This window comes from Anabrus simplex, chromosome 11, assembly GCF_040414725.1.
Source record: "Anabrus simplex isolate iqAnaSimp1 chromosome 11, ASM4041472v1, whole genome shotgun sequence".
NCBI classification, from domain to species: domain Eukaryota; kingdom Metazoa; phylum Arthropoda; class Insecta; order Orthoptera; family Tettigoniidae; genus Anabrus; species Anabrus simplex.
This window is the reverse complement of record NC_090275.1, coordinates 57,440,351-57,512,439: the sequence shown is the minus strand read 5'-3', so window position 1 is coordinate 57,512,439 and position 72,089 is coordinate 57,440,351. Positions and strand designations below refer to the sequence as shown.

The 72,089-nt window shown below is 40.5% G+C and overlaps 1 protein-coding gene across 1 annotated transcript; it reads left to right on the top strand.

Moving 5' to 3' along the window:
• The first annotated feature begins 30,912 nt into the window (after positions 1-30,912).
• LOC136883572 (cytochrome P450 4C1) lies at positions 30,913-55,532 on the top strand. The gene is made up of 2 exons (XM_067155964.2): positions 30,913-32,033; positions 54,105-55,532. The coding sequence occupies exons 1-2, from the start codon at positions 30,924-30,926 to the stop codon at positions 54,519-54,521; spliced, it is 1,527 nt and encodes a 508-aa protein (XP_067012065.2). The 5' UTR covers positions 30,913-30,923; the 3' UTR covers positions 54,522-55,532.
• The last annotated feature ends 16,557 nt before the right edge of the window (positions 55,533-72,089 follow it).

The window sequence follows — 72,089 nt, the reverse complement described above, 5'->3', positions numbered from 1 at the left end:
GTGCTCGATCTTCAGAGTAAGTCGTGCACATTCAAATTTGCGTCCAATTGTAAAATTCCCTTGTTAAAGTGTAATTCTGTATCATGTTCATCTATTTCGCCTACCCAGGATGAGATGTTGTTAGACCTTAGACATCTACCTGAGGAGCAGGCTGATAGTATTCGTAAATTATGTCAGTCATTTCCAGAGGTGTTCTCTGATACTCTCGGTGTTACTGACCTTACTGAATACAAAATTGAGGTCACGGATTCAATTCCTGTCCGTTTTCCACCTTACAGGCTATCTCCACCTAAAATGAAGGCTCTGAAAGAAATCATCGATCAGATGTTGAAGGATGGTATTATTAGGCCCTCTAAGTCGGCGTATTCGTCACCTATTTTTCTAGTCCCGAAACCCCAAGGGGGCTTCAGGCCTGTCATTGATTATAGGGCTCTCAATCGGAAGGTGGTGTTACAATCTGTGCCCCTTCCCGACCTTCATTCTTGTTTTTCATGGTTCCGTAAGGCCAAGTTCTTCACCATCTTGGATTTGAATCAAGCCTACAATCAAATTCCCCTTGCGGAAGAGTCTAAACATCTTACAGCGTTTGCCACGGACTGGAATTTATACGAATACAACCGCGTGCCTTTCGGGCTCCCCACGGGAGCAGCTGTACTCACTAGGCTGCTAGATAGGGTCTTCTCCGACATCAAATTTGAGTACTTGTATCACTACTTGGATGATGTCGTCGTATTTTCGGAGACCTTTGAAGAACATCTAGATCATCTGCGAGAAGTCCTCAATCGCCTTCGTAAGGCTGGGTTAACTGTCAAGTTGTCCAAGGTTGCCTTTGCTAAGCCCTCTATGTCATTCCTAGGGCATATTGTGTCACCTGATGGTGTTGCAGTCGATCATTCTAGAACACAGGCCATCCGTGATTTTAAACCTCCCAAGGACATCAAAGGTATCGCCAGGTTCATTGGTATGGTGAATTTCTTCAGGAAGTTCATTCCTAACTTCGCTAATAGAGCGGCGCCCTTAAACCTTCTTCGTAGGAAAGGCATCAAATTCGAGTGGGGACCTTCTCAACAAGCCGCTTTTGAAGATCTTAAATTAGCTCTCTGTAATGCCCCTGTACTTGCTATGCCTGATTTCTCGAAGAAATTCATCGTCCAAACCGACGCTTCGTCGTCAGCAGTAGCTGCAGTCCTTCTTCAAGAGACTGAACTAGGGAGGCGACCCATCGCCTATGCATCTAGGACTCTATCGGCTCAAGAAGCCAAGTATTCCATCTATGAGCTCGAAGGTTTGGCAGTCTTATTCGCCTTAGAAAAGTTCCGTCTCTATCTGGAACATGTCAAATTCAACCTGGAGACAGATAATCAAGCCTTAAGCTGGGTCTTAGGTAGGCCGCGTCGTACTGGTCGTATAGCCCGTTGGGCCATCCGAATTTCTGCCTTCCAATTCGATGTCAGGCACATTAGAGGTACCGAAAATGTTGTTGCTGATGGACTCAGCCGTATGTTTTCCAACGACGTCGAGACCCACGAACCGGTCGACAGTTCATCACCTCCCGAGTCCATACTATCTGGTGTTAATGCCATCTTAACAGATGCTCCCATGCTCTTTAGGGATATCGAGAAATACCAACGTGAAGATCCGACGCTGGCTCCGATAATGGAAACCCTTTCTTCTGGGGAACATGTTGTCCCTTATGTTCTGAGGAATGGTGTTCTATGTTGCCCTTCGAGGCATGATAAGATGATGAAGGTTGTCGTTCCAGCTGTTCTTGTGCCTATGATCTTCAAGTACTATCATGAGACCCCATTAGGGGGGCATCTTGGAATCTTTAAAACTCGTGAAAAGATTCGTGAAAGGTTCATCTGGAAGGGTATGGACGGTGAAATCCGTGAACTAGTAAAAGCTTGTAAATCTTGTTTGCTCAGTAAACCCACCATGTCCACCAAGGTAGGCCTTTTGTCTTCGCATCAAGCGTCGCGCCCCATGGAACGCCTGTATATTGATTATGTAGGACCCTTCCCCCAGTCAAAGGGAAATGCCAACAAGTTCATCTTTGTATGCGTAGATGGTTTTACAAGATTTTCCTTGTTATTTCCGACTAAGCTGGCTACCGCTCAGTCCACCATTACTTGCCTAAATTCTATTTTCGCTTCTTTTGGTCCGTGCCAATATATTGTGTCTGATAATGCTAAGGCGTTCACATCAAATCTTTTTCGTAAATTCTGTTTTGACTTGTCCATCTCTCATGTAACTACTTCTGCTTATTACCCTCAACCATCTCTGGCTGAACGGGTTAACCGTAATCTCAGGTCCGCGCTTATTGCCTATCATCATGAAGATCATTCCAGGTGGGACACGTCCCTGCATTGGTTAGCTTTTGCTTTGAATTCGGCGGTTCATGAATCACATAAATTTACTCCAGCCTCTTTGATGTTCAAGTTTGTTCCCAACACGCCGCTCTCTAACCTCTGGTCTCTGAGTGACATTCTACCTGAGACAATAGATCCGGACAACATTAAAGATCTTTGGAAGAAGGCTAAAGCCAATCTTAAAGTGTCTCATGAAAAGGTCAGGGAAAGGTATGATCGTGGACGGAGACCCACCCATTTGAAGGTAGGTGACCAGGTAATGGTCAATAATTTTGTTCCCGCGGGCAAGCTTGCCCCCATATTTCATGGGCCGTGTGTCATTCTCGATTTCCTTACGCCGGTTACATTGTTATTAAGCAATCCAGCCACCGAGAGGATATTTAGGGTTCACCTGTCGCAGGTGAAACCTGTATAATTTCTGTGCTAACTTGCCTCATATTATCTTGAAAGGAATATGAAGGTTATATTTTTTTTGAGTTTCACTTTTAAGGCTTTCTGCCCCTTCTATAATATTTTGTTTTATATGTGAGCATTTTTGTAAAACCTGCCCCGAACCGTTAAACTGCCATCCTGTCCTTCCCACGGCCATTACCACGCTCCCGTCTCCTGCTCCACTCTACACAGTGGCTTATTTAATGCCATGGATATCTGCACGCCGCTGGCCCCTCAACCTCTCCACAAGCCTGTTCCCTCAAAAAAAAAAGATGATGGTCCAACAAATTCTGCCGCCTAGCTTTAATGTTTCAGTGCCCCCGCCGCCGCGCGGCGCCGTGCAGCGACTGGGATAGAGGAAGGGCCCCCTCGACCCCAGCGAGGACGACATGTGCACGGCGAGCCGGAGCTCTCCTCCCGGCCAAGGCTGATGTGCGGCGCACGACCTGCTACTGGCCCGCAGCCTGTATATGTTCACCGCGGGCGCGGCGTGCTTCTACACCTCTGCTCCCCTCATAGTGCGGGCGAGCGGTATCTCAGGGTACTTGAGGGGCCCGGGCGGCCTCCTCTGAACGCAAGCAGTGGCGGCTGGTCTGGCCGTTAAAATCATCAACGTTTGAAGTACATATCCAGCTATATGGACATTCCAGTTCAACTTTACTACCTTTTCTTGGGTATTCTACTGCAATATTTGGTGGACTTAGAAAATTTTCCTCAACTTTAAAAACTAAAGTTTTCCTTCTGAATTCAACTTCTACAAACATAAAGACTTTACTTCACCAGTTACAACAAAAATTTTGAAACTGAATCAAACCAAATTAAGAAAATCTTATAAATACTTCTGCAATTAATCTCCATATCAACATCAAAACTTGGACCTTATTTTCAAATAAAAGTTTATGTCCTTCTGTGTTACCCCTTGGAGGAACTTTTGCGGGGGGGGGGGGAGGTCTGTACCGGGAGGTACACCTCCACGCCGCTAATTTAAAATGTGCGCCAGTTGAAACTCCTCTGCTGGAGGAAGTCTAAACTTTATCGACGGTAGTAATTTTCAAGTTTCGCAGAAGATGTCACTACTTGGAAAGTTTGGAGTTTTTGAACTGTGCCACTTTTGATGTATTTTTGTTTTACCGGTAGTAAGAAGTGTGAACTTTCTCTTCTAGAGGACACTACTGAAAAACTACAATGGTGCACCCTAGTGCGATGTGAAAGAACTGTTTTTTGGAGAAATTTTTATTTCAAAAGTTTGTTTCTTGTTAATTTTTTTTCTGTTATTGTTTAAGTTGGCTGTATACCCCTCTCTTTCCCCTTGTTTTGTATTTAGCCAATCCCGAATTTCTTTAATTAATTTCTGACCAATCTGATGTATCTTCCCCCAACTTGAATATGTTGCTGTTCCCTAGCCAATAAAGTGATTGTGGGCGGGTGTTCTCTTCCCTAAAACGCCTCTAACTTTCCGCGAGAGTATATAAACTGCTGATTTTTGGGTCTCTGGGCCACTTCTGTACCATCTTTCAGTGTGTAAAGTACATAGCAGGGGGCGGGAAGCGCCTCTTTCTTCGGCAGCGGTCAACAACAAGGTAATGGCCGATTAATAACTTCTTTCTTTGCTAGCTCAGCAGTTTAACTCTCGGGGCGGGTCCGAAGTTTTTCCATAATGTAACCTTCCTTAAAATGTAAAGACCCTTGGTACGGTATCTATTCTATCTTTAAACTGCATATCGGGATAGAGAGTGCTTAACCCTCTCGAGCTCCCACTCATATTGTTTTGAGGTGAAATTTTTTTTTCTCAACCTATTCTTCTTTAACGTAATGTAAATTGTTTCTTTCTTAAGTCACCTCTTTAGTATGGGATTAGCCCTTGTATTAACGGCCTAGTGCCATGTAGGTTTTAAACAAGCGTATTAGGAGCGCAAGTTCGCCTCCTCTCAAATTGTTATTTTAGAGGTCATGTAATTAGTCTTTTTCTCACTTAATAGACCTCAGTAGGTTGGGTATTTTACCCCTGTGTCTATGTCCTGAGAGGACAACTTGAAGGTGGAGTTTGGTGTGGCCTTTGAGAGGCTTAAAGTTTGAGAGCGAGTGGCTCTTTGAGTGTTGTATGCCTCGAGGAGGCTTTTCTGTGTAATTTGGAGCAAGTGCTCCTGAGCATGAATGGGGTTTTCTGCCCCTCTGTTAAAACTTATTTTGGAGTAAGGTTGGGCTGATTGCCCAAGAATTGTGAAGTCGGGGCGCGAAGCCCAAATCCGGTAAAATATTGTAACTACATTTTGTTGCCTTGCTACTCTGTACCTGCCATGCTTGTTATTTCTTTATTTTGAAAAGAAAATATAACCTCGTTAATTTTATATGAACTCTAATTTCGTAGCTTGAGACCCGTTCACACCCGCACCTTCTTTCACCTCTAACTACCGCAAAAACTCGGTAACAGTAATCATGGAACCTTAAATAACACAACACCTCCCTGCGCCCCTACTAGACATTCCACACCTACTAACAGTTCTCCTCTTACTCCTACTCCCTCCCCTCAACTCCTACCACCTCAATCATATAACACAAGGAGTAGGCGCGGAACAGCAAGCAGTCGTCGCACAACCTTAGTTAACACCAAACTGACAAACGGTGGTTGGAGGGGTCAGTAAAGTTCGTGAAGCAAGCAATTGAGTAGCAACACAACTTCTGATTACTTAAAAGATTCCTTTTCTTGTTACAGACAAACAACAAGATAAACTACGCAAGAACTTTTTTAACCACGATCGTCGATTTATGTCCCTTTCAATCATATATAATTAAATCTATTATTTCAACGTATGGTCACTGACTTCAACAAGAGCATATTTATTCAACAGCACTCGCCGAAACCAATATTATTATGTCACAAGTTCAATCATCAAATCAACGAGATTTTTGAATCTTTATAGACTCTTATCCTTAAGGGATATAACACATTTTTACCAGATCTACATTGCAAAGACATTTGCAAATTTAGTTCTTAAGATTGAATTTCACGTCTTTCTAAGATGTTAGACATGCACTCGCTTTAAGTATTTTAGAACAACTCATTCTACCACAATTTTAATGTATCTCTCCTACTAACCCCAAGTTATTAAGGCATGTCACCAATGATTCTGTATTTTATGATATTCTACTAGAGTAAGTTTGAGTTTGTGAAAAAAATGGTTTAATAGTTTTTTAGTCATTACTTACAAACCTAACCATTTTTCGAGATTCAGATTTGGCTTATGATGCTCTGTAAAGGAGTGAAACATATCCCACAAATAACTTTTTAATTAATGAGGATATTTTAAATGTGACAACGTTAGAATGTATTGAAGAGGTTGTGCCATTTCACTGTTCACAATAGGATCCAATCGGAACAAAAATGGAGTCTAAGTTATCAAAACGACGATATTAAAACGTCAGATACTACTACAAGCCGAGGTAGTAATGTTTTCGTCAAGCGCTAGGCGAAAGAAGAAACATAGAAGGGGGTGATAAAAGAATGATGTATGAAGATTGTTAAGAATTATTATAAGAAAATTTTAACATTCATTCAATCTGCTTATAAGAGGAACGTCACAGTCGGTCTGAAGAGAAGGGAAAATATCGTTGCACCGGAATTCTAATCCTAAGACAGAAAGAAGTCTTCGTTCACGGCTATTCTCTGCAATATTAGCGCTACAAATTATTTCGCTCCGCGAAAGTAAATCGCTTTTAAAATATAAAAAGATTCCACAGTGATACATCACGTCACAGACCTAAGACGACGTATTAGCCGATACCACCAATTCAGAGCGGCTAAAGAAGTGTAATATCGGCAAGAAGATAGAGAAAGAAATATATAAAGACGCAATCTTCACAATTTGATTAGAATACTCATTTCTACATATTTCAAACCGTTAAAATATTTCTGAGATCAACTCTTCCAAGAACAACATTTATTTATCACAGGCAGATAGTAGCAAAATATAGCCATAAGATGACGACATTGACTAAATTGATGTCTTATTCTGTTCCAATTGCTCAAGCTACTACCATGATGCACTAAGAAGATGAAGGCGAGACTGCCCAGATGAAAGCAGCACAGGATGACGTTGCCGGCCCGTGAAGACCAGTAACCAGATGAGACGGTCCCAAAAGTTCCCAAACACCTAACGGAAATGCAAGGAGCTATGCCCGCATGTCCAGCTACCCGGACATAAGACGACTACGGGAAATGCTGAGCAAAGAAAAGTGTCCTTTGAGTCAAATGTACAAGTAAGAATTTATTCATTCTTTTTATTAAAGTGCTATTCTAGTTAGTATCAGTGTGATAATGATATACGAGAAGATGGTTACCAAAGTTAGGTTAAAGGATGTTAGGTATTCATCAAACCTAAACGTCAAATCCATATGTAGGGTATAGTTAACCAGTGATAATAAAGCATCCGTTCGTAATGCTGTCAATATACAGTAATATGAGAGCAAGTTAATTTCTTTTAATCTATTGGTGAATTTCATACGACGTTGTGATAAAAGTTAGGCATATGTGAGAGCTTATGACACTGAATAATTATGGAAATGAGATCGTATGTAGGAAATACTTACTATATAGAAGGATATGGTAATATCTTTTGAAATTATGAAAGGATTAAAACTATGACAGAGTAGTTAAGTTCACGGTCCATGATGACAGTGAGAAATACGTCGAGTTGGAAAGATAATGCATATACTGTAAAGTGAAATGTGATATTTATATGAAATGTGAAATGATGGTTCTTTAATGTGAGTAATGATATGAGGTTATAATAATTAATGTTGGTGATAGTTATTATTCTTCGTGAATATGGTCATAGTTGTGTTGTTAAGGAAAATAATGTTCCAAATTACGTATTTTTGAGGTAGTTAATGAATATAATCTGTCTTCAGTCGACCATTTATCCATGAGTAAGCCAAGAGTAGAATAGGATACGATCTCGATGCCACCGTATTTTTATTAAAGATCACCAAATGATTCATAATGAGGAGGATGATATTAAACTAGCCTACATCCGTATATTTCTTCTAATTACAGGAATTTTCTCACATGTTAGGCAGACTTTAAAGTTGATTCCAATGCATTACCCGATGTCACTGGTAACTTCACTGCACAAATACGAGTTGTTTGTTGAAAGTGAAGTCTTCTTACAAGGTAGACCACCCAATTATCGTATATTTTGAAGGAACTATGGTTAGATACACTTAATAGCACAGTGTTAAGACATAGATATGCACTTGAATTAATTAATAATCTCGAAGTAAGAGAATAATTTGCATAATTTTCTAGATGTGATGTTTGATCATGATATTTTACGAGTATATTTTGACTTAAAGGGGAGTTGTCGATGCTTATGCATGAAGATGTGCCAAGAAACACGAAATTTTGAAAATACGATATCTGTCAAATGTTTTAAATATTCTGAAGATATTTTCCCAGGTTAATTTGATTGTGTATCTGGACACAAAGAGTTAGGATCAAGAAAAGTTAACGTATTTCCATGAATTAACGTAAATGAGACGAAAGAAAATAGAATATTTGGATTAAATTTTTCGAGAATTCATTTAGGGAAAGATGTGCTTCCAATTTTTAATTGATTTGTTGCCAAACATAAAACTGCGCCCTACATTTTCAAGAAAAACTTTCAATCCTCGATAGTGTAAATAGTATGTTACGATGTAATCTTTTTATTCATTTTTATTAGATGCATATATAATTTCCATTTATTTTGGAAAGACCTCCTGTATTTACAGGCTGCCGCTAAGAACAAGGTAAAACATATCAATTTTATGTACATATGTATTAATAAAAGAAAATTCAAAATTAGCTGTAGAGGTGGTGCCTCATGATCTTGATGGAGGCTCGGAGGACGAGGGTCGCGATTTCTGGGATCAGCTTCATTGGGAGTTGGAAGCGCTTCCATGTGGCAACGAAGTGACGAGGTATGGTACCGCGAGCTCCGACCATTATCCCTATTATTTCAATTTCCTGAAGGTGGTATTTAGATTTATAGTAAGGGATAGTGGGTTTGTATTTGTTAATCTTTTCTAGATTAACCTCCTCTGGCTGACCGCTATAGTGCTCGAACCTGACCGTCGGATCTAATATGAATCCTTGAGAGCTGTTGTCTTTAAAGGCTATGATGTCAATTCTTTGCGAACTACCATTTACGGCCAGTCAGAGTACCTCCTCATGTACACTGAATCCCTTCTTTCTCAGTTCTGCGGCAATGAAGGATCTGATCTGGTGGTACCGCGTGTTTCTAAGGAGCTCCCCGCGTGTGCAGAATCCCAGGACATGACCAAGAGTTTCTTTCTCTCCGTGGCAATGCCGACATAGGTTGTTGTCCAGGGATCTGCCTGGCACCGAGCGCACCGCAGAAACATTAGCAGTCATCTTTATAGCCTCTCTCCACTCATTACAAGACAGTCCGGTATGACCTCGCACCCAAGAGTTTGCTGGTGTATACTCTTTGTAAAGTTGTACTCCGAGTCCCTTTTGCGGTAATGAACACCAGGAGGTGAATTCACGTTCTCATAGCTCTTGACGGATCTTCTTAGTATCGTACAGGGCGTTCTTGGCGGTTATTTTCTGGGTATCAGCGTTTGTTAGTTTGTTATACATTTCCGACTCTCCGCGTGACAATCCCTAGAAGCGACACCAAGTGAATGTTTAGTCTTCAGCAATATATTGCAGGCATTATTGCATTGTAGGTAAACTTCCCACGAGGTTTTAAACAGAGCGAGTCCTTTTCGGTGTACATCATGCCATATGGGGTATCCGTCGGCAACTGCAATATCTCCTTTGTTGCACTTTTAATCATTTTATCGCTATCGGATAAAAATTTCTGTGCAATTTTCTTGAAACTGCATGTCAGGAAAGGGTATATCAGGGTGGGACAGATTGAGGAATTTAGTACTATGAGCTTTTGGTCTTCCTTATGCAGTGGCGACGATGTTAGAAGTTGGAGCTTATTGTGAAGGTCTTTCATTACAGCAGTCTCGTCGAACACTAGAGTATCCCTTTTATTATCTAATACTTTTATTATCTAGTACTTTTATTATCTAATACTTTTATTATCTCATACTTCTATTATCTAATACTTTATTGAACTTAGATTTTTTTAACTTTTCAATCACTTATTTCCAGATTAATATTTTTTTCAGTTATGATCTTTTAAGGTCATGATTATTTTATTTTCAAGCATACTCACTTGATACTTTATTTATACTCAAAGACTTTAACTTAATGTTCCCAAAAATGAACTTCAAGACATATGTATAGTTCAGTATTCATTACCTTTTATTTCAAAGAGAGAGTGTGATAATCTTTGACTACTGATTGGACTTAATTTATAATAAATCAAACATGAAAAGTCAATCTTTCTTTTAATGACTATAGAGTAGTTGCTTAGTTGTAAGTGACGATATCTTGGTAATTACATAAGCTATAGGGGGATACTAGCTAGGAATACGAGTAGGAGACGTCCTTCTGCGTAGGTTAGATATTTCCACGAGTATAGATCGGTGTTCATTTTCTCTCAGTTCGTAAACGACGAACAGTGACAATTATAATTATATGTGAGCTAGTCTGGATCTTGTGCGTCCTTACCTTGAGGCGGGAACGGCGCAAGGTGGATTATAATTAAACTATTCTATTGCAAATAACAGACTTCAATACGGATTAAAACATGTGATTAGTCACTTGCAAATATACACGTACCTATAAAATTACTGAATTCTATTCCTTTCTTTACAGTACTTTTACAGTTCAACACTAACATTATGATATCATCCCTACTTGACATCATGCTTTCCTTACTGTCATCACCGCTCCCTGGTCCACCCCGTTTCCCTGAATGTACTGTGCTTCCCTATAACTGTTCTTTTTATTCTTGTTCTTGTTCTTGTTCTTCCCCTCCTTCTACTTCTACTTCTAATAATAATAATAATAATAATAATAATAATAATTGTACCGGGCGGTACACCTCTACTCTGTTTATTTAAAAGTTGCGCCAGTTGAAACTCCTCTTCTGGAGGAAGGTTGAACTTTATCTATTCTATTAATTCTCTACTTTCTCAGAAGATGTCACCACGTGGAAAATTTTGAGTTTTTGAACTGTGTCACTTTTGATGTGTTTTTGTTTCGCTTGAAGTAAGAAGTGTGAACTTTCTCTTCTAGAGGACACTACTGAAGAATTACAATAGTGCAACCTAGTGCGAAATCAAAGAACTATTTTGTTGGAGAAATTTTTATTTCAAAAGTTTGTTTCTTGTTAAATTTCTTTCTGTTATTGTTTAAGTTGGCTGTATACCCCTCTTTTTCCCCTAGTTTGGATCTAGCCAATCCCGAGTTTCTTTAATTAATTTTCCACCAATAATGTGTTTCTTTTTCCTCTATGTAGGGGTTTATTTTCCCGAACCAATAAAGATTTTGTGGGAGGGTGTTTTATTTCCCCTAACGCCTAGAATCTTCCGCGAGGGGATATAAACTGCTGATTTTGGGGTCTCCGGGCCACTTCTGTTCCATCTTTCAGTGTATTAAGTACATAGCAGGAGGCGGGAAGCGCCTCTTTCTTCTTCAGCCGTTCAACACCAGGTAATGACCTATTAATAACTTCTTTTCTTGCTAGGTCGGCAGTTTAACTCTCGCGGCGGGTTCGAAGCGTTTTCCATCATGTAACCTTTTCCTAAAATGTAACTACTCTTTTCTTCTATTCTCTTGTAAAGCTATATTATGGGATAGAGAGTGCTAACCCTCTCGAGTTCCCACTTACATCGTCTTGAGGTGAACTTATTTTTCTCAACCAATTCTCCCGTAATGTAATGTAAATTGCCATTAAGTCACCTCTGTAGTATGGGATTAGCCCTTGTATTAACGGCCTAGTGCCAAGTAGGTCTTAAGCAAAGTGTATTAGGAGTGCAAGTTCGCCTCCTCTCAAGTTGTATTTTAGAGGTCATGTATTAATCTTTTCTCACCTAATAGACCTCAGTAGGTTGGGTATTTTACCCCTGTGTATATGTCCTTTGAGGACAACTTGAAAGTTGAGTTTGGTGTGGCCTGGAAGAGGCTTAACTTTAAGAGCGAGTGGCTCTTTTCTAAAACTGAGAGTTGTATGCCTCGAGGAGGCTTTGCTGTGTAATTTGGAGCAAGGGCTCCAGGGTTTGAGTGGGGTCTTCTGCCCCTTTTGTTGAAATTGGTATATCGTAAAGTTGAGCTAGTTGCTCAAGAATTGTGTTTTCAGGGCTCGAAGCCCAAATTCTTTAATCCCTGTAATTGTACATTTCAAATTGTATTTCGGCTACTAAGTACCTGTTCTATTTGTTGTTACCTAATTTTGAAAAGAAAATATAACCTTGTTAAATTTTAAAATTTAATTTCTCTTTAGTAGCTTGAGACCTATTCACCACCCAGCACCTTCTTTCATGCTTAACTACCGCTAAAACACGGTAACAAGTGGTAGCAGAGCGTGGTTGAATGGGTCTCAATTTAGCCCCTTTTGACGGCTAAACATTGCTTTGATTCGAACTCTAACAATTTTCTCAGTTGCTGGAATTTTTTGAGTTTTTCAAAATTGTTCTGTCATCATGCCCGGCCCTCGCGATGTTCTCCTCCTTAACTACTTGCGCAAAGAGGAGTTGATATATGAGTTAACTATCAGAAACGTTCAATCTGGAGGCACGGTTGCAATAGACACTAACAAGCTTAGAGAGTCCCTTGATTTGCCCATTTCCATCCCCAATTTGGGAGAGAAAGAAATTGACGACTCTCTTTCCACGATTGTCGAGAATATTACTGGGCTAGCATCGGTAGTCAGCTTTTTTGATGAAAACGATCCATCTCCTAATCAAATTAAGCGTGTGCAAGGCAGGCTGTATCACTTTGCAAATAGAGTTAATGATCTATTGTCTCTAAAGGTGAATGACGTTCAGAGGAAGCAAGCTAATACGCTCCTTGAAACTATTTCTGAATTGTCTAATAAGGTCACTCAATTGCTAACCGGCGAAGCTCCTCCCAAAACTGATCAACCCGCCACGGTGAATGTAGGTAACGAGGAAGAGCCTCCTCAGGGAGAAGTCAATAGGATAACCGTTGCTGCTCAAACTATCTCTGCCCCATCGAACAACGAATCTGAACGCCGTGCGTCATTGAGTAACATCCGCTCTGAATTAACTTCCTTGCCCTTGAAACCTTTAACGACTATGTCACCTGGGTTCAGCAGCTTGCCTCATCCATTGGCAATGTTGCTTAGAGGTATCTCTAAGTTTTCCGTCAACACCACCAGTGACGTAATTTCATTTTTAAGATTTCTAGTGGAATTTCAGGATCATGCCCTTGTGTTTTCTCTTTCCCCATGTCAAATTTTGCAAATTATCTATCCTTATGCTATTGGTGTTCTATCTGACAAAATAGTTAGAGCCATTGCCGAGCAATCTTCTATTGAGGATTTCCACGCCCATTTGCTAGCTAACTTCATCCCGGCTAGGGCCAGGTCCTCCCTTATTCAGAAATACTATTATCGGGTACAGCGCTTGGATGAAAACCTGGCAGACTTCATCCAAGATATTAAGTTTTATACTAGGGTGTTTGCTCTCCACTTCCCCGAGGATCAGATCGTGCAAGCTATTGTTGAAGGGATTTCACCACCCTACAGGTCATATTTGTGTTTCGCGGCGTGCCCGCAAACCTTCTCTGAACTGGAAGCATTAGCCGTCTCTGCGGAAGGAGTTAGGTATGCCGATTCCTTGCGTGTGGCGAAAGAACCCCCGCCTTCCTTTAGTAACACTCGGCCTCCACCTCGCCGACCAGTCAATCCCCGTAAATGTTATGCTTGTGGGTCGCCTGACCATCTGCGGAATAAGTGTCCTCTGATCAAGTCAAGTGGGACAAGGAATGGAGTAGGGTCATCACAAGGCTGTTTTAAGTGTGGGGCCTTCTCACATATCGCCAAGAATTGCCCAAACTCAAATAGCACCCCCTCCTGCTCAACTTCTGGTGCAAATTCCAGCTATTCCAATAATAAAAAGTGACTAGTGGCGTCGGCTGAGCCGACTAATCCATCTTCCCGAGACTTAGCCCCTAGTAAACAGGTTGTAAATGCAGAGAACGACCAGCCTTCAAATTCATCTTTTGAATGCCCTAAAGAGTGTCTTAGGATTGCGGCGGATACCCCCGCACCTGTTCCTTTTCTTAAGATTGAGTTAAATAACGAGCCTATAACAGCTCTCTTAGATTCAGGCAGTGTTTGTTCCATTATTTCGGCTGATTGGTATTCTAAATTGAAATCTGTTTGTAAACTCCCTGACTATGTCTCTTCTCCTGTTCAATATGTTTCGGCTAATTCATCTCCATTAGAAATTCTAGGTTCCATACATGTCAAAATTCGGGTTTTTAAATTTACATGGAAGATCAAATTGTTTGTGGCCAAGCGTTTGTCTTGCCCCATCATATTGGGAGCGGACTTCATTTCTCACACTGGTCTTGTGCTCGATCTCCAGGGTAGGTCGTGCATATTCAAATTTGCGTCCAATTGTAGAATTCCCTTGTTAAAGTGTAATTCTGTATCATGTTCATCTATTTCGCCTACCCAGGATGAGATGTTGTTAGACCTTAGACATCTACCTGAGGAGCAGGCTGATAGTATTCGGAAACTGTGTCAGTCGTTTCCCGAGGTGTTCTCTGATACTCTTGGTGTTACTGACCTTATTGAATACAAAATTGAGGTCACGGATTCAATTCCTGTCCGTTTTCCACCGTATAGGCTATCTCCACCTAAAATGAAGGCTCTGAAAGAAATCATCGATCAGATGTTGAAGGATGGTATTATTAGGCCCTCTAAGTCAGCGTATTCTTCGCCTATTTTTCTAGTCCCGAAACCCCAAGGAGGCTTCAGGCCTGTCATTGATTACAGGGCTCTCAATCGGAAGGTGGTGTTGCAATCTGTGCCCCTTCCCGACCTTCATTCTTGCTTTTCATGGTTTCGTAAGGCCAAGTTCTTCACCATCTTGGACTTGAATCAGGCCTATAATCAAATTCCCCTTGCCGAAGAGTCTAAACATCTTACAGCGTTTGCCACGGACTGGAATTTATATGAATACAACCGCGTGCCTTTCGGGCTCCCCACGGGGGCAGCTGTGCTCACTAGGCTACTAGATAGGGTCTTTTCCGACATCAAATTTGAGTACTTATATCACTACTTGGATGATGTCGTCGTATTTTCCGAAACCTTTGAAGAACATCTAGATCATTTGCGAGAAGTTCTCAATCGCCTTCGTAAGGCTGGGTTAACTGTTAAGTTGTCCAAGGTTGCCTTTGCTAAGCCCTCTATGTCATTCCTAGGGCATATTGTGTCACCTGATGGTGTAGCAGTCGATCATTCTAGAACACAGGCCATCCGTGATTTTAAACCTCCTAAGGACATCAAAGGTATCGCTAGATTCATTGGTATGGTGAATTTCTTCAGGAAGTTTATTCCTAACTTCGCTAATAGAGCGGCGCCCTTAAACCTTCTTCGTAGGAAAGGCATCAAATTCGAGTGGGGACCTTCTCAACAAGCCGCTTTCGAAGATCTTAAATTAGCTCTCTGTAATGCCCCTGTACTTGCTATGCCTGATTTCTCGAAGAAATTCATCGTCCAAACGGACGCGTCGTCGTCAGCTGTAGCTGCAGTCCTTCTTCAAGAGACTGAACTAGGGAGGCGTCCCATCGCCTATGCATCTAGGACTCTATCGGTACAAGAAGCCAAGTATTCCATCTATGAGCTCGAAGGGTTGGCAGTCTTATTCGCCTTAGAAAAGTTCCGTCTCTATCTGGAACATGTCAAATTCGACCTGGAGACAGATAATCAAGCCTTAAGCTGGGTCTTAGGTAGGCCGCGTCGTACTGGTCGTATAGCCCGTTGGGCCATCCGTATTTCTGCCTTCCAATTTGATGTACGACATATCAGAGGTACCGAAAATGTTGTTGCTGATGGACTCAGCCGTATGTTTCATAACGACGTCGAGACCCACGAACCGGTCGATAGTTCATCACCTTCCGAGTCCATACTATCTGGTGTTAATGCCATCTTAACAGGTGCTCCCATGCTTTTTAGGGATATTGAGAAATACCAACGTGAAGATCCGACGCTGGCTCCTATAATGGAAACCCTTTCTTCTGGGGAACATGTTGTCCCTTATGTTCTGAGGAATGGTGTTCTATGTTGCCCTTCGAGGCATGATAAGTTGATGAAAGTTGTTGTTCCAGCGGTTCTTGTACCTATGATCTTCAAATACTATCATGAGACCCCATTGGGGGGGCATCTTGGAATCTTTAAAACTCGTGAAAAGATTCGTGAAATGTTCATATGGAAAGGTATGGACGGTGAAATTCGAGAACTTGTAAAAGCTTGTAAATCTTGTTTGATCAGTAAACCCACCATGTCCACTAAAGTAGGCCTTTTGTCTTCTCATCAAGCGTCGCGCCCCATGGAACGCCTGTATATCGATTATGTGGGACCCTTCCCCCAGTCAAAGGGTAATGCCAACAAGTTCATCTTTGTGTGTGTAGATGGTTTTACAAGATTTTCCTGGTTATTTCCGACTAAGCTGGCTACCGCTCAGTCCACCATTACTTGCCTAAATTCTATTTTTGCTTCTTTTGGTCCGTGCCAATACATTGTATCTGATAATGCTAAAGCTTTTACATCAAATCTGTTTCGTAAATTCTGTTTTGACTTGTCCATCTCTCATGTAACTACATCTGCTTATTACCCTCAACCATCTCTGGCTGAACGGGTTAACCGCAATCTCAGGTCCGCACTTATTGCCTATCATCATGAAGATCATTCTAGGTGGGACACGTCCCTGCATTGGTTAGCTTTTGCTTTGAATTCGGCGGTTCATGAATCTCACAAATTTACTCCAGCTTCTTTGATGTTTAAGTTCGTTCCCAACACGCCGCTCTCTAACCTCTGGTCTCTGAATGACATTCTGCCCGAGACAATAGATCCGGACAACATTAAAGATCTTTGGAAGAAGGCTAAAGCTAATCTTAAAGTGTCTCATGAAAAGGTTAGGGAAAGGTATGATCGTGGACGGAGACCCACCACTTTGAAGGTAGGTGACCAGGTTATGGTCAAAAATTTTGTTCCCGCGGGCAAGCTTGCCCCCAGATTTCATGGGCCTTGTATCATTCTCGATTTTCTTACGCCGGTTATCTTATTGCTAAGTAATCCAGCCACCGAGAGGATATTTAGAGTTCACCTGTCCCAGGTGAAACCGGTGTAATTTCTGTGTTAACTTGCTCCATATTATTTTGAAAGGATATGAAGGTTATATTTTTTTTTGAGTTTCACTTTTAAGGCATTCTGCCCCTTCTGTAATATTTTGGTTTTAGATGTAAGCCTTATGTAAAACCTGCCCCGACCCGTTAAACTGCCATCCTGTTCTTGCCACGGCCATTACCACGCTCCCGTCTCCTGCTCCTCTCTACACAGTGGCTTAATGAATACCATGAATATCTGCACGCCGCTGGCCCCTCACTCTCTCTACAAGCCTGTACCCTCAAAGAAAATAATTGTCCAACACAATTCTGCCGCCTAGCTTTAATGTTTCAGCGCCCCCGCAGCCGCGCAGCGCCGTGCAGCGACTGGGGAGGGGGATGGGCCCCCTCCTCTCCAGCGAGGACGACATGTGCACGGCGAGCCGGAGCTCACCTCCCGGCCAAGGCTGATGTGCGGCGCACGACCTGCTACATGCCCGCAGCCTGTATCTGTTCACCGCGGGCGCGGCGTACTTCAACACCTCTGCTCCCCTCATAGTGCGGGCGAGCGGTATCTCAGGGTACTTGAGGGGTCCGAGCGGCCTCCGTTGGACGCAAGCTGCAACGGCCGGTCTGGCCATCCGACTCAATCTACATCAACTACATGGACAGTCACCATAAGCAATAATTACATTTGGGAATTTAACAACAATATTTGGCGGACATTGCAAAATTTTTCTTCACCTTTAAGTAGTAAAAGTTTATCTTCAGAAATACAAATTCTACAAACATAAAAACTTTACTGCACCGGCAACAACAAAATTTTGAAATTGCAACCAACCAAATTACTAAAATCTTATAAATGCTTCCGCAATTAATCTTAATATCAACATCAAAACTTGGACCTTATTTTGGAAACAAAGCTTATGTTCTTCTGTGTTACCCCTTGGAGGAACTTTTGGGGGGGGGAGGTCTGTACCGGGCGGTACACCTCTACTCTGTTTATTTAAAAGTTGCGCCAGTTGAAACTCCTCTTCTGGAGGAAGGTTGAACTTTATCTATTCTATTAATTCTCTACTTTCTCAGAAGATGTCACCACGTGGAAAATTTTGAGTTTTTGAACTGTGTCACTTTTGATGTGTTTTTGTTTCGCTTGAAGTAAGAAGTGTGAACTTTCTCTTCTAGAGGACACTACTGAAGAATTACAATAGTGCAACCTAGTGCGAAATCAAAGAACTATTTTGTTGGAGAAATTTTTATTTCAAAAGTTTGTTTCTTGTTAAATTTCTTTCTGTTATTGTTTAAGTTGGCTGTATACCCCTCTTTTTCCCCTAGTTTGGATCTAGCCAATCCCGAGTTTCTTTAATTAATTTTCCACCAATAATGTGTTTCTTTTTCCTCTATGTAGGGGTTTATTTTCCCGAACCAATAAAGATTTTGTGGGAGGGTGTTTTATTTCCCCTAACGCCTAGAATCTTCCGCGAGGGGATATAAACTGCTGATTTTGGGGTCTCCGGGCCACTTCTGTTCCATCTTTCAGTGTATTAAGTACATAGCAGGAGGCGGGAAGCGCCTCTTTCTTCTTCAGCCGTTCAACACCAGGTAATGACCTATTAATAACTTCTTTTCTTGCTAGGTCGGCAGTTTAACTCTCGCGGCGGGTTCGAAGCGTTTTCCATCATGTAACCTTTTCCTAAAATGTAACTACTCTTTTCTTCTATTCTCTTGTAAAGCTATATTATGGGATAGAGAGTGCTAACCCTCTCGAGTTCCCACTTACATCGTCTTGAGGTGAACTTATTTTTCTCAACCAATTCTCCCGTAATGTAATGTAAATTGCCATTAAGTCACCTCTGTAGTATGGGATTAGCCCTTGTATTAACGGCCTAGTGCCAAGTAGGTCTTAAGCAAAGTGTATTAGGAGTGCAAGTTCGCCTCCTCTCAAGTTGTATTTTAGAGGTCATGTATTAATCTTTTCTCACCTAATAGACCTCAGTAGGTTGGGTATTTTACCCCTGTGTATATGTCCTTTGAGGACAACTTGAAAGTTGAGTTTGGTGTGGCCTGGAAGAGGCTTAACTTTAAGAGCGAGTGGCTCTTTTCTAAAACTGAGAGTTGTATGCCTCGAGGAGGCTTTGCTGTGTAATTTGGAGCAAGGGCTCCAGGGTTTGAGTGGGGTCTTCTGCCCCTTTTGTTGAAATTGGTATATCGTAAAGTTGAGCTAGTTGCTCAAGAATTGTGTTTTCAGGGCTCGAAGCCTAAATTCTTTAATCCCTGTAATTGTACATTTCAAATTGTATTTCGGCTACTAAGTACCTGTTCTATTTGTTGTTACCTAATTTTGAAAAGAAAATATAACCTTGTTAAATTTTAAAATTTAATTTCTCTTTAGTAGCTTGAGACCTATTCACCACCCAGCACCTTCTTTCATGCTTAACTACCGCTAAAACACGGTAACAATAATAATAATAATAATTGGTTTACGTCCCTCTAACTACATTTACGATTTTTGGAGACGCCGAGGTGCCGGAATTTAGTCCCACAGGAGTTCTTGTACTTGCCAGTAAACCAACCGACACGAGGTTGACGTATTTGAGCACCTCCAAATACTACCGGTCTGAGCCTGGATCGAATCTGCCAAGTTGTTGTCAGAAGAGCAGCGCCTCAGCTGTCTGAGCCACTCAGTCTGGCAATATAACTCTTCTAAACAAACCTCCTAACTTAAAAGTACCATTGCAGTTCAAGTGAAGGCCATCTGAGCATAGATCCCTATCTCCTACCCACCCATTAGCATCTACGAATGTCACTCCTAGTTTTCCACATACCCATTCCGTAGTCTCATTTAAATCCCAAATACCCTCCAGTCAGTATTCCTCCTACACAGTATCCCACTGATAACAATCTATCCATCCTTAACACCTCCTGTGCTGCTGTAATCAGATCCCTCACAACCCCAATTATGTTAGTACTTATTCCCGTTTACCTTACGTTATTGGTATAGATGCGAGCTGATGAGAAGACTAGCGGGACGTGAGGTGGGACACGGGGGAGCAGCTTTCTCTCTCTGTCGTCTCGGCTATGGCTCTTCCTAAAAGTATCGTCAGCCAGCCAGCCAGCCAGCCAGCAGCCAGTCTCCCTTTGATGATACAAATGGCCAGTTGAACAGTTCGGTAGTGTTGATCTTGTCTGTGTGTTGTAAGTGTTGAACAGCGATTTATATATTGAGACTTATAAAATATTTATGTTATTATAGTGCTACTTTGTATTACTATTATGGAACCCTGCCGGAAGAAAGGAAAGACTATCCACAGCGAAGCTTAGGGAGGTTATGAGACATGTTATCCAAGAATGTGATGAAGAGGCACGAGAAGGGAAACTGTTTTGTGTGTCACCAAGAAAAGTCACATAGAGACACAAGGATTGATGAAGCTAATTTAGGCCTACAGACTATTGTTTTAATTTTATTTTATTTCATAGTTTTGCCTATCAAGAAAAGTGACATAGGGGCACAAGGATTGATTAAGATAATTTAGGCCTACAGACTATTGTTTTAAATTTTATTTTATTTCGTAGTTTTGCCTATCAAGAAAAGTGACATAGGGACACAAGGATTGATGAAGATAATTTAGGCCTACAGACTATTGTTTTAAATGTTATTTTATTTCATAGTTTTGTGTGTCACCAAGAAAAGTGACATAGGGACACAAGGATTGATTAAGCTAATTTAGGCCTACAGACTATTGTTTCAGATGTTATTTCCTAGTTTTGCCTATCAAGTGAAGTGACATAGGGACACAAGGATTGATTAAGCTAATTTAGGCCTACAGACTATTGTTTTAAATTTTATTTCATTTCATAGTTTTTCCTATCAAGAAAAGTGACATAGGGACACAAGGATTGATGAAGATAATTTAGGCCTACAGACTATTGATTTAAATGTTATTTTATTTCATAGTTTTGTGTGTCACCAAGAAAAGTGACATAGGGACACAAGGATTGATGAAAATAATTTAGGCCTACAGACTATTGTTTCAAATGTTATTTTATTTCATAGTTTTGTGTGTCACCAAGAAAAGTGACATAGAGACACAAGGATTGATGAAGATAATTTAGGCCTACAGTCTATTGTTTTAAATGTTATTTTAGTTCATAGTTTTGTGTGTCACCAAGAAAAGTGACATAGAGACACAAGGATTGATTAAGCTAATTTAGGCCTACAGTCTATTGTTTCAAATGTTATTTTATTTCATAGTTTTCCCTATCAAGAAAAGTGACATAGCGCACAAGGATTGATTAAGCTAATTTAGGCCTACAGTCTATTGTTCCAAATGTTATTTTATTTCATAGTTTTGCCTATCAAGAAAAGTGACATAGGGACACAAGGATTGATGAAGATAATTTAGGCCTACAGAGTATTGTTTTAAATATTATTTTATTTCATAGTTTTGTGTGTCACCAAGAAATGTGACATAGGGACACAAGGATTGATCAAGATAATTTAGGCCTACAGACTATTGTTTTAAATGTTAATATATTTCATAGTTTTGTGTGTCACCAAGAAAAGTGACATAGGGACACAAGGATTGATTAAGCTAATTTAGGCCTATAGACTATTGTTTTAAATTTTATTATATTTCATAGTTTTGTGTGTCACCAAGAAAAGTGACATAGGGACACAAGGATTGATTAAGCTAATTTAGGCCTACAGTCTATTGTTTTAAATTTTATTTTTTTCATAGTTTTGCCTATCAAGAAAAGTGACATAGGGACACAAGCATTGATCAAGATAATTTAGACCTACAGTCTATTGTTTTAAATTTTATTTCATAGTTTTGCCTATCAAAAGTGACATAGGGACGGGACACAAGGATTGATCAAGATAATTTAGGCCTACAGTCTATTGTTTTAAATGTTATTTTATTTCATAGTTTTGCCTATCAAGAAAAGTGACATAGCGACACAAGGATTGATTAAGATAATTTAGGCCTACAGACTATTGTTTTAAATTTTATTTTATTTCATAGTTTTGCCTATCAAGAAAAGTGACATAGGGGCACAAGGATTGATTAAGATAATTTAGGCCTACAGACTATTGTTTTAAATTTTATTTTATTTCGTAGTTTTGCCTATCAAGAAAAGTGACATAGGGACACAAGGATTGATGAAGATAATTTAGGCCTACAGACTATTGTTTTAAATTTTATTATATTTCATAGTTTTGTGTGTCACCAAGAAAAGTGACATAGGGACACAAGGATAGATTAAGCTAATTTACGCCTACAGTCTATTGTTTTAAATTTTATTATATTTCATAGTTTTGTGTGTCACCAAGAAAAGTGACATAGGGACACAAGGATTGATTAAGCTAATTTAGGCCTACAGTCTATTGTTTTAAATTTTATTTTATTTCATAGTTTTGCCTATCATGAAAAGTGACATAGAGACACAAGGATTGATGAAGATAATTTAGGCCTACAGTCTATTGTTTTAAATTTTATTTTATTTCATAGTTTTGCCTATCATGAAAAGTGACATAGAGACACAAGGATTGATGAAGATAATTAGGCCTACAGTATTTTTAAATATTTTGTGATTAAATAAAATTCTATAAAAGTGCGTTCGTCAGTAAACTAACTCGTGGAATACTGAATAAATTCCCTCCTCTCTCACCCGTTTCAGATGGTACAGCACTGGCTTTCTGAGCGAACAATATGTCTGTGGGTTCGACCTCGGCTAAGTGCAATGGTATCTGAACGTGCTGATCTACGTCAGCGTCGTGTCGACAGCTTTATCGACACGTAAAATATCCCTTGCGGCACAGAATTCGTGACGCACAAGCGAGACCATTGTTATACAGAATAGTAGAATAGAATAATCCCATCCCCTAGTTCCGGATCTCCTGGAACTGGGGACAGAGTAATCATTTATTGCTATTTTTTATATGAATGCTCTTCTTATATATATCACTACATTAAACATCATAATTACTTCTAATCACTATTTAGCCTACACCCAATCTCTAAATTGTAGTTTTTTAATTTTATTTCTTTTTGACCTAGACATTAACAGGACAACACGTATCTAACCGGTACTCCTATTATTAATTAGTGTAATTTTTTTTAAGAGTACGAACATATTTCTCCTTAGCTTACAATAGACATTATATATTAACTGAATGGCTGAATGAGTGAATGACTGACTGCATGTCTGGATGAGTTGAATGATTGGATCGTAATCATAGAATTGTTATACGCGCAAATATTCAATCTGGGTTATTATTATTATTATTATTATTATTATTATTATTATTATTATTATTATTATTATTATTATTATTATTATTATTATTATTTTCTTCACGTAACGAACACGCCGGGACATGTGTTTGAGATAGAATGCATTCGTAACTCGGCACACTGACGAACGAAATTGACCTGCCTTTAGTTCACTTCATGAAACTTACTACATTTGAAATACAGGAAATAAATATCGTCGTCTAGTAATGTAACCGTCATCGGACGTTGGCGATCATTTTGTAAAAATATGTAAAAAATATTATAATAATTAATGCAGTATATATATATTACAATAAAAAATAATAACAGAAGCTCTTTCGATTTGCACCTTGAGGATGGACTCTGCCGGTGATAAAATCTAATTCTGAAGATGGCATAAATTCCCAGTGTCAGTGGAAAATAACCTGGATTACTATTAGTTGGAAACTGCCTTGTCTTAATATTTCGCTGGTCAGATGTAGTCTATTAATAGATGAATAATTTTGCCCACCTGCGGTATACAAAAATACATCGAGTGCCTTGCAGGAAGAGACCTCCTGAGGACACTGCGACTGCGAGGGCGAACGTTTTCAGAAACGCAAGTACATACACCAGCTTGGAGACGATAAGCCAGGGACGAGGGGAGAAGCGAGGGCTTACGCATTCCCGGCCACATTCCTAGCGAAACTCTTCTCTTGAGCTCCCATCTATACCAACGTGGAAAGTTACAATCTTGTCCTCTCCCTCTTCCTTCCCTTCTATTTTTCCTAAACATCAGCCTCAACCTCATTCCTGGATAACGCTGCCCTGGTTCTCTTTCCTCCACACACTTTACCCACATGCCTGACAATTGAGTCACTCATGACCAGAGCATCAACCCCACCCTCCTCATTCAATCCCTCCCCTCTCCTGGTCTCCCTTAACTTCCCTGACGCCTGTAGAACCCCCTTCCTCCTTCCTTTTGACCCTTCACTACCCTGTTCCACCTCCCTCTGCCTATCCTCTACTCTGTATTTCCCTTTCCTCCTGCCCCGTCTCTCCTCTGTAGCTCTTCCACGATCTCCATCTTCCCTCTGCAGATCTACACACAGACTCTTCAGCTTAACCTTTCCTGGGCTCACCGTCAGAGGAAAACACTAAGCCCTCGTTTTCCTTGACCTTCAGTTATTAGCTCACCTGTCTTGCAAAACTGCTCCCCTTTCTTCCCCACCCCGCTGCCAACCACCGTATCCTGTACATTGATTGAGGGATATCTATTTTCATTCCTCTCTCCAGTTACAAGTCTAATTATCTCTCTCGAAATCGATATCACTTCCCACATCTTCCTTACTACCCACTCATATCTACATTCCTTACACCTGCCTCTCTTAGCCATTCTCATATCTTCAAATATGGAAATTTCAACAGACAAAAAAGAAGTTTTTCTATGAATAGAAGTATGTATATATGTCAGCGGAAGGAAATATTGTATACTATAGAAAGATCTTACGACAATAGTTCAATCAGGAAAACGATATGATAACTACTCTACAATTATTCTAGTTAAACGTATCTTAATTTTAAAATACACGAAATAAGAGGCTACCTATGGAAATATATAGCTACACAAATATGTACATATATATATATATAATTAGAATTATTATTATTACTATTATTATTACATCCATTAAGGAAGGCTGGTCTTGTACCGGTAACATAATGTTCTGACTCGGTCTAAGCAAGGGGTCACCGTCCTGATTATGAAACTATAGATACATATATCTCCAAATATTTACATCAGAAATAATTACAACATATACTTTTATACAATGAATATGCACAGATGATGTCACTAAACAACTTCTTATATCCCAGTTTTGGAAATCTGTTCTTCAGTATTACGGGAACTCCGGCCTCGAACTTCATGCTGTTTCTTGTAACTCAGATGAAAAGTCGTTCCTAGAAACTTTCTCCACAATGTGGCAGGTGCTCAGGAGGGTGGCTTCCTGTAGTTTGACGTATGTGTGATGATGCAAGTTCAATTCTCCCAGAGAACTGTGCAAGCTTTTCGGAATAACACCAGGACATGATATTACTATTGGAACTGTGATGACTGATTCTAGTTTCCACATGCGTTGCGTTTCTATTGCCATTTCTCTGTATTTTTACCTCTTTGTTTTTATTTTTATTATTATTTCTTTCCTTCTTTCTTTCTTTCTTTCTTTCTTTCTTTCTTTCTTAATCCCTTTAGCCTCCAGGGTTTGTTTTTCCCTCGGACTCAGCGAGGGATCCCACCTCTACCGACTCAGAGGGCTGTGTTGGGGATATACAAATTGGGAGGAGGACCAGTACCTCGCCCAGGCGGCCTCATCTGCTGTGCTGAACAGGGGCTTGTGAGAGGATGGGAAGATTTGAAAGGATAGACGAGGAAGACCGAAGGAAGCGGCCGTGCCCGTAAGTTAGGTACCATCCCGGTATTCGCCCGGAGGAGAAGTGGGAAACCACAGAAAACAATTTCGAGGATGGGTGAGAATAGAATCGAACCCTCCTCAACTCAGTTGACCTCAAGAGGCTGAGTGGACCCCGTTCCAGCCCTTGTACCACTTTTCTAATTTCATGGTAGAGCCGGGAATCGAACCCGGGCATCCGGGAATGGGAGCTAAACACACTAACAATTACGCCACAGAGGCGGACATTATTATTATTTCCAAACAGACAAGGCAAGCAAGATACTGTCTAATAAGAATATTTTTGCTAAAATTTCAAACTGCAATTAAGCCTATCGTAATTACAACAGTAGAATTCTAGTAAATGCTAAATGTCTAGAGAGAGAGAGAGTTCCCCTACTACAAAAATATTTCGCTGTAATACAAAATGCACGCTAATTCTAATAAAATAACTGCACTACAATAATTCTAAACTGCGTTCAGGCGTATCGAAATAAAAAGAGCTAGTTACTACGCCCAAACAGGAATGAAAATTGTCATAAATATTATATTTCGGAATAACTATACACGGATTACACAACAAAGCTAAATACGTAGACAGATTATAATAATTATCATTCCAAATTTCCCCTACTATGCCCTAATAGAAATGAAAACCACCCATAAGTTAAATGTTGAAATATCGAAAGGGTTACCGTACATAACGGTAACATACGAATATAGCAGGCAACAAAGACTTTAATATTACTTATCTAGACTCACAGAGCGCGCTGATGCTAAGCGGAATATTGAACACTTTCGCGCATCGCCATGTTGCGGGCGCTTCAGCTTCGAATGCATGAATAGCACGTGGTAAGGTTTACAGACCCTTGCATGTTTTCGATTTGAATCATGCCTGTTAGTGGATCTGGTTTGGTATTATATGTGACGGAGTGATAATATATTGTCAAATATTTTCAAGGAATGTGGGAGCTGATATATTACGTTAGTTAAATTGATCTGCAATATTAGGCCTAAAGTTAGGCCTTACCTATGGAATGGAAAGATATTCACGAGGGTGAATTCGTGTGCAGTCTTCATTTGTACAGACTACTTTCAGAAGGGATCTGGTATTTCTTTTCACATGTGAGTAGAAATTGAACTGTTAAAAAATAACTTTCATTTACCATAATCGAGAACTAAACAGGTTATAGGGTGGTTGATTCAGAGAACGCCTGGGCATGAAATTTAGAATATTTAGGCTTCTTTTTCTTGTTTGCCTTTTTCCAATTCATGGGGATAATTGTTTAGAACTAGAAAGCTGTTCTGAAAAAGACTACATATTTTTCATATAAGCTGTGTAGCGGTATTACAAATTTGATAAACCTAGGCATAGAATCCGTAAGATATGATTGATACAACTTGATAAAACCTTCTAATATTAGGGTAATGTATTGCTTCAAATTATCAATTATCTGAAAAATGATTTATTAGTATCGTATTTTTCCCACTTGCTTTATAATAAAATAATACAATTGTTAATACGCTATTCCAGAAAAATCTGACAATATAAAGTCTAAACAAAGCTCATTACAATCTTGTCAATCCTAGTATGAATTAGAAAACGCTAATCAAATTAACTTTTCACTATGATATTAATCTTTACTTAATATTAATCTTTGTTTTACTTTCAATTTCATTTTATTTTCTTTCTGGTGTAAATCATGGTGCTCATATTAGAGATAAATTAGAATGCACTTTCAATTTTTATGTGGTCAGATAATGTTAATTCAGAATGAGTTTGTAAAAGCAGTAATATTTAAGAAGATAATATCATGAGGAGGGTTTTACATCTTAAATAATAACATTCTTACTTAAGCCTAATCGGGTGAGTTGGCCGTGCGGTTAGGACCGCGCAGCTGTGAGCTTGCATCCGGGATATAGTGGGTTCGAACCCCACTGTCGGCAGCCCTGAAGATGGTTTTCCGTGGTTTCCCCTTTGCGCGCCAGGCTGTGTTTTAATTAAGGTCACGGGCTCATCCTTCCCATTCCTTGGCCTTTCCTATCCCATATACGCCGACGATTTCAAAGTGTTCAAAGCCATTGAAAACATAAACGACTGTGAACAGCTTCAGCTAGACTTGAAAAGTGTACTGGAGTGGGCGACTGAAAATAAACTGTAGTTAAATGTAGAAAAATGTGTATCGATGTCGTTCACCAGAAGGAAAACTCCCGTCCACTACACTTACAAGCTAGGTGACAGTGATTTGCGATCGGTTTGCGAAATGAAAGACCTCGGGGTTTTATTCGACCACGAGCATACATTCAATTCACATATACCGAAAGTGGTAGCTGAGTCGTACAAGACCCTAGGATTCATTATCAGGAATATAAAACCCTTCAAAAACACACAAACTTGCATTCATCTGTTCAGTACCATAGTAAGACCAAAAGTAGAATATGCCAGCATCGTTTGGAGCCCTAGGTGTCAAACATATGTTTATCAGATTGAAAAATTACAAAATTTTTTTTTGAAATACTTACAATATAAAAAATCTGGCTGCTATCCCCGTATGGTACCCTATAGTGATATCCTTTTAAATTTCGGAGTGGAGAGTTTAGAAATTCGCAGACGGAAGGATGCAGTAAAATTTATTTTTAAAGTTGTAAACTATGCTATTGATAATCCTGAATTACTTTCTCTCCTAAATTTCCATGTACCTCGTTTCAATTCCAGAAATAATATAACATTTTTAAATGAAAAATCCAGGACGTGTGCCCATGATAACTCGCCGGTAAACAGACTCTGCAGTTTCTTCAACAGTGCCATTCAGAAAAATAATGGACTTGACTTCAGTTTGCCATTGAGTGAGTTTGTAACTGAACTTCATCGCGCAATTGTATGAAGTCCTAAAAATAGGGGAAATTGTAGGGTGAAATTCTATAATATTATGCAGTATAATGTATTGCTTCATTTATTTTATCATTTTACTTTGTCGTGTGTTGTTCCACAGCATTAACATAAGGTTCTTTAGTCTTTAGAAAAATACTTTCATATTTTATATCAATATTATGTAATATAATGTATTGCTTCATTTATTTTATCATTTTACTTTGTCGTGTGTTGTTACACCGCATTAACATAAGGTTCTTTAGTCTTTAGAAAAATACTTTCATATTTTATATCAATATTGTGCAATATCATGTATTGCTTCATTTATTTTATCATTTTACTTTGTCGTGTGTTGTTCCACCGCATTAACATAAGGTTCTTTAGTCTCTAGAAAAATACTTTTATATTTTATATCAATATTATAGGAGATCAGATAAAATTGTAGAATATAGTTTAGATATAAGTTTCACCATGTTAATTGTAGCTTATCTGTCGTAGTTGCCATTGTAATTGGGACACTAAGTCCTGTAGTGTGCAATAAATAAATAAATAAATAAATAAATAAATAAATAAATAAATAAATAAATAAATAAATAAATAAATAAATAAATAAATAAATAAGACCTATCTGTGCCGGTGCGACGTAAAGCAAATTGTAAAAAATAAAACTTAAGCCTAAACCACACAGAGAAACTCAAACTAACCAGAGACATTAATTTCATTTTAAGAAATACACAATAGAAGACTAGCACCAGTGTAACGAATGTCAGGCAGCATTTAGCTAAATCCAAATCACACAAACATGATAATTTAACTTCTACTCATCCAATTAGGTTATTTCATATCCAAACCAAACCAAACCCCATGGCACAACAGACCCGAAAGGCCATGGACTACCAAGCGACCGCTGCTCAGCTTGAAGGCCTGCAGATTACGAGGTGTCATGTGGTCAGCACGATGAATCCTCTCAGCCGTTATGTCACCGTCAGATAGCTCCGCAATTGTAATCACGTATGCTGAGTTGACCTTGAACCAGCACTCAGATCCAGGTACAAATCTCTGACCTGGCCGGGGACTGAACCCGGAGCCTCCGGGTAAAACGTAGACACGCTACCCCTACACCGCAGAGCCGGAATTTCATATTCAGAAAATGATAAAACATGTATCTGATTGTTTTAGAACGATTTCTTCAGTCACGGACTATTTAAACAATCTGTTCAGATAATTGAGTAAAATTTGCTGTAATGACTTATCCGAGAGGAATCATAAGCTATGTACCTTTCATAGAAATATTTATTTTCACAGGTTTCCTTTTTTGTTGATATTGAAGATTATTGTTATCGGTACAGGAGTTTGTAAATATTTAATTTGTGTGTTCTCCAGTCAGCTGAGAGACAGGTAATTTTTATCTCACGATATGTGCAGACCGCTTTTTGAACATGTCTTCATATATTCAATAAAGCTAAATAGTTGCTGATCCTAGGTTTCTCAAGAGACAGATTGCCACGTTATTCTCGTTCTTTGAGTGTGGTCTTCTTGCCATACGTACAATGTTCAAACACATCAGTTACAAACATGACCCTTATATTAAAGTGAGCGACATTATCATTTTCGAGGGCCCGCTAGTATATTTTTGTAGTAGTGTATTTCTCAGTCTTCTTACTCAGTCTGCTAGAGGTTTCTTTTCTTAGGTGCGCCACCTATAAGCTATCCAAAGAATTTGTGTAGATTGTTCAGTTTTATACAGAAGTATAATTTAATATTACCATAGTGTTGATATTATGTATATTTATTGCGTGTGTACACGGTAGTCCAGTAGGCTGTCATTAATTTTATAAGGCGAATGTTTTCATGTGTGCGAAATGTAAGTTAAAGCATGAATTCCATACGATCTCCGCGTCAAGCTGAGGAGCGCCCGCAACATGGCGGTACGCGCATGGACATGTCTTCCCCAGTCACACGCTTCTGCGCAGCCAACGGTGTGAGGCCTTGGCAGGCAAGATGCTATGTAAGAAAATGACTCCACTACAATTCACAACTGGAAGAAATGCAAGTAAGGGTCAGTCGCACGCTCTTAAGGAACAATGTCTTGGAACACGTGAAGGTGACGAAGTTCAAGGAAAACTCATTCGAGACCTGAATAAATGGAAATATTTTTCATTGCCAAATATTCTTGTGATGTTGGAGAGCAGAATAATTAGCTTGCATAAGTTTCTGCGACCTTGCTGGTAGAATTGGTTCATATAAGAGTTGCAGTGATTTGACAGCTGCAGTTCAGTGCCCTCCGTCATGGGACACGTTTGGAAGGCAGAGTATGGCATTGCTATTTTAATACTATGCTGTGCGTTCGTCTTTAAGGTTTGGTGGTCACGACGTCGACTCCGTCAACTGGGCAACAAGATCCCCGGACCGCCGACATTACCTCTTCTGGGAAATGCAATTCAGTGTAGTGGTAGTCCCCGTCAGCTGTTCGCACTCTTTCATCAGCAGTGGAGTCAAAATGAGGGCCGTTGTTTCAAACTTTGGATTGGGCCATTGTTATACGCAGTCGTAACATCTCCTGAGGACGCAGAGCAGATATTAGTGAAAACACGAGTGTTAAACAGAGATAAATATGCGATGAGGCCACTCAGTAGATTTATTGGAAATGGTTTAGTCACATGCACGTCTCAAACATGGAAGAACCAGAGAAGGATTATTGCTCCATCAATGCAGTACAAGATTCTAGATACATATATACCAGTACTCAACAACAGATCCCGAATTTTGGTCGATGAGTTAAAGAAATTTTCTGATGGAAACAAGTTTAACCTCATGCCCCCATTGATAACATTTTCTGGTTATACAATAAGCGAAACTGCAATAGGCGCTCCTCTCAATACAGATCTCGAATTTGAAGCAATCGCAGACTTAGCGAAACGGGCGATTCAGATGCTCACTGAACGTGTAATGAGACCTTGGTTGATGTATGACGCCGTCTACTATTTAACTGCTATGGGAAAGGAACAGAGAAAACTGGAAGAAATGTTACACAAAACAATTGACAGAATGTTAAGCAGAAAGCTGGAAGAATATCGGGAAATGAAATCGTCTGGGAGTATAACGGATGAGTGGATGAACAAAGGGAATTCTATTATAGATAATTATATCCGTGATTCCGAAACTGAAGGTGCTGAATTAGATGAACAACTGTTAAGAGACGAGGTGTGCACCGCTTTGATCGCAGGGACGGACACAACAGCCACCACCATGTGCTTCACTCTGCTGTTACTAGCGTTGCATCCAACAATACAAACTGCTGTCTTTGAAGAACTGGAGGAGGTCTTCGCTGACGACTGGGAGAGGGATGTGACCTCCGAGGACGTTAAGGAGATGAAGTACCTGTCTCGAGTCATCAAGGTAAGTGATTGTGGTTATTTGTGCTTTCCGACCATAGAACAGTTTGGTGCTGCTTTTAATTTCACCGTATCTTCAGCTAACATCTTAATATCTAAGCAGTGGCAGCTTGTGAAGTTTGGTAATACGTTTGAAGTAAGATAATTTTTTAAAATTGCAATAACAATGTAGCATACTTCGCATCCTATAAAATAAATATGAAATAAGCCAATAAGTCTAAAATAACCGTCCAATAATAATAACGTTATTGATTGACGTGCCACTAACTACTTTTACAATTTCGGAGACGCCGAGGTGCCTAAATTTAGTACCGCAGGATTTCCTTTACGTGCCATCAAATCTACCGACACGAGGCTGCAGTATTTGAGCAGCCACAAATACCAGCGGACATTGTCAGAATCGAGCCTCCCACGTTGGGGTCAGAAGGCCAGCGCCTCAGCCGTCTGAGCCACACATCCCGGCAAATACACATTTCTCCTAACCCACAAAATGTGCAAGAAAATGGTGTTTTTGCCTTTCTTAAGCTTTAGTTTCAAGATCTGGCTCTGAGGAGAACATTATTTCTCACCACAATAAACCGCACGCTTTAGGCTATTATTAATGTAAACGTACAAGAAACATACTACCAAATACGATGATTTTTTCACGAAACTGATATCTGCACTACAGGAATGTACCCTTTAACTATTTCCGGCCTGTCCACCTCCAGCTTGTTCTAAACGTTACCAAAACAGAGACGAACCTCACATTTGTGCCGCTCTATCCTGGATGAAATTAAAAAGGAATAATAATTGACTGAGAGAAAAGGGCAATGTGGTGACGGAATTGGGAAATATATGAGCCGCAACTTTCTGTGGCGCCCCGGAAACTTTTTAAACACGTTACCTCTTGTCACTTGTACCTCACCAAGGGTTGATTTGGAAACTTTTGCTGGATCACTGGGCAACATGAATGCACAGATATAAGTGTTTCGAATGGTTAGGATAGCTGTATCTCCTCTATGCCCTAGGCCAATCAATCAATCAATCAATCAATCAATCAATCAATCAATCAATCAATCAATCAATCAATCAATCAATCAATCAATCAATCAATCAATCAATCAATCAATCAATCAATCAATCAATCAATCAATCAATCAATCAATCAATCAATCAATCAATCAATCAATCAATCAATCAATCAATCAATCAACAGTTTTCTGCAGTTGGGGCAGCCGCTCAGGTGGCTGATTCCCTATCAGTTGTTTTCCTAGACTTTTAGCTAATGTACCCGCGCTTCGCTACGGTATTCTAGATTGTATTCGAATATCGAAGTAAATACTGTACCTGCAGTAAATAAGATTGTTTTAAAAATGCATGTCTCTTAGCGTTATCCGAGAAATAGCATGGGCAGGTCCCCATACGCTGTTTCCAATATAAAGTGTTTGTTACGGACTTGTGATATAACGGCAGGCTTACTTGCCTACTGCCATTCACAATCGAGTTGGTAAGTTTACATTATAATTGCAGGCCCCATTGTCTACTGCACGGTCACAATCGATTTGGAGGAGTTTTCGTTACAATGGTGGCCCCTTTCCTACTTCCAGACAGATAACAGTTGAGGAGTTTTTATTATAATGGCAGGCAACTACCCTACTATCAGTCGAAATTGAGTTGTGCAGTTAATAATATAATGTCAGGCCCCTTTTCCTACTGCCAGCCAGCTTACTGCTCGCCACACCATGTTGGTGAGTTTCCATCAAAATAGCAGGCCACTATGCCTAATGCAAGTCACATTTTAGATGAGGACATTTATTTATAATTGCGAGCACCATTGCCTACTGCCAAACACAATCGGGTAGAGGTGTTTTAAACAAAACTGCATGCTCTCTTGCCTTCTGAAAGTCAAATCGGGAAGTGAACTATTCATTACAATGGTAGGCCTTCCTTATTAATGCCAGTTACACAGGAGTTGGAGAAGGACCCCATTCCTACTGCCGATCAAAGTCGGTGTAGGGAGTACTGATTACAATAGCAGACAAACCCTTTGTCGATCGCTACAAACAGACATCAGTGAATATATATAGATCGACATACGAAAGTATATGCGTGTTTACAATATTGCAGAGTCTGACTCGTTGGCTGAATGGTCAGCGTCCTGGCCTTCGGTTCAGAGGGTCCCGGGTTCGATTCCCGGCCGGGTCGGGGATTTTAACCTTCATTGGTTAATTCCAGTGGCTCGGGGGCTGGGTGTTTGTGCTGTCCCCAACTCACACACCACACACACAACACTATCCTCCACCACAATAACACGCAGTTTCCTACACATGCATGTCAGATGCCGCCCACCCTCATCAGAGGGTCTGCCTTACAAGGGCTGCACTCGGCTAGAAATAGCCACACGAAATTATTATAATATTGCAGACCTTCATTTACAGATTAACTGCTGCTAAACGTACGTCATATCGACAAAGGATTGTACCATAAGACGCCGGATTTAGTGGCCTAAATGGCTGGTCCTATGATATCTCATCTATTCATGGGTCAGATTTAGAAACGTTGAACAGGGTAAATTTTTTGTAAGATTATCTCACATTGCATTACTTTTCGGATAATTATGTGACAGCTACATACAGAGCATTTAGCTCACATATGGCTACTGGATGGGCCAATTTTCGTGAAGAGTTTGATGATTGTATATTTCCCATAAGTTATTGAAAGTATAAATTATGCATGTGAAAAGTCGAACTTTACTTAAAATCCATTAATAGAGAAAAATAAAACGTAAAAAGGATACAGATACGACAAAAAGTCATAAGACCAAGGTTGTAGATCATTCCAAATTGACCGGGCGAGTTGGCCGTGCGCGTAGAGGCGCGCGGCTGTGAGCTTGCATCCGGGAGATGTTCGAATCCCACTATCGGCATCCCTGAAGATGGTTTTCCGTGGTTTCCCATTTTCACACCAGGCAAATGCTGGGGCTGTACCTTAATAAAGGCCACGGTCGCTTCCTTCCAACTCCTAGGCCTTTCCTATCCTATCGTCGCCATAAGACCTATCTGAGTCGGTACGACGTAAAGCCCCTAACATTCCAAATTGAACGGAGATTGTGCAATCCGTTATGAGTTAGGACTTCCCGAAGGTCTGCACCATCATTAAAATTGCCTCCATATTTCGATATTCTTCGGGGATAAAATGTGAAAAATTTAAGGATCTTGGAAGTTTTCCGTCCGTTACAGGCTAAAACGTATAATTTTGTCAAATTTCCATTTTCTATTTCGTCTGGCGGATTATGCCGAAATCTGGATTTTGGGCGAAGAGGGTAGAAATTAGGACTTTCAGGAAACTAAACCCCCCAAAAAAATATATGCAGATGGTCATTATTACCCCTTAAACGGGTAGCTGTGAGAAAATTTCGCCAAAATAGTCAATGTAGAGGCACACAGTCGTTCCGATTTCATTTATATAAAAGATAAGGAATCTGCTCCACGTACAACACCTTTTGTGGTATGACCGCTGGACTAAACCTGCAAAACTGACCATTCATGATACCTCCCTTATTAATCCTCCTGACGAAAAAGTGCATATGAAAAAAAAAGTTTTAGGGATGGAATTTCATCACGTTTGATCCATTTCCACTCAGGTTGGTCTTGTACTGTATATATTGTGGAAGAGTAAAATCACCATTTCCGTTCCCTATAAACCACCAGTCCATTCTGGGATCATGAAATGTTATTGACCTTTAAAACCTACCTTTGGACAGGTGGATGCTAAATATAAAGTTTTTTCCGAATATCTACAGTAGTTTTTCAAGTTGTTAGAAATGCGCTTTACACGCACCCGCTCTTGAATTAAGTCCGATGGGACTTTTACCGAAAAACGGTCCGTTAATGATTAGTCCCACCGAGCTCGATAGCTGCAGTCGCTTAAGTGCGGCCAGTATCCATTAATCGGGAGATAGTGGGTTCGAGCCCCACTGTCGGCAACCCTGAAGATGGTTTTCCGTGGTTTCCCATTTTCACACCAGGCAAATGCCGGGGCTGTATCTTAATTAAGGCCACGGCCGCTTCCTTCCTATTCCTAGGCCTTTCCTATCCCAACGTCGCCGTAAGACATATCTGTGTCGGTGCAACGTAAAGCAAATAGCAAAAAAAAAAAGAAAAAAAGATATCTCCCTTATTAATCCTCGTATCGAAATGATGCACATGAGAAAAAAATGGTTTAGAAATTAATTTCCATTAGGGCAGGTAGATTTCCATTTTGGTTGTGTATATTTTGTGGGAGTGCAAAATCACTGTTTCAGTCAATTCAGGGATTTAGAAAAGATATTTGCCCTAAAACCTATCCGAGGACAGGTGGATTCTAAATATGAATTTTGGTGGAAATATATCCAGTAAATTCTAGCATACGCGTACATACGGAGTAATTAAGGAAGAAAATAATACAGTTGTCCACCTCTGTGTTGTTGTGTTTCGTGTGATTATCTGCCACCGCTGGAGGCCCGGGAACGATTCCCGGCTCTGCCACGAAATTTGAAAAGTGGTACGAGGGCTGGAACGGGGTCAACTCAGCCTCGGGAGGTCAAATGAGTAGAGATGGGTTCGATTCTCACTTCAGCCATCCTCGAAGTGGTTTTCCGTGATTTCCCACTTCTCCTCCAGGCGAATGCCGGGATGGTACCTAACTTAAGGCCACGGCCGCTTCCTTCCATCTTCCTTGCCTATCCCTTCCATTCGCCCCATCCCTCCACAAGGCCCCTGTTCAGCATAGCAGGTGAGGCCGCCTGGGCGAGGTACTGGTCATTCTCCCCAGTTGTATCACAGGACCAAGAGTCTGAAGCTCCAGGACACTGCCCTTGAGGCGGTAGAGGTGGGATCCCTCGCTGAGTCCGAGGGAGAAGCCGACCCTGGAGGGTAATCAGATGATGATGATGATGATGATGATGATGATGAATACAGTTAAGAAAGTTGAAATTAATAGAAAATGGATTATAACTGAGGACAGCTGGATAACGACAAATATGTAAATGTCAAGTGAATGTATTGGAAAATCAAATGCCCCTCAATAAATTAAGCTGGTGTGAGTTATGGGTATAATAAAGCGGTAACAGAGGAGAAATTTAGGCGCAGTGATTCTTAGGTAAACAGATAAGAAGATGACTATTGGTGTTATGACCTCCAACGATATTCCGCCAATATCCCGCAGATAGGCCGATTGACGCCTCTCTTGCCTTCTACCCAAGGAACAACCACGAATTTAAAAGCATGATGAGGAAAATGGCAATACGTTACTTCCCTGCTGGCTAGCAATCAGAGACGTTGCCATGGTAACCTGTAGGTTCGTTGTCGGTCTGTCGGTCACTTAATGCAGAGCATGATACCCACAGAAAATAGTAAATTTCTCCGTCATGTGAAGAGTAAGGTAAATTATGAACATAGCGAAAGTTGTTTATAATGAAGCAACGTTTCACGTACGGTCCACAGAGTTTATAGAAAATCAATAGTATAAGAGAAAATGGAGGAAAACCGTTCTGATTTTCCTACAAACCCCCCGTTTATTCAAAGATTTTAAAATGAAATGCATATCGACACCTTCCCCGGGATGAGTATACTCCAAATATGAAGTTTGGTTGAGATCTATCCACCCGTTTCGTCGTGATGGTGGGACAGACAGACAAACAGACAGACAAACAAACATACACGAAAAGTAAAAACCACCGACTCCGTCTTGAGTTGAACTAAAACGGATAAATATCTGAAAAAATTGGCAAAACAAAAGAAATTACAGAAAGCGGACCCCCTACAACTTTATTTATATAGATTTCAAATAATTTGGAACTTTCTCCCTCCGTAAATTACTCCAAACACTAATAAATTTTCCTATAAAAGAATAGGGCTATTTTCCTCAACTTGTTCTCTTGAATTGCAACTTTATCTTCATACAGTATTTTCATCTTTCCTACTTTCGAAAATACCACTCAAACGTATTAGTCTGCTAATGTCATTCCACGCCATCTCTCCACTAACAGCTCGGAACATACCGCTTAGTCGAGCAGCTCTTCTCCTCACTGCTGTCTTCCCAGTTGTAACTTTGCAACATTTTCGTAACTCTAATTTTTTGTTGGAAGTCATGCAGAATAAATCGAGCTGCTTTCCTTTGGATTTGTTCCACTTCTGGAATCAAGTAATCCTGGTGAGGGTCGATAAACCGAAATCATATTCTAATTGTGGACTTCACAGTAAATTATATGCCCTCTCTTTTACATCATTACTACAAATGCTAAACACCCTCATAACCAGATGATGAGGTCTGGAAACTTTATTTATAACCTCGTTAATGTGATGAGATATATTGACACTTTTATACTTACACTGATCCCCGTGAGGTACCTTCACGCCATCAACACAGTAATTAAAACTTATGGAGAGTCTTAGAACCTGACTTTTCGTCCCGGTTACCATCATATCACTGACGACTGTCCCTGTAAAGTCTAAATTATAATTAGACAACGAATTTTGGGGAAAAACCTATATTGTTTATGAAGGGATAACTTAAAATGAAGTTGTAATTGCAAGTTTCATATATTTGAAAGTTTAAAAAAGATGGACCTACAGTGCCTTTACGTGCCTAAATTAACATTAGAACCTACGTTTGCCTATAATCTTATAGTCCCTATATTTTGTTCCTTAATCGAAAAAAGCGTTTTTAATTTATTTCGAGAAAGTAAAATATTCTTGAAACACTTTTACAAACAATACCTTAAAAGCGGGAAGCTGTAAACTACACTCCCCGAGAGTCCTCAAGAACCTTCCGCACACCCCACGAGGTGGGAGACAGCGTCCACTGACTTGCTGAAAAAAAAAAGGAAAAAAAACCTCATTCTTTCATTCTCTGAGAACGTTTCGCTTGTGCATTTGTTCAGTGTGTGCATTATGCTGAAAGTATCAGTTTCCATGTCGTCTTTAATTAAACAGTGGTTACAGGAGCTTTCCCATGCCACATCGGATTGTAAATTAATATTCTGTGACGTTTGTTGCAAAGAGATGAATGAAGTTTGTTTTATGTTTCCTCTAAAGAATTATTATCAATTTAGTGAAGTAATATTTGTATTTTATTGACAAATACTTATTAAAATAATTAAAATTATATATGCCTCAAATATACTTCTAGAACCAGTTTAGTTCAATTTTGAAAGCCTATTGTAGGCACCTAAATTCCCTTTTAGTTCCTAAAAATCCCAGTTCTAGGGCTAGAAATAAATATCAAGTGCAACATAAATAATTAATTTCCATTATTAATATTGTAGGTTTTCAACTTCCCTAGAATGTGTCTTGTTTAATGTATCGTACGCCAGTTCGAACGACACAAATCGTAAGCATTTTCCTAAAGATTGTAATATCAGAATAAAATAATCTTACCTAACCCTCATTTGTTTTACCACACTGGCGTGAAGAAGTTGAACCTTTGTGTCCATGTTCCAAATACAGTACATGTTACTGACAACCGCTTTTTGAATTTTAGGAATGTTCGTTTCAAGCAAAAAATTCAAACTGCTCTAACAATCATATCATAAAAAATCTCTATTCTTTGAGATCTTCAGTTTCAAATTCCCTTAACACAGTTGTACTTACTCATTTACTGTCTCTTCTTAATGAGCAGGGTCTTGTCCATATTCGTTTTCTATTACTGTTTAATTTCGTCCTCCATTTCGTCTATTATGGCTGAATTCAGTATACAGTTACTAAATTACATGACTGAAAAATGGAAATATTTTTACAATATTTGTTTGTTTGTTTGTTTGTTTGTTTGTTTGTTTGTTTGTTTGTTTGTTTGTTTGTTTGTTTGTTTGTTTGTTTACAATTTGCTTTACGTCGCACTGACAGAGATACGACGACGATGGCATAAGAAAGTGCTACGGAGCAAAGCAAAGAGCAAAGTCATCTCCGTACAGGCCATGAAGGCCCTTGGACGGGTGGAAGGTAAAGGCTTCCACTATCCCTAACCTTAGCACTTGTTGCGGTAGGAATTAACCTGGTCCTCATTTTTTGGGTAGGCTGAGTGAACCTCAGGGCCATGTGCACCTTCTGAAGTGGCCATCTCATTTCTTAAATTTTACGACTTCCTGACGGGCATTCGAACCCACGTCTTTTCGGGTGAACCAAGCACGCCTTTACCGCCTCAGCCCCTAAGAAACGGCCGTGACCTTGGTTAAGGTACACCTGGAACGTTTGCCTGGTGTAAAAATGGGATACAACAGTAAACCATCTCCAGGGTGCCAACAGTAGGTTTCGGACCCACGACATCCTGAATATGCGCTCACAGCTGCGCGAACTAAAACCCGCAGTCTCTCGCGCGGTATCATGCACATCAATGACATTACAAGAAAGGAAAATAAATTCATCAGGTTAATCTCTAAACACTGAGTATTCATGAACGTGGGGAGCCACTTGTACCCGTCAATGTGATCAGTACTGTAAGAAATATGTTGAGAAATCAACATTACTTCCTGATTATAATCAACCTATTGGTTTTTTCTTTCTTAATCTGTTTACTCTCCAGGGTTGGTTTGTCCCACTTCTACCGCCGCAAGGGTAGTGTCCTGGAGCGTGAGACTTTGGGTCAGGGATACAACTGGCGAGAATGACCAATACCTCGCCCAGGTGGCCTAACCTGCTATGCTGAACAGGGGCCTTAGGGGGGGGGGGGATTGGAAGGGATAGACAAGGAAGAGGGAAGGAAGTAGCCGTGGCCTTACGTCAGGTACCAACTCGGCATTTGTCTGGAGGAGAAGTGGGAAACCACGGAAAGCCACTTCCAGGATGGCTGAAGTGGGAATCTAATCCACCTCTACTCAGCTGACCTGCCGAAGCTGAGCGGACCCCGTTCCAGCCCTCGTAGCAATTGTCAATTATCGTAGCAGAGCCGGGAATTGAGCCGGGGCCTCCGGGAGTGGGGCGGGGGGTTGCAGCTGATCACACTAACCCCTACACCATAGAGACGGATGGCCCAGTACTCGGTAGGTGTAATTCCGGCTTTACACAAATGGTGGTTGTAATTATTGTTTTATTGAGGTAAAACAAAACACCAACACAAGGGTGAAAAGTCCCATAAACAAACACTTGGATATGATTCGTTTAGGAGATATATTGAAAACGCTGTAGTCCCAGAATTCTCACAGGGTGTTCTCTAAGTCAGGGCATAATAAATCCCGGATACATTGACACCCTGGCGTTAAAAATAAATTACTGGGTTACAGCTATTTACTACAAATTTCCCTCAATATGGCATACATTGGGCGTATAGACAGCGGCGGCTGCTCTTTAAGGGCACAAGGGCACATGCCCCCTCCTCACCCCTACCGTCTTATAAGATACGAGCCTCCTTGCTTTTCATGTAGAACTTAAAATTAGAAAATCGCCGAGATTAAGGTATTTACATTCAGGCCCCGCGGAGTAGCGGGCAACGCGTCCGCCTGTCACCCCGCGGCCCCGGGTTGGATTCCCGGCCGGATCAGGGGTTTTTAATTCTAAATGATTAATATCCCTCGCCTGGGGACTGGGTGTTTGTGTCGTTTTTAACGTTCATTTCCTCACATTCAACACTCTACACTTCCGCTATTTACAAAATACACGCAGGTTCCCCACATACGGTGCAAGTAGGGGCAAAAGACCTTTCTAGGTTGACGCCCCGGACAAATAGCGTTTTTAAATAAAAATAAATAAATAAAAACATATTTACATCATCGTAGCATAAATGCAGCCAATTACTATAGTTCCATTCTGCAAGTCCCAGTGCTAAATGTAGCAGCCAGGCATAACCTCTCTGCGACTGAAGGAGCAATGTATAAGGAAAACTTACGGCTACATTGCCGCTGGGAATGTGGACGAGGGAGAACATTGCAAATATTACAGGAGCCTCGGTCACAAGCTCGATGTGTTCAGATATCACCATCTACAATATACATCAGACCTTCTCGACATTAGCTAAAATAGCGCCGCGTTCGGTTTGTTCAAATATACGACGCTGATCTACAAGGATTGAGACTGATTTTTACTTGTAGTTTTCGTGATAATTTCCTATCTGTAATATAAATATTTGAAAAGAGCGGGTTTTTATGTATAATGCACGTAGTCGGCAGCACTCTCATATCGGTAGGTTGGTTGTAGACGCTACGTGCATTTCGCATACCAGACAATGCAATGGAATGATTTACCAGCATGCAGTTCCCCGTCACACTACTGTTACAACACGTCAGTATTGGCTGCACTGAGGAAGCACATTGCAAAGAAACGACCAGAGCTTTCTCGGACTGGGTGGCGACTTCATCATGGTAAACATGTCAAATGGTCAAATGGTACTAGTTTCGGCATCTCTGTGCCATCATCAGCCTTAAATACAAATTAAACAATATATATACACACTGACTGACAGAGCAAATGCAACACCAAGAAGGAGTGGTCAGAACTTTATGCCAATTGCAGGGTAGACTGACGTCACTGAGGTATGCTCATGATGTGAAATGCACCGCTGTGCTGCGCACGTAGCGAACGATAAATGGGACACGGCGTTGGCGAATGGCCCACTTCGTACCGTGATTTCTCAGCCGACAGTCATTGTAGAACGTGTTGTCGTGTGCCACAGGACACGTGTATAGCTAAGAATGCCAGACCGCCGTCAACGGAGGCATTCCCAGCAGACAGACGACTTTACGAGGGGTATGGTGATCGGGCTGAGAAGGGCAGGTTGGTCGCTTCGTCAAATCGCAGCCGATACCCATAGGGATGTGTCCAGGGTGCAGCGCCTGTGGCGAAGATGGTTGGCGCAGGGACATGTGGCACGTGCGAGGGGTCCAGGCGCAGCCCGAGTGACGTCAGCACGCGAGGATCGGCGCATCCGCCGCCAAGCGGTGGCAGCCCCGCACGCCACGTCAACCGCCATCTTCAGCATGTGCAAGACACCCTGGCTGTTCCAATACCGACCAGAACAATTTCCCGTCGATTGGTTGAAGGAGGCCTGCACTCCCGGCGTCCGCTCAGAAGACTACCATTGACTCCACAGCATAGACGTGCACGCCTGGCATGGTGCCGGGCTAGAGCGACTTGGATGAGGGAATGGCGGAACGTCGTGTTCTCCGATGAGTCACGCTTCTGTTCTGTCAGTGATAGTCACCGCAGACGAGTGTGGCGTCAGCGTGGAGAAAGGTCAAATCCGGCAGTAACTGTGGAGCGCCCTACCGCTAGACAACGCGGCATCATGGTTTGGGGCGCTATTGCGTATGATTCCACGTCACCTCTAGTACGTATTCAAGGCACGTTAAATGCCCACCGCTACGTGCAGCATGTGCTGCGGCCGGTGGCACTCCCGTACCTTCAGGGGCTGCCCAATGCTCTGTTTCAGCAGGATAATGCCCGCCCACGCACTGCGCGCATCTCCCAACAGGCTCTACAAGGTGTACAGATGCTTCCGTGGCCAGCGTACTCTCCGGATCTCTCACCAATCGAACACGTGTGGGATCTCATTGGACGCCGTTTGCAAACTCTGCCCCAGCCTCGTACGGACGACCAACTGTGGCAAATGGTTGACAGAGAATGGAGAACCATCCCTCAGGACACCATCCGCACTCTTATTGACTCTGTACCTCAACGTGTTTCTGCGTGCATCGCCGCTCGCGGTGGTCCTACATCCTAGTGAGTCGATGCCGTGCGCATTGTGTAACCTGCATATCGGTTTGAAATAAACATCAATTATTCGTCCGTGCCGTCTCTGTTTTTTTCCCAACTTTCATCCCTTTCGAACCACTCCTTCTTGGTGTTGCATTTGCTCTGTCAGTCAGTGTATTTAAAACATCTAAAACACATTTTAGCACATTATAAAATACAATTACTGTAGTGATACATGAAATAAGTTAAAATTATGTTGGAATTGATTGCTGTGATATAAAATTCTTAAAATTCCGACTGTTCGTTACATATTTCAGTCTGTGTACATCTGATATAAGTGAACTTGTGCTGTTGTATGCTGTCTATGTGAATAACATTTGTTCCCTTGAAATTAGGGAAGTTTACTTTGATCACGTAAGATCGTGATATAAATAAAAATGAATTCCCACTTCAATTTAAACCTGAAAGACCAAATAGCCAAGTTAGACGTTGGAAGCAATGTATGGAAGTTATTAGAATCATTAGGATCATTGAATGATGATTGACTCACCTTGAGCAGCATGTTAAACGTGTTGTTACACAGACGGAGCCGCATGAAGTGTGTGGGCAGCGGTACAGGAGGCGAGGGGAAGGAAAGAGGCGGAGCACCTGCGGGGAATGGAACTAAGGCGGGGTGGAAGGTGGGGTAGTGGGGTAATTGACGGGAGTGTGTATTCCGGATTACTTGGAAAATCGAACTTTTTTAATAATGGTATTTTTAAGCCAATCGATTAAAAGATCGAAAAGGATATTGGGTTTCTCGTAAATTTCATTTAAATTACAATTGGGGTTGAAGTATTGATCGCAGTTGATGTAACAACCTTCAATAATATTCATTATATGTCCCTTGCTTACTGTCTGAAGAACTTCCATATCCTGCTCAATGCCGGTAAATTTGTGATTAGTGTCGTGCATATGTATACCCATGGCGGAGAACTTATTGTGCCTCATCGCGTTGACATGTTCTGAATATCAAATCATAAAGTTGCGTCCTGTTTGACCTATGTAAGAGCTGCTGCATTCATTATATTTTAGTCTATATATTCCAGATTTGGAGTAGATACTGGGGGTATTGACTGATGCAGAGTTGTGTAAAATTTCGGAGGTTCTATTGTTAGTTTTGAATAAAATTCTTACATTGTGTTTCCGGAAAAGGTTGGTGATTTTGTGGACGTCGTTATTGTAAGTGAAGGTGGTTGAAATAGGTTTGGTTTTAGGCCGGTACCTATATTTGTTTATTATTTATTCTATAAACGGCCTATTATACCCACTGAACTTGGCAATTGCCCTTATGGTATTAAGTTCGTTATTAAGATCTTTCTTTGCCATGGGTATGGCAAAAGCTCGATATACCATGCTATTGTATGCTGCACGTTTGTGCATTATGGGATGCATGGAATCTTTGTGGATAGTGTTAGTAGATTGTGTAGGTTTCCTGTATATTTTGTAAGACAGGCCAGATGTATTTCTAATAATGGTTATATCTAGAAAATTGATTGTTTGATTGATTTCTGATTCTAATGTGAATTTAATGTATGGGTCAATACTATTCAAGTCTAGAAGAGTGGAGTCCGCGTTCTTGATTAATTCATCCATGATTACGAATGTGTCGTCCGCATATCTAGCCCATATGAGAATATTTGGAAAGTTGTTATTATTGATTTTCGTATGTTCTAAGTTATCTAAATAGATATTAGCCAAAATTCCTGATGAAGGTGATCCCATCGCCAGTCCGTTCTGTTGATATATAATTTTGTCGAAAACTAAGAAGTTATTGTTGATGACCAGTTTTAGAAGCTGAATGAAATCTAGTATTTCTAGTTTACTAAGAGAACTATGTTTACTTAAATTATTCTCAATAATTTTTGGAAGTTTAGAAATTGGTATGCTCGGATACATATTTTCTATATCAAAGGAGTGGAGGGAGTGGTTAGGTTGTAGGTTAAATGCCTTAATTTATCAATCAGTTCGGTAGTGTTTTTAATGGATTTGTCACAGAGAAAGTGATAATTTTCGGTAAGGACACTTTGAATGAATTGGGATGCTTTGTAGAGTGGACTGGGTCTGTAGTCGATGAAGGGTCGGATAGGAATATTAGGTTTGTGAATTTTTGGAAGGGCTTTGACTGTAGGAAGTGCTGGATTCATAGTTATTAGTTTAGATTTTTCATGGTCTGTCAAAAGAAATGTTAAGTTCTTTAACGTTTGTGTTAGTTGTCTCTGAATTTCTGGGGTAGGTTCTTTCTTGATTATTTTAAATGTGTTGTTGTTGAAAAATTATTTAGTTTTGGATACATAATCTGTTTTATTCATTAAGACAGTAGCTTTACATTTATCTGCCTTTGTGATTATTCAGCTAACTCCTTCTAGGGGGAAGAGGAGGAGGAGGGCGTGGTGAGGCGGCGGAGGAGCCCTTTCGCCCTTTAGCCCATTAGCCCTTTAGCCCATTAGCCCTTTAGCCCTTTTGCCCATTTTCCCTCTAGCCTATTAGTCATTTTGCCCTACAATGAATGTGCGGTAAGGAGGAGGAAGAGTCCTTTCATCCTTTTGCCCTTCTGATAAGACGCAACCCCTGTGTTCCATACCCTATCATGTGTGTAGCACGATTACTTTTTCTGTTTAGCATTTTACATAGTAGCCCTCGCCTGCACAAGCTACATGCTTGTAACCCATGCCAACAGATTGAAATAATGTTTTCCAAACTGATATTTTATGTGATAACTTGTTCAACTGCTAGGGACTTAAATGTACGCAGTGTATTTCTTATAGCACTAAGCGTTCTGTTTAATTTTACTTTCCGCATGAGCTACATGCTTGTAACCCATGCCAACAGATTGAAACAATGTTTCCGAACCGATATTTCATGTCACATGTTTATGTGATAACTTGTTCGACTGCTTTTCGCACAAGACAAATGATAAAATGCAAATCATTTGAAATTGTACTTTTGTTGTATTCATATTATCGTTTACCGAGCGAGTTGGCTACGCAGTATGTGTACTGTCTTATGCATAAGATCGCGTTGAATTTTCGATAGAGACATGCCTTAACCGAGCGGGAAGAGGAGGAGGACGTTATAACAGTCGCTATCTTGCATAAGCTGTTCAGAATTCTAGTCTTATTATTTTGTTTCTCTGTTCGAATCCACCTTCTAAGAACAAAGGTCTCCCCTAACATGTTATGAACGCATGTTGTATCGTGTATCGTGTTCTAAACAAATCAATCAATGTTCTAATCACATGTTGAAGTTAACGACATCGAGTACACTGTTCGATTCTAGTCTTAATTACTTCTTTTGTAATCTAATCTTCTTAGAACAAAGGCATCCCCTGGCATGTTCTAAACACATGTTGTATCGAGTACAGTGTTCTATTCTAGTCTTGATTACATATTTCGTGTTCTGAACACATCAATCAATGTTCTGATCACATGTTGAAGCTAACGACATCGAGTACAGTGTTCGATTCTAGTCTTGTTATGTTTCAATCACTTCTTTTGTAATCTGATCTTCATAGAATAAAGGTATCCCCTGACATGTGCTGAACACATGTTGTATCGAGTACAGTGTTCGATTCTAGTTTTGATCACTTATTTAGTGATCTGAACACATCAGACAATTTTCTGAGCACATGTTGTATCGAGTACAGCGTTTGATTCTAGTCTTGTTATGTTTCAATCACTTCTTTTGTCATGTGCAAGTCTAAACATGCATAATGATGTTATCGCTGCACACTCTTGCCTTCGCGATGCAGGTTCGATAGAGCTATGCCTTGACAAATACTTTAATATGATAATACCGGACAGCTTGCCGTTTTCAGCGAGAAAGTCGATAGTGCTGCTACCTACATGGCTTGGTGTGACCAACTCTTCAGTAACATATTGCCATCTTGGCGCTCTGGCGTGTTGTTTATAATGTATCAGTGTTTGTCACTAAAAAATCTTACATTGCAGTTATATTCCAAGAAAAGCGTTACGCGCTGAACAAATTAATGAACAAGATAATCGTATGGGAACTGATCAGGACCGCAAGTATTAGAAAAAGTAATGACCTCGCATCTATATTGAGGTTACAGTCTATGCCCCTTTCATTAAGAAATAAATCAAGTACTCTACTGAAATATTGGTGGGACGTAAAACCAATAACATTTACAAATATGGAACTCTAGTTCACTCAAACTTGAGGGTCCACATTGTTAAATAGTAGGCTACAATAAATTTCACAGTTGAAAACTTGTGGGCCTGTAGCGTAGTGGTTATCGTGGTAGTCTTGAAATCAAAAATTGAAGGCCTCGAATCCAGCCGGCTCTTTTTACTGTAAGATAATAACAATAATAATAATAATAATAATAATTCTCTTTACGCCCCACTATGGTTTTGGGATACGCCGGCGTACCGGAATTCCATCCCACAGGAATCCTTCTACGTGGCAGTTAATCTGTCTGCACGATGCTGGCGTATTTGAGCACCTTCAAATACCAGCGGACTGAGCCAGGATCGAACCTGCCAAATTCGGATCAGAAGGCCAGCGCCTCAACCGTATGAGCCACTCAGCCCGGCGTAAGAAAATTATTTCAGTGTATTATTTGCATAGGCTTGAGCACCAGTCCAACTAATTTAATACGCATGTAGGATAATTCTTCATGCATAAATATGTGAAAGAGACTTTAGGAAATTCTGAACACTTCTTAAATGTCAGACACATCGTAGGTCACTCACGTAACCCCAATATGTATTATATATATATACAGATTAGCATTTCTGTCTTCAGAGGTGAAACAGAACATTCAAAGTCCGGCAAAGGTGAGATAGCAGCTTGTGGTGAGCTGTTCTGTAGAGTTCGGGAAGATTGGACGAGTACCGAAGAAGAAGAAGAAGAAGAAGAAGAAGAAAGAATACGATAAGGGGAAGAAGAAAAACACTGGACCAAAACTCCTGTTCCTTAATTACACCTTCTCTTTCCTGAAATCTTAATAAACCATGGATATTGTTAAAGTATCTGCCTCCTCTGGGGCTTTGGTTGAATGTTTAGCGCTTCGTGGCCCTTATCTTTCTTTTGATGATACCTTCATTCTTCGGAGTTTTGGTTCTCTTCCATTTCCGTTCTGAGAGGATGGTTGGCCAGTTATACTTCCTCTTAAAATAATAATCACCACCAGGGAATGGTCAGCACACTGGCCTTCGGTTCAGAGGGCCCTGGTACGATTCCCGGCAGAGTCGGAGATTTAGATCTCTTCTGTTAATTCGTGTAGATCGGGGCCTACGGGTTTGTATTCGTATTCATACGCATCTTCAAATATATACAACATATCACACGGAAAACAACAACAGAAACACGCAATAGTAAATACATATACGGTATCCTTCCACATAGGGTTGGTGTTAGGAAAGGCATCCGGCCGGAAAATTAGGCTAAGTCTACACAAAGTGCTGCCCGAGGTAACTGGGTAAAGTCTAGGAAGAAGAGAAGAGAGTAGTAGGTGGATATTCCTCCCAGAGGCTGGGCGGATACTCAAAGAAATTCTGATTTTAATTTTTAAGACATAGAGAAACGCACGGCTAACACAGTGCTCGTTTGGAGGTTTATGAAGGAGGCATTTCATATTTAAAAATTTAATTCTTAATTATTATGATTGTTCAGTTATTTTAACAAAAATATTTCCAATGTATGTAGATGCATTCCTCTTAACTGTAGCGTAGATAAGTGTGCAGTTCCTGGGCTTGTCACACCTGCACGCTAGATGTCACCACCGTCACTGTTCGCACTCCGCTCCATGCTGTTGAGATAGAGCTATCCGGTATTGGTGTATTAAAGTATTTGGCCTTGACATAGGAGGAGGCGGAGGAGGCCTATGTATAGCCGCTATTGTTCAAAGATGGCCGCTGACAGCTGTCAAAAAAGCACTAGAATTTTTCAAATTACCCGCCACCACACTTCAAAGGTATAAGTTTTAGTACTGTAAAGATAGCAGTACGATGCTCTGTTGATTAAAGATGAGAGCTGTCAAAAAGAACAAGGAATTTTACAAACAAGAGCACGTAAAATTTCAGATTGCCCTCCACCGCATGCATAACAGCAGCCGCCAACTTGCGCAGTAGCCTCTAAGCTAGCTTTCTTCATAAGAGCCTGTGTATAATCGCCATCTTGTGCGAGCACCCCTAGGCCGTCTCAAAAGGAGCTGTGTATAGCCGCCATCTTGTCGCTGCTGTTTTGCGCATGCATCCCTAGGGCATCTCATAAGAGCAGCAGCCATCTTGTACAAGCGCTCTTAAGCCGTCTCATAAGGAGCTGTGTTTAGCCGCCATCTTGTGTCCGCCATCTTGCGCAAGTATCCTTAGGGAGTCTCATAAGAGCCTATGTTTAGCCGCCATCTTGCAGCCAACATCTTGCGCAAGCACCCTTAAGGCGTCTCATAAGGAGTCATGTATAGCCGCCATCTGGTGCAATTATCGTCGAGAAGGGCATCCGTCCGTAAAACTGAGGTTAAGTCCTTCTATGAAGTTAGGCTTGCTGTCTTGCGTGTCAAAATTCCTTGCACAAGCACCCTTAAGGCGTCTCATAAAGAGTCATGTATAGCCGCCAACTTGTGCAATTGACGTCGGGAAGGGCATCCGGCCTTAAAACTGAGGTTAGTCCCTTCCGTGAGGTTAGGCTAGCTCTCTTACACATAAAAGTTAGGTTAAGCTCCTCCAAGATGGCGGATATGAGGTTAGGGTCACGTTCTTAGCCAGCGTGAGGAGGAGGCCTCTCCCGAGAGCCGGAGGAGGAAGTGGTGGAGGAGGCCTATGCAGAGGGCCTGTGGAGGTGGAGGCCGCAGAACTGTCCACTTATACTACTGAAGTGTTTAACTCGTAGCAACTCAAAGAAAATATTCAAAAGGTCTGCCTCGTGCTCGTGTTTCCAGACGACATCTAATATAGAGAAGTGCAGCGTGGGTGTTGATGCAATACCGAATTAAAATTTGAGGCGCGAGAACGGTCTACTGTTCTTTTACCTGGTCCGCCACGGTGCGTTATGGTCTTGCTACTGCGCAAACATCACGACTTCGGCCAGGAACGAACCGGCAATCTGTGAGTTATGGATCCAACGTGCTAACCACGAGCTCTATATCCCAATTATCATTCCATTATCTGACAAAATGAATTATTCTAACACACTTACTAACATGCACTCAAAATGAGTGTATAAAAACTGACTTCATTGTAAAAGCAAACAACAACAACAATAACAAACAGTTGTGTATTGTTGGAATAAATATGAGAAGATGTCAAACTTTAAAGCAAGAATATGTCAACAATGTTTAGCAACAATAGGCCTCGTATAAACTGAAACAAACAGCTGTAAAAAAGGCAAAGTAATTCATTGTGATGCAATAAATATTTCCACCACTGTATATGAGATTCTAAAGGTGAACGGGATCAGTTACAGAGAACGAAGAATTGTCTACAACCTGTACAAAAATCAGTCTGCAGTGATAAGAATCGAGGGCTTTGAAAAAGAAACAGCAACCCAGAAATGAGTTCATATGAAACAGAAAATCAAAGAGCAATTTGGAAATCAAAATGCTGAGATTTGCAGATTATAGTATTATTATTTTACCTGAGAATGCGGAATATCTTGAGAAATTGCTGAGTGGTATGGGCAGAGGCTTGGAGAAGGAGTACGAGACGAAAATAAATAAATCCAAAACAATATAGTTAAATAGAATTGAAAAGATAAGACAGGATAGGGTGGCATGGAGTGCTACAACAAACCAGTCTATGGACTGATAACTCAACAACACATGTATTTGATGTGTCCGGATGCTTTCTTATTCTTCGCTTTTCTTATTGTGTTATTTATTTTCTTTTGTGTCGTATAACGTGCTCCTGTTTTTTCTACTATTCTACCTGATTCTACGTCTGCTACGGCTCGACATGCTGCTACTAACCTCTGTGCGTGTGCTCTCTTCGCCCATCCAGCTGGTACTGTTCGCACTGTTGCCCTCCCTCCTTTCCTCCCCTATCACCTCGCTGCGCAATGTGTACCTTCTGCTCTCGTCTTTTCTGGACGTTTCCATCGTAATATAAATAGGCCTCCTCTGGGCTCTATCGGCGAGTTGGATGAAGAAGACGACTTGTGTGGAGGGAGGACTTTCTTTTATTTGCGCTAGCGGCTGGTCCGTGTGCAATGTTTTTAAATTGGTGTTTGAAGCTCAAGGACTGCTGGACGGGTGAGCGAACTTTAAATCTATAATCTCCTCCCATACTTAATTTTCTCTTTAAAGCTGTATTCCCCTATTTCTTCATGCCGAACTGGCTGCTAATGACTGTTCACGCTACCAAATATCACTAGTCTGAGCTGTGGACTTTGGTGTTTGTCATGGAACTACACTACGGTTTTTTCCAAATTTCGCTTTCTATTACGTGTAAATCACAGTGATATGAACCATTGGATACTAAAAGACTTGGTGAACAAACGCAAGAATAGGACTAACTGTATTGATATTAACGCCCAGCTTCTGTTCGAGTTTCAGAATTATATTAAAACTTGTAGGTTCTATCTTACCTAATCCCTGTTGCCAGTCCTAGGTACTGTTCTCTTCCTCGTCCCTCCTTTTTTTTCACGTTCCTGCCCCCGGGTTCTCTTTTCTTTTCTTTTGCGATTGTACAGTGGCCTATATGCCTGTTCAAAATTCTTTTAAAATTTTGTATTAATGGGTAATATCTGTTTAGCATTTGTAGGATACTCCTAATGAAAACTATTGTAAAATTCATCTCTTGTTTTGGTTCTAGCTGTTTTGGATAGATAATTGTGTTATTTAATGGTCGTCCCATTTATTTTAAAAATCCAAAGTATTTATTTTGAAAATATTGTTGGTCTCTTTAAGCATCTGTTGACTTTGTTTGGCATGTATTTCTTGTAATACATTATTATTACGAAAAAGCAGTTCCTTCTCTTTCCCTGATTACTGTCACACGTATTTCCTTGCCCCTTATTTATCTGTATTTACCTCGGGTCCTTCTGGAAAATGGACACTGTAAAATGCTTCCTTGTGCGCTCTGCTAAAACGCTTCACTTTGAAACTGAGATCTGAGTACTTGTTTACGTATGGATTTTGGGGAGAGCTGCAATCCTTCGTGGCATGCCATACTTTGATGGGCTGCTGTTTGTTTATGTCACCACGTTAGTCGGACTAGTGTCCAAGTTCATAACTTGGTTGTGTTCTCTAATGATCCCTGATTATTCGTGAGTGTACTACAATTTTGGCTGTATTTCGTAGTTCTCATTATTGGTTTATTGATTTGCCATCTCTGTACTGCTATATTCCAATTATTCTCAAGATACTTGGATACGTCAAGACAGACACGACACTAAAAAGTCCCACGTTACAGTTGTTTGCATCGAGGGCATTGATCCATTGCTGTCAATGGCGGTCGCGGTGAAGGCGCAGGTCGATTATTTTCTTCGTTATGTAAAATGCTGTAGTGTACCCCCCATTTTGTAATCGGAATTTCCGTTGCTTTTCGTGCTTTCTTTCTCTTTAGAGTTTTGAAGAGGTTCATTTTTTGTTTCTTCGTTTAATTTTTATACTACTAGCCTAGCTCTATGTTGGCTCCTCTACTTCGATATTAGCCTCTGGTTGTATCCCTAATTGTACCCGTAGGTTTGTACCGCCAATTGAGTTTCTGTTTCCCTCGCTTTCTACATGTATAGTGGTACGAACGTTTCTTTCAACTTATTTAGCATTTAAAGTCGAACCTGCTTTGGGATTTTATTTTATTTTCTTGGTTCGGAGGACGTTCTCTTGAGAGGGATTTGTTATGTCAACAATCGGTTCGTTAATGAGCTCCTCACCTATCAGTGTCTATGCTATTAAGATCTCTGCGGTTCCCTTACATTTTTCTATGTCGACTTCCATCAATTTTCTTTTAATGTCGTTGGTTCTCGGTGTCGATTTTGGCTTCTTAATTTCACTGCGATTTGGCTCATTATCAGTTGATAACCTTGCGACTATAACATTCCCCTCATCTGATTAACGTTGAAAAGCAGTTGAAAGTTTTCTCTGATATCTTCTAGGGAGGTTGTGGGCTACATGTGTAAGCAGATTAATGTGATTTCTGAAGTCTTAGACAAAATGTAATAAATCTTATTTGCCTGGGAAGCAGACGCATGTTTGCGTTGCACACGAGAAGTCAGGAGGGTCAAACATATAAATGAATCACGTCAGCTAATGATTTCCAATATCGTCATTAGGTTACTTCAAGGTACCGTCAGAACTCAACGTACTGTTCTAACTATCTATGATTTTACATAGGGCTTTATTTTAGACGGTACTTCAAAGTGCCGCCAGAATACCAATCATTAAGACACAGAAGAAATAATTGGGTATTTATTTCTCTCCTTTTTTGTTTCAGGAAACCATGCGTTTATTTCCCGTAGCGGCGGTATTGCCTCGAGACGTCGACGAGGAGATCGAACTCAAGACCTGCACGCTCCCCGCAGGTTGTTCATGCTTGATAATTAACTACTTCATCCACCGAGATCCTCGCTACTTTCCAGATCCTGAACGATTTGACCCAGATCGGTTCCTGTCTGAACGATCGGTTCATCGACATCCATACAGCTACATACCGTTTGGAGCGGGACCTAGAATATGTGTTGGTTTCAAGTACGCCGAGATGGTCATGCCTATTGTGTTGGCAACAGTGTTGAGGAAGTACCGGGTGCTGCCTGTTGTCCCTTACGAAGATCTTCAGAAACTAGAGTTTGGAATATTTCTGAGGCCAGAAACAGAGTTTCTGATTAAAATGTTGCCACAGGAACAGACATAACTTCAAATAACTGGCACAGCAGGATGAATTTAGTGCCTGTAATTATACTTTATGGAAAGTGGAGTGGTTTCCGGACGTTTCATCCCATCCTTTCCAAAATAGGTATAATTTTCAAGAAGTCACCTTCTTCCTGGGATCTTCACACCTGACTTTTCACACTCTTTTATTTCAACCTTTCATCATGTTCATCCCTCCGAAAGACTGGAGGTGTTTTGGACGATAAACGCGATGAGATACCAGATGGCGTGAACGGCTTTGCGGAGTACTTTGAGTGCACATAATACCGTGCACTATTTCGGCACACATGCGCGCAGAGGGGACACGTAATATTGCAGCATAACTGCACTACCGTACTCATTTATCCACACTGCACAACACGCTATACAGAGAAAGTACCACGTAGTGGTGTGCTGGCATAAAAGATCACAGTTCAATAAGGAAAAATCATTCCACATTCTGCCATGTCATGTCAAGCAAGATGACATTGATGACACGTTTGCTGAAGCTAAGGCAAAGAAATTCAGAGAGGAACACTGCAGGAAATACTCTTACTTTAACGTAACAAGAAGATTCGGTAGTTACGTGGAGATAGGTTACATCGTGGACAACTTTACAGTTGTCGGGTGTTTAATCTATTCTAGGCGGGATACAACTAATTGTGGATAACAGGAACAATTACAAAGGTCAAGGAAACAAATGTACAAATAACTCGTTATAAATAAATCATTGGGTGAAACGCAAATGGGAAGTTTGCAGGGAGAAACATTTTGTGTGAAACGTTTACGTTATAAACTGACTAGGGGGAAAAGTATTTCAGCGTGAAAAATTTGGAGTGAAATATCCATAACTGAAGCAAAAATGTGCCGATGCATTACAGGTTGAAGAGAATTGGGTGAAACGTCTAAGAAACACGGTGTAGTTTTTGATCTTATGGTATTTACATTAAAAATCATCGGGTTCTATGAACTGACGTGAGTATGACTATATCTCAGCAAATAAAACTATCTCGCTGCGGCAGTTGTTGTCTTTAATTTACGACCGACCTCTAAGTAGTCACTCCAAAGTTCATCATCATCATCATCATCATTTATTATCCTAAACAGAACGATGAGGCACATAGGAGAAGATAATGTTTACAGGCATTGATAGTCACAATCACAAGTATAGATCACAGGTGTTGGCCCGTCTTCGTCGGCCTTTTGTCTTTTGCAATATCGGCATTACACGATTCATACACCTCGTATTTGGACGTCCTCTTGGTCCTTTTTCAGACACATGTGCTCCTAGTCGGTGCTAGATTCTTGTACAGAAATCATGATGTACTGAAGGATAGGACTGCAGCAGGGACATCCTGTCATCAACTTTTGCAATTTCCTTAACTTGATGCACTCTTATTGTACTGAGTGCAATTGTGTCTTTTTTTTTTTTCAGAAGAAGCACTCGGTTTGGGAGAATTCCCTCTGGTCTTTGGACCAGCCAAGATAACTCAAGACTTTCTCTCCTATGGTATTTCTAATATTCGGTCGCCCAAAGACATAGATTTTTTTTGTCTGTTTTCCTTCCATTCTTCCAGCCTCTGCGTTTTATGTTGGATCGTATATATTCCTCAGTTTTCCCCCACCCCCCAAATATATTTATAGATTCTCCTTCAAGAGTTTTGGGAGTTACCCATGTAACACCCATACATCGATATCGACCGTACTAGACTCATGTACAGATGGACCTTGTTTCTTAGATACCAAGAGCAACGAGAATATATGTGAAGGGTACAAGGAAAAGACCAGGTAAGTAATGTTTATGAGACCCAGAAAACATTTTTTAATTGCCAAACGTAATACTGTAAGTGCTTCTCATACAAAATAATTGTTTGAAACAAAGTGAAATATTGAAATTTCAGGTGTAGCGAACAAAGTAAAAGAGTGCTTAATTCTCAGAATGCCTAGAATATCAAACAAATCCAAAATTTGCTCTCATGCACTAAATTCCTCAGGAAAAAACAGGTAAGTCAGCTGTGTTTTTCTGTATGATTGTAAGACGATGAAATGTGTGCCTTAAAAATCGGGAAGTATTCCTAAGATAACAAGAGCATACCACTTACGGTAATTGCAAACGTTGATGACTTGATGCCTCTGCTACAGTTCATTTCTTCAGTATATCACAACCTCTACAAGAATCTAACACCAACTCAGAGCACATATGTCTCGTGAGCGCCCTCGAGTTGGAGGTCATCAATATGGGTCATCCTTTCAGCAAAACGTTTAAGATTTAACTGTAAAATCCATGACATAGTCGGAAATCCAACCTGTGGCCTTCTGAACGGAAACCACTAAGCTAACAATTTATCCAAGGATGTGATTATTATTACTACTCATAAACAGACCCTGAAAGAGCTGTAAACAAGCACTGTGCAATCTTATATATATATAAGGTAATTGCAAACGTTGATGACTTGATGCCTCTGCTACAGTTCATTTCTTCAGTATATCACAACCTCTACAAGAATCTAACACCAACTCAGAGCACATATGTCTCGTGAGCGCCCTCGAGTTGGAGGTCATCAATATGGGTCATATATATATAACCCTATGGCTCACTGACTGACATAAGCGTTTACCCACTTCGGCATGAACTAGAAACTTCTATTTGCCAATGTGATAGCTACTAGCCTGTGACCTACGAATTTTTTTTAAAAAAATCCATTTTTGCCCCCTCTCCCAAACAAAATGGCGGACGCCATGATGCAGCGTCCTACAAAATTAAACTTTGGCAAAGTTCTACCTCTTAGTCTGTAACCTGCGCAGAAATTGAAAGAAGTTCAAATATTTAATATTTTTCCACTAAAAGTATCGAAACATAAACCATATTTAATGACGTTGCAGACTTTTGTTTCGAGCTATCTTATGGCTGAACGGTAATTGTTATCAATAAACGGATTGCACTTTCGCGTCCTTAAATGAAGGGATCTACAACTTTGGTCCTATGCCTTTTTGTCGTATCTCGACATGAGATTGAGCTTCATTTTCTCGGTTTTGGTCAATTCTGTTCAATTGCCACAATTTATTTTACTGATTCTCACACTCATAGGACAGATAGATGCACGAAATACAACACTCTCCTTGGCACAAACAGTGGCCATATGTAGACCGACATTCAATACTCCACCTGCCTTTAATGTATTGGAAAACGGAAGGTATATGTGGAAACACTATTCAAATTTCAACCTAATTTACGATCCTTAAGCACTCTATGGCGAAGCCATTGGAGATGCGGCAAAACCACAAATAACCTAAATTGTAGAGCGTTTCATTGTCGATATGCCTGCCAAGTTTCAAGACTGTATCTGTCTGCTAAGTTTGCAAAATAATTTTTTAAACTTGTGAAAAGCGGACGAAATTTGACGGCGATCGAAAAGTTAATCTCCATCTATGGTATAAAAAGGTGAGATACGACAAAATGCCTTAAGGCAGTAATATAGGCGACTAAAAGTGTCGTCTGATAGAGCAATCCGTACCTATATCCCATGTACCGTTTGGCCGCAATAAATTTTCAAATGAAAGTCTGCACTACATAGCGTGCACATTGCCTGGCTCTATCTTACGTAGATATATGTATATAAAACCCTGTGGCTCACTGACTGACAGTAGTATAATTGGATGGTTCGGCCGCCTCCTCCCGCGGGAAATTTGAATTCTGGCGGGAAATTTGAATTTTGGCGGGAGATTTGAATTTGTAAACAAAGCCACGTGCTTTTTGACAGCTGTCATCGACAACAACGCATCGCTAACCTCACTGCTGCCATCTTGACGGGCCTAAACCTCAGTAGTGCCAACTTAACCTAACTAGCGTGAGGTAAACAAAGCCACGTGCTTTTTGACAGCTGTCATCGACAACAACGCATCGCTAACCTCACTGCTGCCATCTTGACGGGCCTAAACCTCAGTAGTGCCAACTTAACCTAACTAGCGTGAGGTAAACAAAGCCACGTGTTTTTTGACAGCCACGTGCTTTTTGACAGACAACAACGCATCGCTAACCTCAGTGCTGCCATCTTGACGGGCCTAAACCTTAGTGGTACCAACTCAACCTAACTAGCGTGTGGTAAACAAAGCCACGTGCTTTTTGACAGCCACGTGCTTTTTTGACAGCTGTCAACCGCCATCTTTAATCATCGTGCTGCCCTCTTTAGCTACTTACCTTTGAAATGTGGTGGCGGTAAATTCCACGTGCTTTACAAACCCATATGATTTTCTGACAGCTGTCATCCGCCATCTTTAATCCTGAGAGAACAGTGCTGCCCTCTATGCGGTGGCGGAAAATTCCACGTGCTCTTGTTTGGAAACAAATCAACATGCTTTATTGACAGCTGTCAACTGCCATCTTTAATCACCGTGCTGCCCTCTTTAGCTACTTACCTTTGAAATGTGGTGGCGGTAAATTCCACGTGCTTTACAAACCCATGTGATTTTCTGACAGCTGTCATCCGCCATCTTTAATCCAGAGAGAACAGTGCTGCCCTCTATGCGGTGGCGGCAAATTACACGTGCTCTTGTTTGGAGACAAATCAACATGCTTTTTTGACAGCTGTCAACCGCCACCTTTAATCACCGTGCTGCCCTCTTTAGCTACTTACCTTTGAAATGTGGTGGCGGTAAATTCCACGTGCTTTACAAACCCATGTGATTTTCTGACAGCTGTCATCCGCCATCTTTAATCCAGAGAGAACAGTGCTGCCCTCTATGTGGTGGTAGCAAATTCTACGCGCTCTTGTTTGGAAGCAAATCAACATGCTTTTTTGACAGCTGTCAACCGCCATCTTTAATCACCGTGCCGCACTCTTGCGTCAGCTGTCATCCGCCCAGCAATTCTCTTTCTATATAATAATTTCGTGTGGCTATTTCTAGCTAAGTGCAGTCTAAAAAAAATCCTAGTCTTGTTACATCAGGAAGGGTAACTGGCTAAATCCTGGTCTTCAGCGTCAGGAAGGGCAACCGGCCATACCGTGAAACAGTAGTGTATGATGTAAGAGGCTAGATACTGCTTTGAGCATCTAGCTGTAAAACCCCGATTCTCGTGTTAGAAGATGTAAAACAGATTCTTAATCCGAGTTCTTTGACGTCAGGAAGGGCAACCGGTCGAAAACAATAGTGTATGATGTAAGAGGCTAGATACTACTAGTTTTGCGTCAGAAAGGGCAACTAGTCTTAAAACAAATTCTTGCGATTTAAAATCTTAGTTTGCGTCAGGAAGGGCATCCGGCTGTAAAACAATAGTTCGTGATACAGTGATTTAAAATCTAAGAAGTGCATCTAGCTGTAAAACCCCGATTCTCGTGTTAGAAGTTGTAAAACAGATTCTTAATCCCAGTTCTTTGACGTCAGGAAGGGCAACCAGTCGAAAACAATAGTGTATGATGTAAGAGGCTAGATACTGCTATTTAAAATCCTAGGAGGGTATCCAGTTGTTAAACGGATTCTTATGATTTAAAATCTCGCGTCAGGAAGGGCAACCGGTCGTAAAACAAATTATTGCGTTTTAAACTCCTGCGTCAGGAGGAGGCACTCGGCTTTAAAACATATTTTTAATCCCGGCCCTGCTACGTTAGGAACCACATCTAGCTGTAAGAACGGGAGCTTCAAACATTTACAGTTTTAAGCTTTAGGAACGGGTTATGGGTTACATTTTCTGTTCTACTACATAGAACACTATCTTTGAAGTTGTATCGGCGCAGTCTGAAGCGAGGTGCGGAATGTATGTGTTAGCTGAAATTGTACACTCGGCTTCCGGCAGCGCTAACCTTGAACGAAGACACAGTGTGCTGATAAGCAACTTGTAACTCATACAACGTCTTATTGCTAGATTATAAGCGTATTAAGGTTGTAAAATATTCTGTTCTGTAAAACTGGAATAGTCCTCCTCTGTGGTGTAGTAGTTAGTGTGATTAGCTGCTACCCCCGGGGGCCCGAGTTCGATTCCCGGCTCTGCCACGGAATGTGTAGCATTTAGCCCATGTAAGTTCCTAACATAAAATATCATGATTGTACGGAGAGGTTAAAACACAGTGCCAGCATATAGCCTACTCCTATCGAAAGAGCCTGCACCGGCATGTAGGCTTCTCCTGTTGAAGGAGCCTGTACAAGGTTTAACACCCCTACATCAACAGCCCTTACTTAATGCTGGCTTTTTGCACGCCCTCGAAACTACCTAAGAATGTAATATACAATAGTAGGGAGAGGGTAAAACCCGGTGCCGGCACATAGCCTACTCCTACCGAAGAAGCCTGCACACAGCTTAACGCCTCCATCCGACAAATGAATCACCCTCAACACTCTTGTACACACAATCATTTTCGAAGGAGTCTGCATAAGGTTTAACGTCCTCATCAACAACCCTTACTTAATGCTAGCTTTTTTTCGCACACCCCGCCTCTTAGATCATACACCATAGTTTTACGACCGGTTGCCCTTCCTGACTAGGATTTTAAATCGCAGTATACGCGATAAATTTGTTATAGCGGGTTTTATAACTAGATATCCCGGTACCGGCACATAGCCTACTCCTACCGAAGAAGCCTGCACAAGGCTTATTGCCTCCATCCGACAGATGAATCACCATCAACGTCTTGTACTCAAAATCATTTTCGAAGGAGCCTGCACAAGGTTTAACGCCCCCTATCAACAGCCCTTACTTATTGCTGGCTTTTTTGCACACCCCGCCTCTTAGATCATACACCATAGTTTTACGACCGGTTGCCCTTCCTGACTAGGATTTTATATCTCAGTATACGCGATAAATTTGTTATAGCGGGTTTTATAACTAGATATCCCGGTACCGGCACATAGCCTACTCCCACCGAAGAAGCCTGCACAAGGCTCATTGCCTCCATTAGACAGATGAATCACCATCAACGTCTTGTACTCAAAATCATTTTCGAAGGAGCCTGCACAAGGTTTAATGCCCCCTATCAACAGCCCTTACTTATTGCTGGCTTTTTTGCACACCCCGCCTCTTAGATCATACGCCATAGTTTTACGACCGGTTGCCCTTCCTGACTAGGATTTTAAATCGCAGTATACGCGATAAATTTGTTATAGCGGGTTTTATAACTATATATCCCGGTACCGGCACATAGCCTACTCCTACCGAAGAAGCCTGCACAAGGCTTATTGCCTCCATCCGACAGATGAATCACCATCAACGTCCTGTACTCAAAATCATTTTCGAAGGAGCCTGCACAAGGTTTAACGCCCCCTATCAACAGCCCTTACTTATTGCTGGCTTTTTTGCACACACTGCCTCTTAGATCATACACCATAGTTTTACAACCGGTTACCCTTCCTGACTAGGATTTTAAATCGCAGTATACGCGATAAATTTGTTGTAGCGGGTTTTATAACTAGATGTCCCGGTACCGGCACATAGCCTACTCCCACCGAAGAAGCCTGCACATAGCTTAACGCCTCCATCCGACAAATGAATCACCCTCAACACTCTTCAATCATTCTCGCGACTTCGGAAGATAGCGGGTTCGAACTCCTACTGTTAGAAGCCGTAAAAATAGCAAATGCTAGGCGAGGGGGGCCTGCGCGATCGTCATAATGTGTAACTACATGATCTAGCTAAATGTAGTTTTAGCTCAATACCTTTAAGTGCCTACAGGTAAGGAATACCGCGGATGTAGCTTAGTAACCTCCCGTTTAAGTCCAGAAGTCGAGGATCGCGCGCTAACATTCCACGGCTCGATCCGCTGCAGAACTCTTAAATTCTGACACCTCGGCATCAACAGGAGGTTCGATTCCGGCTTAAATACGTCAGCCTGCTGGACTCAGTGTAAGACCCTCAGGAGAGCTCTTGTTGCATAAACACTTCGTTCTGACTGTACTGCAGTTGTCAGCGATTTTCACATCCGCTTGGTAACAAGCAGCATATTTACTCGCTGCAGTCTGCGTGAAGCGCTCACAGTTCTCTGTATGCGTTTATTACGTACGCATCTCCCGTCTAAGTACTGTCTGCTGTGAATATTATTCTTCAGCCTTTATCTTAAGGTAAGCTAGAACTGTTAGTTACTGTTTGCAAAGCAACTTCTACGCTAGGTAATAGACATCTACATTCATATATATTTGTTCTTTTCTTTTTTTAGGTACCATTCGAGTTACAGGCTTGAACGTACGCATTTTATTCATCCGAGTAACAGTCTGCAGCACGTGCATTTTTAAGGTATGTTTTCGAACTTTGAGTTGTAAAGATAGCTAGGTTAACTGATGTACCCTACACTACATTCATATATGTTTGTTCTTTTTAGGTACGACCGGAATATTATCATTCGAGTTTCAGGCTTGAACGTACGCATTTTATTTATCCGAGTAACAGTCTGCAGCACGTGCATTTTTAAAGTATGTTTTCGAACTTTGAGTTGTAAAGATAGCTAGGCTAACTGATGTACCCTACACTACATTCATATATGTTTGTTCTTTTCTTTTAGGCACGACCAGAATATTATCATTCGAGTTACAGGCTTGAAAGTACGCATTTTATTCATCCGAGTAACAGTCTGCAGTGCGAAGATTTTAAGGTATGTCTGACCTCTATTCGTTGAAACTTGGTTTCTTCCGAACATCGTAACATTAAGCTAATCCTAAATAGTTGTTCTCTTCAATCCTCATGCTATAGACGAGGTTAATCTTATAATTTCAAATACGCACACATAGCTATGTCTGTCCTCAACAGGCTGAAACTTGGTTTCTTCTAAAACATCGTAACTTTAAGCTAATCATAAATAGTTGTTCTCTTCAATCCTCATGCTATAGACGAGGTTAATCTTATAATTTCAAACACGCACACATAGCTATGTCTGTCCTCAACAGGCTGAAACTTGGTTTCTTCTAAAACATCGTAACTTTAGTCTATTGATAAATAGTCGTTCTCTTCAATCCTCATGCTATAGACGAGGTTAATCTTATAATTTCAAACACGCACACATAGCTATGTCTGTCCTCAACAGGCTGAAACTTGGTTTCTTCTAAAACATCGTAACTTTAGTCTATTGATAAATAGTCGTTCTCTTCAATCCTCATGCTATAGACGAGGTTAATCTTATAATTTCAAACACGCACACATAGCTATGTCTGCCCTCAACAGGCTGAAACTTGGTTTCTTCTAAAACATCGTAACTTTAGACTATTGATAAATAGTCGTTCTCTTCAATCCGCATACTATAGACGAGGTTAATTTTATAATTTCAAACACACATAGCTATGTCTGTTCTCAACAGGCCGAAACTTGGTTTCTTCCGAACATCGTAACTTTAGTCTATTGATAAATAGTTGTTCTCTTCAATCCTCATGCTATAGACGAGGTTAATTTTATAATCTCAAACACACTCATAGCTATGTCTGACCTCAACAGGCTGAAACTTGGTTTCTTTTAAACATCGTAACTTTAGTCTATTGATAAATAGTTATTTTCTTTAATCTGCATGTCATAGAAGAGGTTAATCTTATAATTTCAAACTCACAGCAATGTCCGACCTCTATACATTGAAACTTGGTTTCTTCCGAACATCGTAACTTTAGTCTATTGATAAATAGTCGTTCTCTTCAATCCTCATGCTATAGGCTAGGTTAATTTTATAATTTCAAACACACACATAGCTATGTCTGACCTCAACAGGCTGAAACTTGGTTTCTTCTAAAACATCGTAACTTTAGTCTATTCATAAATAGTTGTTCTCTTCAATCCTCATGCTATCGAAGAGGTTAATCTTATAATTTCAAACTCACAGCCATGTCCGACCTCTATACGTTGAAACTTGGTTTCTTCCGAACATCGTAACTTCCGCCTAATCTCTATTGGTCGTTCTCTTTTCAGATGTTCCCCTGCTGCGAGGAATGTAATGTAACGTTTACAAGGCGAGATAACTTCATGCGCCATATGAAATCAAAACACCCTAGCATAACATCTGCTTTATGTAAAGTTTGTAGTGTGTATTTCGCTAACGTAGAGCGATACGAGGCTCACTTAGTAGAGGTACACCAAATATCTACTTGCCCTCAGGTAGTAGTAGGGAAAAAGCGTGCAGCTACTGATGTAGCTGTAGAAAGTACTAGTAGTAAAAAACCTAGAAAAAATCATGAACTTCAAACTATTCACTGCGAGCACTGTAACACTGATGTACCATCTTCGCATTTTCAGGGACACTTACGGAGTAATGCGCATAAAAATAATGCGTGTAGAAGTGGTAGTAACGCAAACATCGAGGAAATTAATACAGCATTTAAAAGTAGGATTACTAGTTACAGAATTCGCACCAGTCAAAAGTTTCAGAGCACTTCAAACTTTTTAAATTGCGTTCAACCGGATGTACAACAGCTTCTTGCTAAATCTTTGTCCAATCATAATTTATTTAAAGTTAATTTTGAACTTTTCGCCTTGTACATTAAAAGCACGGATGAATCCGAAATAACGGACATTAAATCATTTAATACGAAGAATTTTGTCATAAGTCAGTCGACTAATTTTGGTGATGTACTTAGGGATGTCTCTAACATTATTTCAACTAAGAGCGAGGAATTTCAGGAAAAGGAATCAGGGTGGGCTTTAGTTGAAATAATGTATCTAGAAGTTAACATCAATAAGTACAATCCCATGCGAGGTTCATCGTACATCGAGCTGCCGACATGGATTCAGGAAAAAGAAGCTGTTGTAAACATCCAAAACAATGACGAAGCATGTTTTGCATGGGCGGTGATGTCGGCTTTAAATCCTGCTAAATCGAATGTAGCGAATAGAACATCATCCTATCCACACTATTCAACGCAACTAAATTTCGATAGTATAGAATTTCCTGTGCAGATAAAGGATATTAAGCGCTTTGAGGAACTAAATAACATTAGCATTAATGTGTATGGCGTAGAGAAAAAGTCTGTAGTAGGTCCTCTGTATTATACATGTCATAAGAAGAGTACTCATGTTAATTTACTCTATATTGAAAACAGTGAGAATAGCCACTTTTGCTGGATTAAAAATCTGAGTAGACTTGTTGGTAGTCAGTTGTCAAACAGGTGTAACAAAAAGCGGCTATGTGATGGATGCTTGCAGTATTTTAGAACTGAAGATCAGTTAACGAAGCATTCTAAGAATGACTGCAATCATGTACGTACAGAGATACCTACTACAGGCAATAATGTTTTAAAATTTACAAATTTTCACAAGCAGATGTGGGTACCGTTCGTGATTTATGCAGACTTTGAAGCCATCCTCACGCCATGCAACACATGCTTACCTAATCCTGACAACTCTTTCACTAATACTACGCACATGCATGTCCCGTATAGCTTCGCGTATTACATCAAGTGTAGTTACGATAGTACGCTTAACAAGTTAGAGCTGTATCGAGGACATGATGCTGCTAAAGTATTTTTAGAAAGACTTGAAAGTGATGCAGTTCGTCTTGGCCGTATTCTAAATAGTAATATTCCTATGAAGCCACTCACCGAAATTCAGTTAAATGATCATGAACGTGCTACAAAGTGTAGCATTTGTGATAGGGAATTTTCCGAAAATGACCCTAAAGTTTTTGATCATGATCATTTAACTGGTTTCTACAGATGTGCCGCTCATTATAGCTGTAATCTTAAGTATAGAGTTCCTAAATTTATCCCTGTAATTTTTCATAACTTATCTGGTTACGACTCTCATTTCATCATTTCACAATTTGGAGCTTCAGATGAAAAAGTAGATATAATCCCTCAGAATAAAGAGCGGTACATTGCGTTTGCAAAGTCTGTAAAAGTAGATGCTGAGCATTCTATAAAACTGAGATTCCTTGACTCGTTTCGCTTTATGGCGAGTAGCCTCGATAAACTTTCTAGTCATTTACAGCCTGAACAATTTACGGAAATTCGACGCGTTTTTCCCGAAGAAGCGCAGTTTAATTTACTTCGGCGTAAGGGTGTTTTTTGTTATGAATATCTCGACTGCTTAGAACGCCTCGAAGAACGTGCCTTACCATCGAAACAATCCTTTTACAGCTCGCTGAATTCAGCAGATATTAGTGATGATGACTATTTACATGCACAACATATCTGGGAGCAGTTCCACATTCAAACGCTGGGTGAATACTCCGATTTATATTTAAAGACAGATGTACTTTTGTTAGCTGATGTTTTTGAAAATTTTCGCTGTGTTTGCAAGAAAACCTACAGCCTTGACCCATGTCAGTATTTTACTGTACCTGGGTTAAGTTGGGACGCGATGTTAAAACACACGCAGGTGAATTTGGAACTGCTAACTGATATTTATATGGTGCACTTTATAAAATCATCTATTCGAGGCGGTCTAAGTCAGTGCAGCGGGCGGTATTCCAAGGCAAATAATAAGTACATGCTGAGTTTCGATTCTAGTCAGGAATCTCAGTATATCGTTTACCTCGATGCTAATAATCAGTATGGGTGGGCGATGAGTCAGCATCTACCGGTGAGTGGTTTCCGCTGGCTAACGCAGTGCGAAATTGATGCTTTACAGCTACACGCCCTAGGCGATGAAGCTGATAAAGGCTATTTCATCGAAGTTGACTTACAGTATCCTAAAGAGTTACACACTTCTCATAATGACCTACCATTCTGCCCTGAAAATATGAAGCCCCCGTACATCGCATCAACGACGAAAATGCTCATTGCTAATTTATGCGATAAATCTAAGTATATCATTCATTACCGAAATTTAAAACAGTGTTTGCAGCATGGTTTGAAGTTATCCAAAATTCATCGCGTACTAGAATTTAATCAGTCACCGTGGCTAAAGCCATATATCGATCTGAACAATAATTTAAGAACGAATGCGGTTAACGAGTTTGAAAAAGATTTCTACAAGCTCATGAATAACAGTGTGTTTGATAAGACTATGGAAAATGTTGACAAACGCGTTGATGTAAAATTGATTACAAACTGGGATAATTTTAAGAAAAGGTATGGTGCTAACTATTTAATAAGTAAACCAAATTTCCACAGCTGCACCATCATACATGAGAATTTAGTTATTATACAGATGAATCGTGTTAAGTATGACAAACCTACCTACGTCGGCTTTGCAGTACTTGAATTGGCTAAAACACTCATGTATGAATTCCATTACGATTATATGATGAAGAAGTACGCGCATAATGCGCAATTGCTCTACACAGATACCGATTCGTTTATTTATCAAATCAAAACTGATGACTATTACAATGATATAAGCCAGACTTGGGTAGGTTTGATACAAGTAACTATCCTGCAAATAATCAATATCATCTACCGCTAGTGAACAAAAAGGTTCTAGGTAAAATGAAAGATGAATGTGCTGGGAATATTATCGATTCATTTGTAGGTACTAAATCCAAGTCATATTGCATAAAACTCTTAAATGAATTACAAATAAAGAGATTGAAGGGGGTTAAAAAGAATGTCGTTCAGAATCAGCTAAGTTTTGAAAACTATAACAATTGCATTAAAAGTAATCCACCTGTTTTGCATAAGCAAATGTCTGTCATTAGAAGCAAGAAGCATCAGTTGTACACTCATTTAATTAGTAAGGTAGCCCTTAATAGCGATGATTGCAAACGGTTTGTCATTCCGAATTCTACCAACACTCTAGCCTGGGGGCATAGTAGTATTGATCGGTACTACTTTACATAAAGCAGATGTGTGTGTAAACATTATGCTAGAGGTGTGTACTTACGTTACGCTGTCTTACATCACAATTCACTGTACATATTGTAGGGAGAGGTACGCTGAGAGCGTAGTACGGCAAGTTTAAACTTGTACATACAAGAATTGCATCGAGAAGTACGCAAACATCACTAGGGTAAAACGATTCGAGATAAAACTTGTACATACAAGATGTAAATAAATAATGTAGAATTGGCATATTCTTTTATTTTAGGTTAGGTATTACCTTCCTCCCGCTCCTTATTTGCAAGATAGAGTTTTTGTTTATTACTCAAAGAAGAAAGCAAGAAAGAAGGTGTTGAGCAGATTCGTAAGTATGTTATTGTCTAGCGCATGTTGAGAAGAGAATTCTTTTTCTAAACAGTGTTTGATTGCAATGCAGTGTTCAACAACATCGAACTATAAACGGTAGTATGTGTTCAAGTCTAAAATTGCAATACTCTTGCTTTTGCAATGCACGTTCGATAGAGATGTAGCTTGATAGAGAAAGAAGAGCAGTTAGTGAGTATGTTGAGAAGATATTTTGTTTTTCTTTCTAAACAGTGCTCGATTCTAGTTATACAATGCAGTGTTCAACAACATCGAACACTAGTATGCAGTTCAAGTTGTAATAAGTTTTGAACAGTAGTATGTGCGTGTTCAAGTCTAAACATGCATCACTGCGGGTATGCGAGCGGATGACGAAATTGCCCCGCATGAGGGCAGCACGGTGCTCTGTTCATTAAAGATGGCGGATGACAGCTAACGAAATTGCCGGTTTGTTTCCAAACAAGAGCGCGTACAATTTACCACCACCACATTTCAAAGGTAAGTAGCTAAAGAGGGCAGCACGGTGATTAAAGATTGTGGATGACAGCTGTCAAAAAAAAAGCACATGGCTTTGTTTCCAAACAAGAGCACGTGGAATTTGCCGCCACCACATAGAGGGCAGCACTGTTCTCTCTGGATTAAAGATGGCGGATGACAGCTGTCAGAAAAGCATATAGGTTTGTAAAGCACGTGGAATTTACCGCCACCACATTTCAAAGGTAAGTAGCTAAAGAGGGCAGCACGGTGATTAAAGATGGCGGTTGACAGCTGTCAAGAAAGCATGTTGATTTGTTTCCAAACAAGAGCACGTGGAATTTGCCGCCACCACATAGAGGGCAGCACTGTTCTCTCTGGATTAAAGATGGCGGATGACAGCTGTCAGAAAATCACATGGGTTTGTAAAGCACGTGGAATTTACCGCCACCACATTTCAAAGGTAAGTAGCTAAAGAGGGCAGCACGGTGATTAAAGATGGCGGTTGACAGCTGTCAAAAAATCATGTTGATTTGTTTCCAAACAAGAGCACGTGGAATTTTCCGCCACCGCATAGAGGGCAGCACTGTTCTCTCAGGATTAAAGATGGCGGATGACAGCTGTCAGAAAATCACATGGGTTTGTAAAGCACGTGGAATTTACCGCCACCACATTTCAAAGGTAAGTAGCTAAAGAGGGCAGCACGATGATTAAAGATGGCGGTTGACAGCTGTCAAAAAAGTACGTGGCTGTCAAAAAGCACGTGGTTTTGTTTACCACACGCTAGTTAGGTTAAGTTGGTACCACTAAGGTTTAGGCCCGTCAATATGGCAGTACTGAGGTTAGCGATGCGTTGTTGTCTGTCAAAAAGCACGTGGCTGTCAAAAACACGTGGCTTTGTTTACCTCACGCTAGTTAGGTTAAGTTGGCACTACTGAAGTTTAGGCCCGTCAAGATGGCAGCAGTGAGGTTAGCGATGCGTTGTTGTCGATGACAGCTGTCAAAAAGCACGTGGCTTTGTTTACAAATTCAAATCTCCCGCCAAAATTCAAATTTCCCGCCAGAATTCAAATTTCCCGCGGGAGGAGGCGGCCGAACCATCCAATTATACTACTACTGACATAAATGTTTACCCACTTCGGCATGAACCAGAAACTTTAAATTTGGCAATGTGATAGCTATTAGCCTGTAACCTACAGAAAAATTCCAAAAAATTCATTTTTTAAAAAAATTTTGCCTACCATTCCCAAACAAAATGGCGGACGCTGTGATACAGTGCCCAAATAAATTAAAATTTGGTAAAGTTCTAGCTTCTAGCTTGTAACCGATGTAGAAATAGCAAGAAATCCAAATATTTAATATTTTCCAACTAAAATATCGAAATGTAAGCCAAATTTAATGACAGTGCAGTCTTTCGTTTCGACCTATCTAGTGGCTGAACGGTAATTGCTATCAATAAACGGATTGTACTTTCGGCACCTAAAATTAAGAGATCTACAACTTTGGTCCTATGACTTTTTGTCGTATCTCAACCCCTCTTACCAGGGATTGAGCTTCATTTTCCCGGTTTTGGTCAATTTTCTTCAATTTCCATAAATTATTTTACTGATTCGCACACTCATAGGACAAATAGGTGTCCGAAATTCAGCACAACCATTGGGACGATCATTTGCCATATGTAGACCGACTTTCATTATTCTAGCTGCTTTGTATGTATTGGAAAACTGAAGGAATATGTGGAAACACTACTCAAATTTAAGCCTAATTGACGTTTCTTAAGCAATCTATGGTGAAGCCCATGGAGATACGGCAAAACCTTAAATAACTGAAATACGGTAGTAGGTCGTTTCATCATCGACCCGCCTGCCACGTTTCAAGACTGTAGCTGTCTGCTAAGTTTGAAAAATAAATTTTCAACTTGTGAAAAGCGGACGAAATTTGACAGGGATAAAAATGTTCACCCCCAGGCGAGATACGACAAAATGCCTTAAGGCAGTAATGTAGGCGACTAAAAGTTTCGTCTGATGGCGCAATCGGTACCTCTATACGACGCACCGTCTTGCCACAATAAATTTCCAAATGAATGTCTGCACTATATACCGTGCACATGCCCGGCTCTATCTTATATATGTATATACAGTATATAAAACCCTATGGATCACTGACTGACATAAATGTTTACCCACTTCGGCATGAGCTAGAAACCTAAAAGTTGGCAATGTGATAGCTATTAGCCTGTAACCAACGGAAAAATTAAAAAAATTCAAATCTTTTAATGTTTGCCCCTCTCCCCTCCAAACAAAATGGTGGACGCAATGATCCAGTGCCCTACAAAATTAAAATTTGGCAAAGTTATAGCTCCCAGTCTGTAACCGATGTAGAAATAGCAAGAAGTAAAAATATTTAATATTTTTCAATTACAAATATCGAAATATAAGCCAAGTTTAATGACGGTACAGTCTTTCGTTTCGAGCTATCTCGTGGGTGAACGGTAATCAGTAACCCTAAAATTAAGAGATCTACAACTTTGGTCCTATGATTTTTTTGTCGTATCTCGACCCGTTCTACCTGAGACTGAGCTTCATTTTCCCGTTTTTTTGGTGAATTTGCTTCAATTTCAATAAGTTATTTTACGGATACACACACTCATAGGACAGATAGATGCACGAAATTCAGCACGCTCCTTGGCACCATCAGTGGCCATATGGAGCCCGAATTTCATTATTCCTGCTGCCTTGCATGTATTGGAAAACGGATTGTGGAAACACTACTCAAATTTCAGCCTAATTTATGATCCTTAAGCAATCTATGGCGAAGCCGATGGAGATACGACAACCCTCAAATAACTTAAATTGTAGGTCGTTTCATCGTCGATATGCCTGCCAAGTTTAAAGAATGTAGCTGTCTGCCAAGTTGGCCAAAACATTTCTTCAACTTGTGAAAAGCGGACGAAATTTGACATGGATCGAAGGTTCACCTCTTTCTGTGGTATAAATAGGTGAGATACGACAAAATGCCTGAAGGCAATAATGTAGGCGACTAAAAGGGTCGTCTAATGGGGCAGTCCGTACAACGATACGAC

Bases quoted from the DNA above. Each gene is read 5' to 3' on its own strand.
- LOC136883572 (XM_067155964.2), top strand. From the start codon at position 30,924: ATGGGACACGTTTGGAAGGCAGAGTATGGCATTGCTATTTTAATACTA. The intron at 32,034-54,104 runs GTAAGTGATTGT...TTTTTGTTTCAG, and splicing joins ACCTGTCTCGAGTCATCAAG to GAAACCATGCGTTTATTTCC.